The sequence below is a fragment of the Aegilops tauschii genome, chromosome 2 (assembly GCF_002575655.3).
Source record: "Aegilops tauschii subsp. strangulata cultivar AL8/78 chromosome 2, Aet v6.0, whole genome shotgun sequence".
In the NCBI taxonomy this organism is placed as follows: domain Eukaryota; kingdom Viridiplantae; phylum Streptophyta; class Magnoliopsida; order Poales; family Poaceae; genus Aegilops; species Aegilops tauschii.
This window is the reverse complement of record NC_053036.3, coordinates 183,812,780-183,884,868: the sequence shown is the minus strand read 5'-3', so window position 1 is coordinate 183,884,868 and position 72,089 is coordinate 183,812,780. Positions and strand designations below refer to the sequence as shown.

The following is a 72,089-nucleotide window of genomic DNA, read 5'->3' as shown; positions in this document are numbered from 1 at the left end:
GAGAGACGCATCCGTTCGTGAAGGGGTGTGAGGTATGTCGGTTGCCATACTACGTACTAACCGACATAGAATATTACATGGGAGGATTATCCCTTTATTTAACCTACTAATTAAATCCTAACATGCACGAAGCCTCCTGAGACGGAGATGGTGCTCCGGGGAGCTCCTATCGGGCGCTTCAGGCGCCCGAAACTCTCTCTGGCGCTCGCTACGGCGCCCAGTTGGGCCGGCCCACGAATAGCGCTGAGCAGCGAACTCAAAAGTACGCAAAAATTGGAAAACGACACGTACAGGCCTCGAACACAGTACACCTTCGAGTTCACATACGACACCACTAGCCACTCGACCTATCCTGCGGGTAATGTTTACTAACAGCGGCAAAAGCTTAATAAACAAATGTCGCACGCTATTTTATTTCACAGGATTTTTTGCAAAAATACCATGAATTTGAAAAAGTTCATGGATTTCGAAAACAATTTTTCATATTGGAAGAAAATTTCAGAAACCTGAAAAGAGTTCATTAGTTTTCAAAAAAGAGTTCATCAAAATTTGAAAAAAATGTCCGTGGATTTTGAAAATAAAAATCATCGAATTTGAAAAAGGTTCACGAAATTTGAAAAAAAAAGTTTATTGGTTTTTAAAAACGTTCATCAAAATTGAAAAAAAAGTTAATGGATTTTCAAAAAATATTCAACGAACTTGAAAAATAGTTCATCAATGGAAAACGTTCATCGATATTGAAAAAAGTTAATGATTTTCTAAGAGAAGTTCATCAATTTTGAAAAAAGGTTCATCGAATTTGGAAAAAAGTTCATCAAATTTAAAAAAAGTTCATCGCATTTGGAAAAAAGTTCATCAAATTAGAAAAAAGTTCATCGCATTTCAAAAAAAGTTCATCACATTTGGAAAAAAGTTCATCAAATTTGAAAAAGTTCATCAAATTTTAGAAAACAGTCCATCGATTTTGAAGAAAAAAGTTCACGAATTCAAACAAAAACATCGAACCAAGAAGAAGATTTTTTTTTGAAAAAACAGAAACGAAAAACCAAAAAAGGAAAAAAGGAAAAAAAAGGAAAAAGGAAATAGGAAAGTATAGATAAGAAATAGTGGAAAAAGATGTTGGTTCTCTGATCGTTCAGTTGGCGTGATGGTTATAGCTGGCTCGCTCGTCGCGGAGGTCACGGGTTCGATCCAGCTCCGGGACAACCTTTTTTGCCTTAAAGGGGAAGATGAGATGGGCCGGCCCGGCGTTAACGGGCGCCTGCAGCTGCAGCGCCAAATAGGATTCCCCGGTGCTCCGTGTGCACGAAGCCTCCTGAGTCGGAGATTTTTTTTTAGGGTTCCTGAGTCGGAGATGGTGCTCCGTGCTTGTTTTATGGGCGTGACTATGCCTCCGGTCAAGCAACCGCCGCTATGGGCCGGCCCGGCGTGGACTACAGTCCTTTAGCGCTTTTTTTCTTCATTTTCTTTTCCTCTTTTTGCATTCATTATTCTTTCTTTCTTTTTTACTTTTGCTTATATTTCCAAATATTCTAAATATATCTAATAGAAAAATCACTTTATTAATCATGCATTTGAAAATTGTTAGACCTGTATAAAAGAATGTTTTAATGTATATGAGAAATTGTACAATGTGTGAAAAATAGACATCAAAACATATATATATGAAAAGAAGTGTTAATCATGTACTCCCTCTGTCCCATAATATAAGAACGTTTTTGGCACTAGTGTAGTGTCAAAACGTTCTTATATTATAGGATAGTGTCAAAAACGTTCTTATATTATGGGACGGAGGGAGTATTTGAAAAATGTTAAACGTGTATACAAAAAGCGTTCCTAAAGTATGCAGAAAATGTAAAATGTGTTTGGGAAACGTAGATGCCAAAAAATCTATATGAGAAATATGTTAACCATCTTTTATAAATATTGAATGTGTATATAAAAAATGTTCCTGATGTATAAAAGAATGTACAATGTATATGAAAAAATAGACCTAAAAAATATAAGTTTTCATAAATGCTAATCATGTATTTGGAAAATGTTAAATGCGTTTAAAAAATGTTCTTGATATATACAAAAAACGTTCAATGTTTCCTGATATGAATGACCCAGCAATTCTAGAAGCCCTGGCATGTTGGGAGGCTCTTGCTTTAGCTGCGGATCTGGGCATTCAAACCCCAATGATTATTTTGGATTGCACAGGTGTGGTAGACGACGTTCAAAGAGGTACTGGTGGTTACTATGAGAACATCACAAGGGAGATCCTGTCGAGTTCGAAAAGGTTTGCTTCTTGCTTTTTTGTTCATCAAAAAAGAGAATTTCAAGACTAATTCTACAGCCAAACATGCTCTATCATTAGCAGGGGGCGCCATCTATGGCTGCTTGAGTCCTGTCATCCTATAACTATCCATGTAAACTTGCATTTTGAGTAATAAAGTTCGCCTAAAAAAACCATATGTGAACGCTAAAAGTAACTGCAGCAGTGGCACCCAAACACTATAAACTTATTTTTATTTGAGCTTAAAGAAAAAAATTGAACTCAAAGACAACTTACGATTTTTTTTAGTTTTCTCCACTTTATTTATGCTTTTTATTTTACAGAAAATATCATAACGAACATTAAAGAATTCCCAGCAGGTTAAAAAACTGTTCACCATGCATTAAAACATGTTCGCACCTTTCAAATAAATATTTGCATGCTTTAAAAAGAATTATTCATGGCATTCTAAAATATTTTACCATTCAAGAAAATGTTCACAACATTTAAAAATCATTTGTTTAAAAAAAATTCATAACAATACTGAAAAGTGTTCATGCAATGTTAAAACTTTGTTCACACAATTTTTGAAAAATGTGTATGACATGTAGAAGAAGTTCACCATATATCTAAGAAATGTTCAGCATGCATATAGCAGTGCGTATTTGAAAAAAAATCAAACGTGTATTTTTTGCAAGTGGATAAATCCATTAATTAAGCTGAGGCATTACAATTGTCATTACAGAGATTGCCAATTTTATCCGAAACCCCACGTTGCCAATGCGTTGGGTCATTTTTCCCATCTGAACAAATGTATATTCAACTTTGTATCCAAGAAATGTATAACATGTATCCAAAAAATGTTCAAAATTGTAGTTGAAAAAATATCAATGTATATTTTTAAAAGAGAGAAGATAAAAAAATAAAAATAAAGTAAATATCCAAAGAAAACCAAGGGAGAGAAAAACAAGAAAGAAAAAACTAATGAGATGTTCAGAAAACCACATGGAAGGTTCAGAAAACCACACCAAAACAGCCTAGCGCTAAGTCCAACTCATCCGCAAATTGAGCCACAGCCTGCACCGCGTTGCGAGGGGAGTAGCACAGCGCTCGTCGCCACTATGCTACACTCGAGATCATGTTAACCTACCTGGGCGCGTCATACTTGAGGTAGAAAATAGCCTGGCGCGCCCTATTTTTCATTTCTTTCTCCATTTTCCCCTACGTTATACGGTTTTTCTTTTTTTCGATTTTTTGAACTTTTTCTTTTTTCTTCTCCATTTGTTTTCACTAGCAAAAGGGCCCGTGCGTTGCAACGGGAGAAAAGAATACCACACGCTTTTAATTTACAAAAATGGTCTATAATTTGAGTATTTGTAGCTACGGTGCAAACAAAGATGGTCTTTACCTATAAAAGCGCAAGTTCAAGATTCCACATGTCTTCTATTTAAACATGGCTTGCATGTATATTTAATGCGTACAAAGAAACGGGCAAAGAAATGAGCAAGTGATCTTCAATTTCGTCTCCAATCCAGATTTTGTTGAGATGTTTGTCCACAATCCGGATCAGTGTCGATATGAAAGAAAGACGGATAATGCACTGTTGATTAAGATTGCACCCTAGATTTTTTTAATGGTTAACAGGTAAAATAACATCATATTCAGATTCTATATATTTTTCTAATCAAATTTCATATATAACATGTTAAATTTGAAGCTACGGTTTAGAAGATATGAGTATTTAAAAAAAAACATTTGATATGTACTACGGGTTTAATATCAGAAACATCAGGGGGTTTTCTATAAAATAGTATGACGGACTAAGAATACCTATTTCTTTTATTAGTAGGTATAGATTGTTGTTCATATTTGTTTCTTCGTTTTTAATTGTTTTTTCGTGTTATTTTGTTTCTTTTATTCTTCTTCTCCGGTTTAGTTTAGTTTTCATTTTCTTAATTCTTACATTTGTTTCTTCCATTTTTTTCTTTTTTCTTTTCTTTTGTGTCATTTTTTATTCTCCGTCTTTTTCCATTCTTTCTTCTCAGATTTGTTTCATTCTTTTTCGTTTTATTCTGTTTCGTTTTTTTCTTTGATTTTTTTCTTTCTTTTCTTTGTTCTTCTCCATTTTTTGTTCCGTTCTTTTATTTTGGGGTTTCTTTGTTCTTCTCCAATTTTTCTTTTTCTTTTGTGTTTTAATATGTTTGTTTTCATTTCACACTCAATTTTTGTACATGTCAAAAATATTTTTCGTATACACATTCAACATTGTCCGAATGCTTATTCAATATTTTTCAAATACTTGTTCGACATTTTAATATTTACTAAATATTTTTTAAAATTCTTGTTCAACATTTTTAATACTGATTCAACATTTTCAAATACTTGTTCAATATTTTTATATACTCGTTCAACATTTTTTTATAGCTATTTCAACATTTTTTGAAATACTTGTTCGACATCTTTAATACTTATCCAACATTTTTAAACACTCATTCAACATTTTCAAATACATGATCAACATTTCTTTCGAATACATGTTCAACATTTTTTCAAATACTTTGTTCAACATTTTTTCAAATAATTGTTCTATATTTTTCAAATACTTGTTCAATATTTTTCTAATAATTGTTCAACATATTGTTTTATACATGATCAACATTTTTTCAAATACTTTGTTCAAAATCTTTCCAAATACTTGTTCTACATTTTTTCAAATACTTGTTCAACATTTTTCAAGTACTCGTTCAACATTTTTATGTACTCGTTCAACATTTTTCATATACCTGTTCAACATTTTTAGTACTTATTAAACATTTTTTCAAATGCGTGTTCAACATTTTAATACTTATTTAATATTTTTAAATACTTGTTCAATATTTTTAAATACTTGTTCAACATTTTTTAATCCCTATTCAACATTTTTTAAATGTGTTTTGGGAGTGTGTTTTTGTAATATATGTGTTTATAATATTTTAAAGTATAAACAAAAGTTAAAAAGAAAGGAAAAAAGACAAAATGTGAAAAAAACAGAAACAGGAAACAGGCAGGTGCTTACCTATGCACGTGGGCCGGCCCATATGATCGCTGGCTTCAGCGAGTCGGAACGCCCGACTCGCTGAACGCGAGAAATAGCGACGCCCTAATAGGTGAGACATATTAACATTTATAAGGGAGAAGAGTGCCAAGACCTGTTGTTGGACGACTGCTAGCGTCAAATAGAAAGGCTACGCCTGAAAGCGAGGGCAAATGGGCTGACCCACTCTGGCACGAGTGGTTTTTATTTTTTTAGTAAATTTTTAAACAGTTTTTCTTTTATTATTTTTTATAAAAACCACAACAAAATCCCAAAGAAATGCTGCAGCAGCACAGCAAATGCTGGCCCAACTCGTCTTGCTATTGGAGCTTCAGAAGGGGAGTGCTAAACACGCTCCTCCTTCGCCGCTTGCGATGCCTCAAGTGCGCGCGTGCTTCGTGAACTAGCCGAGCTCAGACCTATGTCATGCGTGTGATCATTTTTTGTCGGTTGAAACCGAATAATTAATTACGAGTCATTAACGGACATGTTTCGTAATAGCCATATCTGTACCGTCATATTGTGGGGTGGTTACCGAGTCGTCATTGGCCTTGCCGCCACGTCTCCCTATCCGACTTCCTATTTGGAGGCGTTGACAACCCTAGCCGCCACTCTGTTCAGACCGCATGCACTCCACCTCCTTGTGTGTAACCCACTATCGTTTCTTTCCTTGGTGTTGCTTATGACAATCCCGTTCCATCGACCACGTGCACGGTTGTACATGAGAGCAGGCCTCCGGAACTCTCCTTTTGTGATCCTGCGCTGAGAGAAGGGCGATAAAGTTTTTGGGAGCGTCTTGGCGCGATTTCTCACCGTTGCTCGACTTCTTCGGTTACTTCCTCAACCTCCTCACTAGCGCCATGGGCGACAACTCCGACACCATGAAGAAGAAGGCCGCTGATGAGGCCACCACCGATGTCGCCCCCGCATCTTTGACCTGGCCGATTGGAGGGTATGATTTTACCGGCTTATGTTTTTGTAATATTTATTTTATTAATCATACATATGCAGTGACGGACGCAGGAACATTTTGAGGTATGGTGGCAGTTACCTAAAATGTGCGGTTCAACTCAAATATTCAAAGAAGTACCATATAGACTTGGTATATACGCAAAGTTTTTAGGCTTCCTTTGGTTTGAAGGAATTTTATAGTACTCACTTTCATCCATATTAATTGTCGCAGCTTTAGTATAACATTGTACTAAAGCTACAACAATTATTATGAATCAGAGAGAGTATAGGATTTCTATAGAATAAAAATTTCTTGGAGCCGTTTTGTTTGTAGGAATGGAATCTTGTTCATATACATGAATTATTCCTATTCTTCATGTTTCAAAGAAAAATAAAAATTAGCCTAGACTCAATGAAAAAAAATCATATGGTATGAACTCAAGGACATCTCTTTTCCTGTACTACTCACAAGATTTGAGATACATGTCATCTCACTTACTATGATTTTGCCATTCTCATGATATTCCTATCATATGAACCAAAGAAGGCCTTAGATATGGCAACAACCAAACCTTGCCAGATTGCTGGTTCTGCAGTTGTACATATAAAAATCATTTGAATATACTGCTCTGAGCGTTGCTGCAGGAACCTTGCTAAAAAATATGTAATAGTTGCTACAAGGTCATCTAAAATTAAAGGAAAGCAAATTAGGCTTAAAATAACAAGTACGAAGCATATAAAAATAGGAAGGAAAAAAACACAGTTACAAGAATGTGGTTTCTAACAAAATGGGAATGATGAACTACATAGGTATGCCGCAATCCCCCAACACATATATTATCAATCAAATGCAAAAAGAACTTATAACTAACATGCATGAATTAATTATGTTATGTAGCATGGTTGCATGGTTAGGATAAATAGGTACTCCCTCCGATTCATATTACTTGTCACTTAGATACATTGAGAGACAAATAATATGGATCGGAGAAGTAGTAAGTTTTAGCTATTTAGCGGTAGAAGATGTCTGTTATACGCACTCACATCCGCACCTCTTTGATTCGCAGGATTGTCAAAATGAAGGAATAGGATGGCACGTCCCATAGTACCCTACTGGATTTGAAAGAATGTTTGATAGCGCAGGAAAAACAAAGGAATTCTACAAAGAGGTTTGAGTGGATGGAAATTTTCCTTCAAAATGTAGTACAAATGGATCCTATGGAAAATTTCCTAAGGATGCCACTCCTACGAACCAAACGAGCATCACAGGAAAAATTTCTAAGGGTTCAAATCCTCCAAAAATCCTATGCAATTCCTTTGAATCAAAGGAGGCCTTACATCTTATTATGAGATTAATACTGCTACTGCCATCATCATAATTTATTTATGAAATAAACTGAGCAAAAAATTGCTAATTTATTCAAAAAGTTGCACGTGTATCTTTTTTTCTTCAGAATTTAGGAAAATGTTTAAAGACGTCAGCCAGCCAGTGCATAGCGCAGAGGGTGTGAACCCTCCGTTGCAGTGAGCTACAGTACTGGTTGATGGGAGGCGCGAGCTTCCTGTTGGCGTGAGGTGCGAGCTTGCCACTGATGCGGCCCATGCGTCGTCGGTCTAGTCTTCCCGTCAATGGGGAAAATGCGATTTTGATTCGGTGGATTTGGAAAGTGTTGAGCCTGATATCGCCGTATGGTTTACCCTGGCGAGAGTTTCTGGTTCCCGAGGAATTTCGCCCGGCAAAGGGAAAGCAGAAAAGAAGTGAATTCACACACCTGCCTCATACTACTATCTGAGGGCTTTCCTAGGACTGACTTCCACCGTGCACTTCCATTAATAGCACGAGGAAGAAACCAATATTCGCAGAAAAAGAGAGGCAGAAAACAATAGCGCGAAAAGAAAATGGAACGGAACACTAGTCGTTGCGAGCCCGACAGAGCATATATAGACCGAGCTTTCGTTCAGGGCCCAGAGAACTGACAGTTTGACTGATATCGTCGTCGTTAAGTTTGGTCACCGCGTCGCCGGCCGCGTTGGTTGTTTTGGTTGCTAGCTCTCGTGCGGCACGCAAAGGAGACAAATGAGCGTCCCAGACTTTGGGTAGCTGCGACTCTTTGACAAGCCCTGGTTTAGTATTACCTCCATTCTGGATTATTACTCTCTCTATATTTTCGGTCAAACTTTAACTTTTAATTTAACTATAAAAAATAAATTATATATCATAAAGATAGTATCACTTTCGAATGTGAGTCTATCAATATAAGTTTTTTTATACAACCTATATATTGTTAGTCAAACTTAAGATCAAAATTTGGTACAAAATATAAAGGAGACCAATAAACCCAGAGTAGTATTAGAGTGTGTCTAATTCTCATCTAGATGTCCCCGCAAAAAAAAAATTCTCATCTAGATGAGAGTCAACTCGTACACGGACACAAAAACGGCCCATGCGTCACCTACCGTAGCCGACACGGGCGGCGGCCTACCCTCCCACCGGCACAGCTCCTTTCCCACATGCTCCTCCCCTTCCTGCTGCCGGCAGAACTGTCGGGAAAATCCCGCACAGTGGTGGTGATGACGGGGCCTTTTCTGCCGTCGTGGCTCTCGGCTGGCGCATGTGGAGGCTGGCGGTGGCCGGTTCAGACGCCGGCGGTGCTCGATGCTGTGGGGCCAGTGGCTACCAGTCGGCGGCCGAGGGGTGGTTGCGCTGGGGGCTGGCGGCGTGGGGTTGGCTGGATCGGGCCGAATCTGGCTTCCCCAGTCCGGTGGTTGTGGGAGCTCCTGGCGGCTGCGACAATGGCTGGGCTCTATCGGGTGACGCGCTTGACTAAGGTTCAATCCAGTCGGAGGTGCATAAGGGTGTGGTGAAGGCGTGAAGCAATTAAGTGGGTGTTGGTGGTGACACAAGTGGGTCTGGTTGTTGATGGCCGAGGGACGTGGCGCAGCAGAAGCAGCTTCGATGCTCTGATCCAGACCGGCCGGCCGCTCGTGTTGGGTTGAAAGAGTTTTGGGCGTAAGTTTTGAACGACTTTGTCGGTGACGTCGATGATGACACTTTCGGGCGTCGTTGTGGAACTCCTCTTCCTCTATGAGGGGCTTGGGCTCTCCGGGTGAAAACCTAAACTCCAGATGGTTCCGGAGCGGGTGACAACGGCGTCTTCGTCGTTTCCTTCTTGGGGGCGTTGCTTGGGAGAGCTAGCATGTTCTTGGTGCGTCTGATTTTCTCCTGCGTTGAGTTTGGTGGATGTCAGAGCTTGTTTATTTTTTGAAATATAATACGAAACTACAATGATGTAGATAAAAATACTCCACGTATATTCTAGTAAAGGGAATAACATATTTCAGAAAATGCACATTTTGATTAAAAACACACTTTTTTAGTTGGCAAAAAACCACATTTTATAGGGTCAACTATTTTCCTTTTTTATTCCAAAACTAAAGCTCAAAACATCACACCACTGAGAAAGGATGACACTTAACACAGAGAATGGGAAGACTAAAATGAGCAAGGTGAAAAGCTCCGTTCCATCGAAACTGAGTAGATATTTAGTCATCCACCTATGACTCACAACCCAACTCTGCTACTCCCTTTGTAAACAAATACAAAATCTAAAAAATTTAAAACATCTTATATTTGTTTATGGAGGGAGTAACGTAGACAATGCTAATTTTGGAGACACTAGTGAAAACATCTTATATTTGTTTATGGAGGGAGTAACGTAGACAACGCTAATTTTGGAGACACTAGTGAAAACATCTTATATTATGAGACATCGGTAGTACTATCTAACTTTTTATCTACATTTGGTGTCTACATTTGGTTCTCCTTCGAGGTGATCGTTAGCCGCATGTAAGATGGGATTATGAAAATTCAATAATAGGATAAATACATGATTGGAATGTCATGTCTATTCCAATCTTACAATGCTTTGCGCCAAAGCTTGTTTGGAAGCACCACGTGAAAATATATGATTACAATGAAAAACGTATGCTTTGTTCGCGTCAAAGCTCCACAAAACAAGTTTTCGCCTCTGATACGTCTCCAACGTATCTATAATTTATGAAGTATTCATGCTATTATATTATCTATTTTGGATGTTTATAGGCTTTACTAAACACTTTTATATTATTTTTGGGACTAACCTATTAACCGGAGGCCCAGCCCAAATTGCTGTTTTCTTGCCTATTTCAGTGTTTCGAAAAAAAGGAATATCAAATGGAGTCCAAACGGAATGAAACCTTCGGGAGAGTTATTTTGGAACGGAAGCAATCCAGGAGACTTGGAGTAGACGTCAGGGAAGCTTCGAGGAAGCCACGAGGCAGGGAGGCGCGCCCTACCCCCCTGGGCGCGCCCCCCACTCTCGTGGGCCCCTCGCGGCCCCCCTGACCGACTTCTTTCGCCTATATATGTCCATATACCCTAAAAACATCGAGGAACAGAATAGATTGGGAGTTCCGCCGCCGCAAGCCTCTGTAGCCACCGAAAACCAATCGGGACCCTGTTCCGGCACCCTGCCGGAGGGGGGAACCCTCACCGGTGGCCATCTTCATCATCCCGGCGCTCTCCATGACAAGGAGGGAGTAGTTCACCCTCGAGGCTGAGGGTATGTACCAGTAGCTATGTGTTTGATCTCTCTCTCTCTCTCTCGTGTTCTTGAGGTGGTACGATTTTGATGTATCGCGAGCTTTGCTATTATAGTTGAATCTTATGATGTTTCTCCCCCTCTACTCTCTTGTAATGGATTGAGTTTTCCCTTTGAAGCTATCTTATCGGATTGAGTCTTTAAGGATTTGAGAACACTTGATGTATGTCTTGCATGTGCTTATATGTGGTGACAATGGGATATCACGTGATTCATTTGATGTATGTTTTGGTGATCAACTTGCGAGTTCAGTGACCTTGTGAACTTATGCATAGGGGTTGGCACACGTTTTCGTCTTGACTCTCCGGTAGAAACTTTGGGGCACTCTTTGAAGTTCTTTGTGTTGGTTGAATAGATGAATCTGAGATTGTGTGATGCATATCGTATAATCATACCCACGGATACTTGAGGTGACATTGGAGTATCTAGGTGACATTAGGGTTTTGGTTGATTTGTATCTTAAGGTGTTATTCTAGTACGAACTCTATGATAGATCGAACGGAAAGAATAGCTTCGTGCTATTTTACTACGGACTCTTGAATAGATCGATCAGAAAGAATAACTTTGAAGTGGTTTCGTACCCTACAATAATCTCTTCATTTGTTCTCCGCTATTAGTGACTTTGGAGTGACTCTTTGTTGCATGTTGAGGGATAGTTATATGATCCAATTATGTTATTATTTTTGAGAGAACTTGCACTAGTGAAAGTATGAACCCTAGGCCTTGTTTCCTAGCATTGCAATACCGTTTACGCTCACTTTTATCATTAGTTACCTTGCTGTTTTTATACTTTTAGATTACAAAAACCTATATCTACCATCCATATTGCACTTGTATCACCATCTCTTCGCCGAACTAGTGCACCTAGACAATTTACCATTGTATTGGGTGTGTTGGGGACACAAGAGACTCTTTGTTATTTGGTTGCAGGGTTGTTTGAGAGAGACCATCTTCAACCTACGCCTCCCACTGATTGATTAACCTTAGGTCATCCACTTGAGGGAAATTTGCTACTGTCCTACAAACCTCTGCACTTGGAGGCCCAACAACGTCTACAAGAAGAAGGTTGCGTAGTAGACATCAAGCTCTTTTCTGGCGTCGTTGCCGGGGAGGTGAGTGCTTGAAGGTATATCTTTAGATCTTGCAATCGAATCTTTTAGTTTCTTGTTTTATCACTAGTTTAGTTTATAAAAGAAAACTACAGAAAAATGGAATTAAGGTTGCCTCATATGCTTCATCTTTTTAGTGTCTTTCGTGAAAATGATGGGAAGGAAAATTGTGCTCAAGTACTAGAAGAAGAATTACATAGAATGCTTGGCATAAAATATGTGATGATGAGCATGATTGCAATGTTGTTAGTATGAATTCTTTGAATTCCCATGATGCTAATGATATGCAAAGCCACAAGCTTGGGGATGCTATGTTTGATGAAGATGATATGTTTAGTTCCCCAAGTTTTGATGAGCAAATTTATTATGATGAAAGCATGCCTCCTATTTATGATGATTATTGTCATGACATGTATGCTATAAAGAATAAAGATAACCATGAAACTTGTCATCATGATTTTAATTTTCAATTGGATTATGCTTCACATGATAGTTATTTTGTTGAGTTTGCTCCCACTACTATTAATGAGAAGAATTTTGCTTATGTGGAGAGTAATACAATTTCTATGCTTGTAGATCATGAAAAGAATGTTTTATGTGATGGTTATATTGTTGAATTCATCCATGATGCTACTGAAAATTATTATGAGGGAGGAACATATGCTTGTAGGAATTGCAATAATATCAAGTTTCCTCTCTATGTGCTTAAAGTTTTGAAGTTATGCTTGTTTTGCCTTCCTATGCTAGTTGATTATTGTTCCCATAAGTTGTTTGCTCACAAAATCCCTATGCATAGGAAGTGGGTTAGACTTAAATGTGCTAGTCATATTCTTCATGATGCTCTCTTTATGTTTCAATTCTTATCTTTTATGTGAGCATCATTGAAATCATCATGCCTAGCTAGGGGCGTTAAACGTTACCGCTTGTTGGGAGGCAACCCAATTTTATTTTTGTTCCTGTTTAGTAATAAATAAATCATCTAGCCTCTGGTTAGATGTGGTTTTATGTTTTAATTAGTGTTTGTGCCAAGTAAGACCTATAGGATCTTCTTGGATGATAATTATTTGATCTTTCTGCTCATGAAAAGACAGAAACTTTCTGCTCATGAAAACAATTGTTAAAAAACACCCGAAAGTGATAAAATACTGATTCCAATTGCAGTAGATCAATAATCAAATTATCTAGGTCGTCCTATTTTGGCAGATTTTTCTGAGTTCCAGAAGTTTCGTTTGATGCAGATTACTACAGACTATTCTGTTTTTGACAGATTCTGTTTTCTATGTGTTGTTTGCTTATTTTGATGAATCTATGAGTAGTATCGGAGGGTATGAACCATAGATAAGTTGGAATACAGTAGATATTACACCAATATGAATTTAGAATGAGTTCACAACAGTACCTAAGTGGTGATTTATTTTCTTATACTAACGGAGCTTACGAGTTTTCTGTTAAGTTTTGTGTTGTGAAGTTTTCAAGTTTTGGGTAAAGATTCGATGGGCTATGGAATAAGGAGTGGCAAGAGCCTAAGCTTGGGGATTCCCAAGGCACCCCAAGGTAATATTCAAGGACAACCACAAGCCTAAGCTTGGGGATGCCCCGGATGGCATCCCCTCTTTCGTCTTCGTTCATCCGTAACTTTACTTGGAGCTATATTTTTATTCACCACATGATATGTGTTTTGCTTGGAGCGTCATTTTATTTTGTTAGTATTTGCTTGCTGTTATTTATAATAATTTTTTGCATCTCTATTTTCAATAAAAATGTCAAGGATAGCCTTTACCATGCTTATTTTGCAAGTATACATGTTGCTGTTTCAAAACAGAAAGTTTACCGCTGTTGCAAAAATTCCCTAGAAAAGTCAGAATATGATAAAATGTTGAAACTTTTTGCATATTGAGCTCTGTTAAATTTTCTACAGTGTGGTAGAATTTCATAATGTTTGGAGTTAGGGAAGTATGATGAATCTTGCATTCTTTACAGACTGTACTGTTTTGGCAGATTGCTGTTATGTTTGCATTGTTTGCATATGTTTGCTTGTTTAATGATTCTATTTGAGGATAGGAGTATTAAATATGCAGAGGCATTTAGTATGCAATGTTGAATAATAATTTTAGTGATTTTTTACAGTAGAAAATGATAAGGTTTTTGCATTGGTTTATACTAACTTATCTCACGAGTCCTTGTTGAGTTTTGTGTGGATGAAGATCTTGAGATTTAGGGAGACCGTGATATGAGAGGAATTAAGAAGACACAAAAGCTCAAGCTTGGGGATGCCCAAGGCACCCCAAGATAATATTTCAAGAAGTCTCAAGCATCTAAGCTTGGGGATGCCCCGGTAGGCATCCCACCTTTCTTCTTCAACAATTATCGGTTAGTATCGGTTGAGCCTAAGTTTTTTCTTTTTCACATGATGTTTGCTATCCTTGAAATGTCGTTTTATTTTGTTTTGCTTGTTGTTTGAATAAAATACCAAGATCTGAAATTCTTAAATGAGAGAGAGTCTTCACATAGCTACATAATTATTTAACTACTCATTGATCTTCACTTATATCTTTTTGGAGTAGTTTGTCATTTACTCGTGTGCTTCACTTATATGCTATGAGTAAATGGTTGAACGATTTGAATGTCATAAATCTGAAATTATATATGTTTCATATGCTTATCCCATGGGGAGTAATGACTTCACATATAAGAAGTAGAGGTGGTAAATTTTTTGAAGGTTAGCAAACATTGTATTGGTCACTTGAACAATTCATGAAAGAACATTGAAGGAAGAGAGATTTCACATATAAATATACTATCTTGGACATCTTCTATGATTGTGAGCCCCATTAATTATTTTCAAACCTGAGCAAATTAGTTGAAGTTGGACAAGGAAGACAACATAATGAGTTATGCTTGGGTATATTTGTATAGAAGTTATATTGTTATGGATCCTCTAACATGTGGTGCTTGCTATTTAGAATCCTTTGCTAGCCAAAATATCTGTACTAAGCGGGAATACTGCTTGTGCATCCAAAATCCTTGAACCAAGTTCCTTCCATGAGTGTCCACCATATCTACCTATATGCGGTATTTACCTGCCATTCCAAGTAAATTTGCATGTGCCAAACTCTAAACCTTCAAATAATAATCTGTTTTGTATGCCCGAATCGCTCATGTAGCGATTAGGGGCTGTCAGTATCTTCCATGCTAGGTGGGTTATTCTCACGATGAGTGGACTCCGCTCATCATTCATGAGAAAATGGCTGGTAACTGGGATGCCCAGTCCTATGATCAAAAGATCAAAAACAAATTCGCAAATAATTTAAACAAACTCCCCCCTGGATTGTTGATAGTTGGACGGCACCCGTTGTTTCGGACAAGCCGTGGAGTGTGATTGTTGGTGGAGGGTGAAAGGATCGAGAAGAGGTGTCTAGAGGGGGGTGAATAGACTCTAAGTAAGAAAAGTTGCAGTTTTTAATTTCTTTAAGTTGAAGTGGAGTTTTGGCACAAGTTTAAACATTCACAATACATATCAAGCAAGCATGACAAGAGTATATGAGCAGCGGAAAGTAGAGCATGCAAGTTGCAAGAATGTAAAGGGATGGGATTGGAGTGTGCAAACACAATTGGAGACACGGAGATTTTTTATCCGTGGTTCCGATAGGTGGTGCTATCGTACATCCATGTTGATGGAGACTTCAACCCACGAAGGGTAACGGTTGCGCGAGTCCACGGAGGGATCCACCCACGAAGGGTCCACGAAGAAGCAACCTTGTCTATCCCACCATGGCCGTCGCCCACGAAGGACTTGCCTCACTCAGGTAGATCTTCACGAAGTAGGCGATCTCCTTGCCCTTACAAACTCCTTGGTTCAACTCCACAATCTTGACGGAGGCTCCCAAGTGACACCTAACCAATCTAGGAGACACCACTCTCCAAGAGGTAACAAATGGTGTGTTGATGATGAACTCCTTGCTCTTGTGCTTCAAATGATAGTCTCCCCAACACTCAACTCTCTCTCAAAGGATTTGGATTTGGTGGAAAGAAGATTTGAGTGGAAAGCAACTTGGGGAAGGCTAGAGATCAAGATTTATGTGGTTGGAATGGAATATCTTGACCTCAACACAAGTGTAGGTGGTTCTCTCTCAGAAAATGTATGTTGGAAGTGTAGGTATGTTCTGATGGCTCTCTCCATGAATGAAGAGTGGGTGGAGGGGTATATATAGCCTCCACACAAAATCTAACCGTTACACACAATTTACCAAACTCGGTGGGACCGAATCATGACACTCGGTCGGACCGATTTAGTTCAAAATGTGAACGTTACGATTTTTGGTGGGACCGATATGGTCAACTCGGTAGGACCGATGTGCTAGGGTTAGGGTAAAGCCTCAACTCGGTTTGACCGATTACACAAACTCGGTGGGACCGATTTGGGTAATAAGCGAAACAGAGAGTTGGCCAAGCAAACTCGGTGGGACCGATTGCATACCTCGGTGGGACCGAAATTATTGCAATAGGCAACAGAGAGTTTGCAAGCCCATCTCGGTGAGACCGAGATCCCATCGGTGAGACCGAAATGTTTAGGGTTTCTGGCAGTGGCTATGTCAAGAGAACTCGGTGGCGCCGGATAGAAAGTTTCGGTGGGGCCGAGTTTGACTTTTGGTTTGGGACATATGTGGATGTGAGAAAGTGGTTGAGGGCTTTGGAGTATATCACTAAGCACTTTGAGCAAGCAAGCCATTAAGCAACACCTCATCCCCTCTTAATAGTATTGGCTTTCCTATGGACTCAATGTGATCTTGAATCACTAAAATAGAAAATGCAGAGGCTTGAGCTTTGATATTGAGTCAATCCTTTGTCCTTATCATCTTGAAGGGGTTCCACATCTTCTTGTCCACGCCACTCCATTGTTGAACTTACCTGAAACATACTAGGTAGAAGCATTAGTCCAACAAGAGATATGTTGACATTAATTACCAAAATCACCCAGGGAGCACTTGTGCTTTCAATCTCCCCCTTTTTGGTAATTGATGACAACATACATCAAAGCTTTAGATAAAGATATAGAGAATAACAAGTAAAGCTTTGGAAAGACATGTAACATGCATAGGCTCCCCGTACATGTATGCAATCATGTAAATATGGAATATAGGAGCATGTGAATGCATAAGCATGACAGAGTAAGCAATGTGTTACATGTATCTTGGCTATATGCATCAGAGCAAATGATGTGAATATAGGAAATGTACCTTCATGCTCATGAGTCCTTCTTGCAAACAGTATGTACATCAGCAAGAAATCCTCATACACATGACTGTGATGCATATACTTACCTTGTGGTCTTGAGTTGGCTTAGGAAGGAATGAACCTGAGTAAACAAGGTTAGATAACACAGATACACCTACTAGCCAGAGCAAACAAAAGAAACCACAAGAGTACCAAGACTGGGATGACATGTAGAGAGTGAGTACTGAGTACCCCATTGGATATAGACATGTCCCCAAAGGTAAAGATGTGCAATGAATCCAAGGATTTCCTTCCCTTAGATGTCTTGCTCCCCCTGAATCTAGCATGGGATAGTGGGAGAAGATAGGGAACAGAAAATCAGAGCAAAGAAAAGAGATAGAGCTAATGCAAACAATCAAATATGAACATGTCTTTCCCCTCTAAAAGACATGTGGCTTCTCTCCTCTTGAACACCAAGCATATGGGGTTTCTTTCTCCTTGTTGAAGAACACTCTCCCCCTGAGTATTCTCCCCCCCTATAGAAATGATTAATCTTTGATGTGATCTCTCTCTCCCCCTTTGACATCAATTTCCAAGAAGGGTTCTTCCGGATTTTTGTTACAAATGGGTTTGGTCCTTGAGTCACAGAACAAAGCAGAAAGTCGAATGTGATGCTCGTAGAGGACAAGAATCATTGAGTGGAGCTGGAGCAAAAAGAATGCAAGAACAAGTGGCAAGCTGTCTTTCTTGCAGTGAAATCGGTGGTACCGAGTTGTGTGCTTCGGTGGCGCCGAAAGAATTCGGTTGGACCGAAGGAAACAAACCGGTGTGACCGAGTTCATCATAGTGAAAACACTTGTCACCTCAGCTCACTAGGCAGGTAAGATCTCACAAGGATTTGCAAGGAATTTGCTGAAATATTTGCAAAGAATTTGATGCGGGGAATGCAGAACAGCATTAACCAGAAAAGAAATCTAGATGAAGTTTTTTTTGAAAGGGGAAACAAATATGCATGAGACAAATGCAAGAGCACAGAAAAACACAAGAGAACTTCATCTAGAATTGGTCGGCGACAATGTCACCTATGTTAGAGTATATTGACTTAGGAGTCAAGTGAGATCACTTGATCATAAGTCATACTCATAGTTTTAAGCTCAAAATGTGGTTACCATTTTTTGTTTAAGTATCTTGATGTATTCACATCTTGTTGAGTTGCTTTGACCCATGACTTGGAGTAAAGTTTCTCTAAGATGGAATAACATACCTTGGGTGGTGTTGTTGATCTTGATCATGTAGTTGAACTTGTGTGGGTTGCTCAAGGTTGATGTAACTCATCAAGAGTTGGGAGCACCACTTGGAATTTGAGTTCATCTACCTACATGGGTTAGTCTTGCAAGGAAGAGCACTTGTGTATCCGAAATGACAATCATAAAACTTAATATTGAATTTGTCAAAGGATATGTTTGAAGGGTTTCGTGCTTCCTTGTCTTCAACCACCATTGTGTAGAGACTTGGTGATGTAGAGATTGCTCAAGATGTGAGTGGGTTGCAATCTCATAGATTTAGATTCATCCAAGTACCTACAAGGGTTAGATAGCATGCAAGGGTGCAAATATATCCAAGACATATAAATAGCAACATGAAAGAAATATCAAGGATTAGTCAAAGGCTCATGCCTTGCATGTATCGAAATGGAGTTCCTACTCCAAGTTTGAAGCATCAATGATGTTCAATTCACCCCTCAAATGGCAAAAGACTTTCTCATCAAGCGGTTTGGTGAATATATCCGCCAATTGCTTATCGGTGTGAACATGCTTAAGATCAATGTCCCCTTTGGCAACGTGATCTCGAATGAAATGATGACGAACTTCAATGTGCTTAGTTTGAGAATGTTGCACGGGATTGTGAGCAATCTTGATAGCACTTTCATTGTCACAAAGCAATGGAACCTGTTTCACATATATCCCATAGTCCTTGAGAGTTTGGGTCATCCAAAGTAATTGAGCACAACATGAACCAGCGGCAATGTATTTCGCTTCGGCGGTGGATAAGGATACCGAGTTTTGTTTCTTGGAGGACCAAGACACAAGAGATCTACCAAGAAATTGACAAGTACCCGAAGTGGACTTTCTATCAACCTTGTCTCCGGCATAGTCCAAATCGGAGTAACCAACAAGATCGAAAGAAGACCTCTTAGGATACCAAATGCCAAAATTTGGTGTGTGTATTAAGTATCTCACTATCCTTTTCACAGCCTTAAGATGACATTCTTTAGGGGCCGCTTGATATCATGCACACATGCACACACTTAGCATAATATCGGGACGAGAGGCACACAGATATAACAATGAACCAATCATAGAGCGGTAAACCTTTTGATCAACCGGTTCACCATCTTTAGTCAAATCAAGGTGTCCACTAGTAGGCATGGGTGTAGTCATACCTTTGCATTCTTGCATATTGAACTTCTTGAATAAGTCCTTGGTGTACTTTGTTTGAGAGACAAAGGTACCTTCCTTAGTTTGCTTGATTTGCAAACCGAGAAAGAATTTGAGTTCACTCATCATAAACATCTAAAACTTCTCCGACATTAGCTTTCCAAACTTCTCACTAAAGTGAGGGTTAGTTGAACCAAATATAATATCATCAACATAGATTTGGCACACAAATAGTTCTCCACTAACCCTTTTAGTAAAAAGAGTAGAATCTATTTTTCCAATTTCAAAGCCTTTTTCAATAAGAAACTTGGTCAAGCATTTATACCACGCTCTAGGAGCTTGTTTAAGACCATAAAGAGCTCTGTGAAGTTTGTAAACATGATTAGGTTTCTTAGGATTGACAAAGCCGGGAGGTTGCTTAACATAAACTTCCTCCTCTATTTCACCATTTAGAAAAGCACTTTTAATGTCCATTTGGTACAAGGTGATATCATGGTGATTAGCATAAGCAAGTAAGATGTGAATGGACTCAAGTCTAGCAACGGGGGCATATGTCTCACCATAGTCCATACCTTCGACTTAAGTGTAGCCTTGGGCGACGAGACGTGCTTTGTTGCAAACTACTTGTCCATCTTCATCTTGCTTGTTGCGAAACACCCATTTGGTACCAATGATGTTGTGGTTGTTGTCGGGCTTCTCGACCAATGTCCACACTTGATTTCTCTCAAAGTTGTGTAGCTCTTCATGCATGGCGTTTATCCAATCCGGATCTTCCAATGCTTCTTCAACCTTCATAGGTTCAATGCTAGAGATGAATGAATAATGTTCACAGAAGTTAGCCAAACGAGTTTTAGAGCGAGTGATTCTCCCGGTTTGGATATCATTGTAGATTTGCTCGAGGGGATGGTCTTTGGCGACTCTTGCTCGAACTCGTGGGAGCTTTTGCTTGGCTCGGGGTGGAACATTGTAACACCCCAGATGTAACTTTCCATATTTGTAACTCCAACTCTTGCCATTTTCGGCTATGTGTTATGATATTCCCTCCGTGGTCGGGTTTTGTTTTTCGTTTTGCATTTTGTTCATGTCATGCATCTCATATCATGTCATCATGTGCATCTCATTTGCATACGTGTTCGTCTCATGCATCCGAGCATTTCCCCGTTGTCCGTTTTGCAATCCGGCACTCCCACACGCACCGGCGCACCCCCTCTTGTCTCTTTTCGTGAGCGGGTGTTAAACGTTCTTGGAATGGACCGAGTCTTGCCAAGTGGCCTTGGTATACCACCGGTAGACCACCTGTCAAGTTTCGTTCCATTTGGAGGTCGTTTGACGCTCCAACGGTTAACCGGGTAACCGCAAAGTCCTTTTGTGTGTTGCAGCAAAACCCCCCTCCAAACAGCCCAATAACCCCTCTAAGTCACTGAAGGAAATATGCCCTAGAGGCAATAATAAAGTTATTATTTATTTCCTTATATCATGATAAATGTTTATTATTCATGCTAGAATTGTATTAACCGGAAACATGATACATGTGTGAATACATAGACAAACAAAGTGTCACTACTATGCCTCTACTTGACTAGCTCGTTGATCAAAGATGGTTATGTTTCCTAGCCATAGACATGAGTTGTCATTTGATTAACGGGATCACATCATTAGGAGAATAATGTGATTGACTTGACCCATTCCGTTAGCTTAGCACTTGATCGTTTAGTATGTTGCTATTGCTTTCTTCATGACTTATACATGTTCCTATGACTATGAGATTATGCAACTCCCGTTTACCAGAGGAACACTTTGTGTGCTACCAAATGTCACAACGTAACTGGGTGATTATAAAGGTGCTCTACAGGTGTCTCCGAAGGTACTTGTTGGGTTGGCGTATTTCGAGATTAGGATTTGTCACTCCGATTGTCGGAGAGGTATCTCTGGGCCCTCTCGGTAATGCACATCACTTAAGCCTTGCAAGCATTGCAACTAATGAGTTTTTTGCGAGATGATGTATTACATAACGAGTAAAGAGACTTGCCGGTAACGAGATTGAACTAGGTATTGAGATACCGACGATCGAATCTCGGGCAAGTAACATACCGATGACAAAGGGAACAACGTATGTTGTTATGCGGTCTGACCGATAAAGATCTTCGTAGAATATGTGGGAGCCAATATGAGCATCCAGGTTCCGCTATTGGTTATTGACCGGAGACGTGTCTCGGTCATGTCTACATAGTTCTCGAACCCGTAGGGTCCGCACGCTTAACGTTACGATGACAGTTATATTATGAGTTTATATGTTTTGATGTACCAAAGGTTGTTCGGAGTCCCGGATGTGATCACGGACATGACGAGGCGTCTCGAAATGGTCGAGACATAAAGATTGATATATTGGACGACTATATTCGGACACCGGAAATGTTCCGGATGATTTCGGAGAAAAACCGGAGTGCCGGAGGGTTACCGGAACCCCCCCGGGAGAAGTAATGGGCCTTATGGGCCTTAGTGGAGAGAGAGAGGGGCAGCCAGGAGGGGCCGCGTGCCCCCCCTCTGGTCCGAATTGGACTAGGAGAAGGGGGGCGGCGCCCCCCTTTCCTTCTCCCTCTCCCCCTTCCTTTCCCCCTCCTAGTAGGAGTAGGAAAGAAGGGAGTCCTACTCCTACTAGGAGGAAGACTCCTCCTCCTGGCGCGCCAACAAGGGCCGGCCGGCCTCCCCCTTGCTCCTTTATATACGGGGGCAGGGGGGCACCCCAGAGACACAACAATTGATCTATTGATCTCTTAGCCGTGTGCGGTGCCCCCTCCACCATATTACACCTCGATAATATCGTAGCGGTGCTTAGGCGAAGCCCTGGGTCGGTAGAACATCATCATCGTCACCACGCCGTCGTGCTGACGAAACTGTCCCTCAACACTCGGCTGGATCGGAGTTCGAGGGACGTCATCGAGCTGAACGTGTGCTGAACTCGGAGGTGCCGTGCGTTTGGTACTTGATCGGTTGGATCGTGAAGACGTACGACTACATCAACCGCGTTGTGTTAACGCTTCCTCTTTCGGTCTACGAGGGTACGTGGACAACACTCTCCCCTCTCGTTGCTATGCATCACCATGATCTTGCGTGTTCATAGGAATTTTTTTTGAAATTACTACGTTCCCCAACAGTGGCATCCGAGCCTGGTTTTATGCGTTGATGTTATGCACGAGTAGAACACAAGTGAGTTGTGGGCGATATAAGTCATACTGCCAGCATGTCATACTTTGGTTCGGCGGTATTGTGAGATGAAGCGGCCCGGACCGACATTACGCGTACGCTTACGCGAGACTGGTTTCACCGTTGCGAGCACTCGTTGCTTAAAGGTGACCGGCGGGTGTCTGTCTCTCTCACTTTAGTTGAACCGAGTGTGGCTACGCCCGGTCCTTGCGAAGGTTAAAACAACACCAACTTGACAAACTATCGTTGTGGTTTTGATGCGTAGGTAAGAACGGTTCTTGCTAAGCCCGTAGCAGCCACGTAAAACTTGCAACAACAAAGTAGAGGACGTCTAACTTGTTTTTGCAGGGCATGTTGTGATGTGATATGGTCAAGACATGATACTAAATTTTATTGTATGAGATGATCATGTTTTGTAACCGAGTTATCGGCAACAGGAAGGAGCCATATGGTTGTCGCTTTATTGTATGCAATGCAATCGCCATGTAATTGTTTTACTTTATCACTAAGCGGTAGCGATAGTCGTAGAAGCAATAGTTGGCGAGACGACAACGATGCTTCGATGGAGATCAAGGTGTCACGCCGATGACGATGGTGATCATGACGGTGCTTCGGAGATGGAGATCACAAGCACAAGATGATGATGGCCATATCATATCACTTATATTGATTGCATGTGATGTTTATCTTTTATGCATCTTATCTTGCTTTGATTGACGGTAGCATTATAAGATGATCCTTCACTAAATTATCAAAGTATAAGTGTTCTCCCTGAGTATGCACCGTTGCGAAAGTTCTTCGTGCTGAGACACCACGTGATGATCGGGTGTGATAGGTTCTACGTTCAAATACAACGGGTGCAAAACAGTTGCACACGCGGAATACTCAGGTTAAACTTGACGAGCCTAGCATATAACAGATATGGCCTCGGAACACGGAGACCGAAAGGTCGAGCGTGAACCATATAGTAGATATGATCAACATAGTGATGTTCACCGTTGAAACTACTCCATCTCACGTGATGATCGGACATGGTTTAGTTGATATGGATCACGTGATCACTTAGAGGATTAGAGGGATGTCTATCTAAGTGGGAGTTCTTAAGTAATATGATTAATTGAACTTGAATTTATCATGAACTTAGTACCTGATAGTATTTTGCTTGTCTATGTTAATTGTAGATAGATGGCCCGTGCTGTTGTTCCGTTGAATTCTAATGCGTTCCTTGAGAAAGCAAAGTTGAAAGATGATGGTAGCAATTACACGGACTGGGTCCGTAACTTGAGGATTATCCTCATTGTTGCACAGAAGAATTACGTCCTGGAAGCACCGCTGGGTGCCAGGCCTGCTGCAGGAGCAACACCAGATGTTATGAACGTCTGGCAGAGCAAAGCTGATGACTACTCGATAGTTCAGTGTGCCATGCTTTACGGCTTAGAACCGGGTCTTCAACGACGTTTTGAACGTCATGGAGCATATGAGATGTTCCAGGAGTTGAAGTTAATATTTCAAGCAAATGCCCGAATTGAGAGATATGAAGTCTCCAATAAGTTCTACAGCTGCAAGATGGAAGAGAATAGTTCTGTCAGTGAGCATATACTCAAAATGTCTGGGTATAACAATCACTTGATTCAACTGGGAGTTAATCTTCCGGATGATAGCGTCATTGACAGAATTCTTCAATCACTGCCACCAAGCTACAAGAGCTTCATGATGAACTATAATATGCAAGGGATGAATAAGACGATTCCCGAGCTCTTCGCAATGCTAAAGGCTGCGGAGGTAGAAATCAAAAAGGAACATCAAGTGTTGATGGTCAATAAGACCACTAGTTTCAAGAAAAAGGGTAAAGGGAAGAAGAAGAAGGGGAACTTCAAGAAGAACAGCAAACAAGTTGCTGCTTAGGAGAAGAAACCCAAGTTTGGACCTAAGCCTGAGACTGAGTGCTTCTACTGCAAGCAGACTGGTCATTGGAAGCGGAACTGCCCCAAGTATTTGGCGGATAAGAAGGATGGCAAGGTGAACAAAGGTATATGTGATATACATGTTATTGATGTGTACCTTACTAATGCTCGCAGTAGCACCTGGGTATTTGATACTGGTTCTGTTGCTAATATTTGCAACTCGAAACAGGGGCTACGGATTAAGCGAAGATTGGCTAAGGACGAGGTGACGATGCGCGTGGGAAATGGTTCCAAAGTCGATGTGATCGCGGTCGGCACGCTACCTCTACATCTACCTTCGGGATTAGTTTTAGACCTAAATAATTGTTATTTGGTGCCAGCGTTAAGCATGAACATTATATCTGGATCTTGTTTGATGCGAGACGGTTATTCATTTAAATCAGAGAATAATGGTTGTTCTATTTATATGAGTAATATCTTTTATGGTCATGCACCCTTGAAGAGTGGTCTATTTTTGTTGAATCTCGATAGTAGTGATACACATATTCATAATATTGAAACCAAAAGATGCAGAGTTGATAATGATAGTGCAACTGATTTGTGGCACTGCCGTTTAGGTCATATCAGTGTAAAGCGCATGAAGAAACTCCATACTTATGGACTTTTGGAATCACTTGGTACTTGCAAACCGTGCCTCATGGGCAAGATGACTAAAACACCGTTCTCCGAAACTATGGAGAGAGCAACAGATTTGTTGGAAATCATACATACAGATGTATGTGGTCCGATGAATATTGAGGCTCGTGGCGGATATCGTTATTTTCTCACCTTCACAGATGATTTGAGCAGATATGGGCATATCTACTTAATGAAACATAAGTCTGAAACATTTGAAAGGTTCAAAGAATTTCAGAGTGAAGCTGAAAATCATCGTAACAAGAAAATAAAGTTTCTACGATGAGATCGTGGAGGAGAATATTTGAGTTATGAGTTTGGTCTACATTTGAAACAATGCGGAATAGTTTCGCAACTCACGCCACCCGGAACACCACAACGTAATGGTGTGTCCGAACGTCGTAATCGTACTTTACTAGATATGGTGCGATCTATGATGTCTCTTACTGATTTACCGCTATCGTTTTGGGGTTATCCTTTAGAGACGGCTGCATTCACGTTAAATAGGGCACCATCAAAATCCGTTGAGACGACGCCTTATGAACTGTGGTTTGGCAAGAAACCAAAGTTGTCGTTTCTTAAAGTTTGGGGCTGCGATGCTTATGTGAAAAAACTTCAACCTGATAAGCTCGAACCCAAATCGGAGAAATGTGTCTTCATAGGATACCCAAAGGAGACTATTGGGTACACCTTCTATCACAGATCCGAAGGCAAAACTTTTGTTGCTAAATTCGGAAATTTTCTGGAGAAGGAGTTTCTCTCGAAAGAAGTGAGTGGGAGGAAAGTAGAACTTGATGAGGTAACTGTACCTGCTCCCTTATTGGAAAGTAGTTCATCACAGAAACCAGTTTCTGTGACACCTACGCCAATTAGTGAGGAAGTTAATGATGATGATCATGAAACTTCAGATCAAGTTATTACTGAACCTCGTAGATCAACCAGAGTAAGATCCGCACCAGAGTGGTACGGTAATCCTGTTCTGGAGGTTACGTTACTAGACCATGACGAACCTACGAACTATGAAGAAGCGATGGTGAGCCCAGATTCCGCAAAATGGCTTGAGGCCATGAAATCCGAGATGGGATCCATGTATGAGAACAAAGTATGGACTTTGGTTGACTTGCCCGATGATCGGCAAGCCATTGAAAATAAATGGATCTTCAAGAAGAAGACTGACGCTGACGGTAATGTTACTGTCTATAAAGCTCGACTTGTTGCGAAAGGTTTTCGACAAGTTCAAGGGATTGACTACGATGAGACCTTCTCACCCGTAGCGATGCTTAAGTCTGTCCGAATCATGTTAGCAATTGCCGCATTTTATGATTATGAAATTTGGCAAATGGATGTCAAAACTGCATTCCTGAATGGATTTCTGGAAGAAGAGTTGTATATGATGCAACCGGAAGGTTTTGTCGATCCAAAGGAAGCTAACAAAGTGTGCAAGCTCCAGCAATCCATTTATGGACTGGTGCAAGCCTCTCGGAGTTGGAATAAACGCTTTGATAGTGTGATCAAAGCATTTGGTTTTATACAGACTTTTGGAGAAGCCTGTATTTACAAGAAAGTGAGTGGGAGCTCTGTAGCATTTCTGATATTATATGTGGATGACATATTGCTGATTGGAAATGATATAGAATTTCTGGATAGCATAAAGGGATACTTGAATAAGAGTTTTTCAATGAAAGACCTTGGTGAAGCTGCGTATATATTGGGCATCAAGATTTATAGAGATAGATCAAGACGCTTGATTGGACTTTCACAAAGCACATACCTTGACAAAGTTTTGAAAAAGTTCAAAATAGATCAAGCAAAGAAAGGGTTCTTGCCTGTGTTACAAGGTGTGAAATTGAGTAAGACTCAATGCCCGACCACTGCAGAGGATAGAGAGAAGATGAAAGATGTTCCCTATGCTTCAGCCATAGGCTCTATCATGTATGCAATGCTGTGTACCAGACCTGATGTATGCCTTGCTATAAGTCTAGCAGGAAGGTACCAAAGTAATCCAGGAGTGGATCACTGGACAGCGGTCAAGAACATCCTGAAATACCTGAAAAGGACTAAGGATATGTTTCTCGTTTATGGAGGTGACAAAGAGCTCATCGTAAATGGTTACGTCGATGCAAGCTTTGACACTGATCCGGACGATTCTAAATCGCAAACCGGATACGTGTTTACATTGAACGGTGGAGCTGTCAGTTGGTGCAGTTCTAAACAAAGTGTCGTGGCGGGATCTACGTGTGAAGCAGAGTACATAGCTGCTTTGGAAGCAGCAAATGAAGGAGTCTGGATGAAGGAGTTCATATCCGACCTAGGTGTCATACCTAGTGCATCGGGTCCAATGAAAATCTTTTGTGACAATACTGGTGCAATTGCCTTGGCAAAGGAATCCAGATTTCACAAGAGAACCAAGCACATCAAAAGACGCTTCAATTCCATCCGGGATTTAGTCCAGGTGGGAGACATAGAAATTTGCAAGATACATACGGATCTGAATATTGCAGGCCCGTTGACTAAGCCTCTTCCACGAGCAAAACATGATCAGCACCAAGGCTCCATGGGTGTAAGAATCATTACTCTGTAATCTAGATTATTGACTCTAGTGCAAGTGGGAGACTGAAGGAAATATGCCCTAGAGGTAATAATAAATTTATTATTTATTTCCTTATATCATGATAAATGTTTATTATTCATGCTAGAATTGTATTAACCGGAAACATGATACATGTGTGAATACATAGACAAACAGAGTGTCACTAGTATGCCTCTACTTGACTAGCTCGTTGATCAAAGATGGTTATGTTTCCTAGCCATAGACATGAGTTGTCATTTGATTAACGGGATCACATCATTAGGAGAATGATGTGATTGACTTGACCCATTCTGTTAGCTTAGCACTTGATCGTTTAGTATGTTGCTATTGCTTTCTTCTTGACTTATACATGTTCCTATGACTATGAGATTATGCAACTCCCGTTTACCGGAGGAACACTTTGTGTGCTACCAAACGTCACAACGTAACTGGGTGATTATAAAGGTGCTCTACAGGTGTCTCCGAAGGTACTTGTTGGGTTGGCGTATTTCGAGATTAGGATTTGTCACTCCGATTGTCGGAGAGGTATCTCTGGGCCCTCTCGGTAATGCACATCACTTAAGCCTTGCAAGCATTGCAACTAATGAGTTTTTTGCGAGATGATGTATTACATAACGAGTAAAGAGACTTGTCGGTAACGAGATTGAACTAGGTATTGAGATACCGACGATCGAATCTCGGGCAAGTAACATACCGATGACAAAGGGAACAACGTATGTTGTTATGCGGTCTGACCGATAAAGATCTTCGTAGAATATGTGGGAGCCAATATGAGCATCCAGGTTCCGCTATTGGTTATTGACCGGAGACGTGTCTCGGTCATGTCTACATAGTTCTCGAACCCGTAGGGTCCGCACGCTTAACGTTACGATGACAGTTATATTATGAGTTTATATGTTTTGATGTACCGAAGGTTGTTCGGAGTCCCGGATGTGATCACGGACATGACGAGGAGTCTCGAAATGGTCGAGACATAAAAATTGATATATTGGACGACTATATTCGGACACCGGAAATGTTCCGGGTGATTTCGGAGAAAAACCGGAGTGCCGGAGGGTTACCGGAACCCCCCGGGAGAAGTAATGGGCCTTATGGGCCTTAGTGGAGAGAGAGAGGGGCAGCCAGGAGGGGCCGCGCGCCCCCTCCCCCTCTGGTCCGAATTGGACTAGGAGAAGGGGGGCGGCGCCCCCCTTTCCTTCTCCCTCTCCCCCTTCCTTTCCCCCTCCTAGTAGGAGTAGGAAAGAAGGGAGTCCTACTCCTACTAGGAGGAGGACTCCTCCTCCTGGCGCGCCAACAAGGGCCGGCCGGCCTCCCCCTTGCTCCTTTATATATGGGGGCAGGGGGGCACCCCAGAGACACAACAATTGATCTATTGATCTCTTAGCCGTGTGCGGTGCCTCCCTCCACCATATTACACCTCGATAATATCGTAGCGGTGCTTAGGCGAAGCCCTGTGTCGGTAGAACATCATCATCGTCACCACGCCGTCGTGCTGACGAAACTGTCCCTCAACACTCGGCTGGATCGGAGTTCGAGGGACGTCATCGAGCTAAACGTGTGCTGAACTCGGAGGTGCCGTGCGTTCGGTACTTGATCGGTCGGATCGTGAAGACGTACGACTACATCAACCGCGTTGTGTTAACGCTTCCGCTTTCGGTCTACGAGGGTACGTGGACAACACTCTCCCCTCTCGTTGCTATGCATCACCATGATCTTGCGTGTTCGTAGGATTTTTTTTTCAAATTACTACGTTCCCCAACAGTCACGTCCATGCTCTCGGTCGTTCGATCACGACCGTGTGGGCGAAAACCACACTCCATTTGGAGTCTCCTAGCTCCCTCTAGCTATAAATAGGTGATCCCCCCGAAATTTTCGCAGATCAAACCCTAACCCTTCCCCTCTCCGCAGCCGGACGTGTCCGATCCGGCCGGACGAACCCGCGCCGCCGCCTGCAGCCAACCGAAGGGCGCCACGTCACCCGTGCCCGCGCCCACTTCGCCGCCCGCCGCCGCAGCCCGCAGGGCCCGCGGGAGGCCCTCCCGGCCCAGGTCGCGCGCCCCGGAGCCCGCGCGCCGCCCGGCTCCGTCCGCTCCCCGCCGCCTCACCCGAGCCCGCGGCTCCTTCCGCGCCTCCCGCCGGCCGCCCATCGCCGCCTTCGCCGGTGCCTCGCCGGGCGCGAGCCCGCACCGACCGCCGCCGCCCCCGCGCGCGCCTCTGCGGATCCCCGTCGCCGACCGCCGTCGCCGCGCCCCGAGGCGACCCGCGCCGCCGCCTCCTCCACTCCCTCCGGCCGGTCGCCCTCTCCTTCCTCCAACTCCGGCGAGCAGCCCCGGCCGTCCTCGGTTCGCGTGCCACGGATCTAGATCTGGGAAGGTTGACTTTCCCCTCCCTTCGATTTCTGCAGTCCTGATTTACTCATATTCTGGAGCCCTGTTTATCACCTCATAACTCTTTGCATACTACTCCGTTGCATGCGCATGATATATCGAAATGTTCATCACGAGATGCTCTTCATTTTGTTCCATTGTGCCATGCTCGTTTGAGTCCATCTTGACGCCCAAATCTCTGGTGCAAGAGTGCTATATGATGTTTACTGCTGTTACTTATTAGAACTTGATGTTTTGTTATTTTTGTTGCATTTGATGCGTGAATCTTTTGGGCATGAGCTCTACAGGTGTTTTGATCTATGCCATGCCATCTTTACAGAGGTGTATGCCATGTATTTTTGTGATCTATGTGGTGACTAGCACAAGCATGCAAACTAGGCTTCGTGATGTTTCTGTTTCCAGGGACAGGATTTTTGCCAAGTCTGTTACTGCTATTATTTTGTTGCCATGTATCCATGTGTCTACAGAGAGATCCATGCTTCTTTTGGGCATGTTCAGTAAGGATGTTTTGTAGATATAGTTGTGCTATATCCATTCATGCCCCTGTTTGCATTTATGGAGTGTCCTAGCATGTCTTAATCTTGCTCTACTTTTGCTATAAAATATTCCTGGCAGATTGTTAACATGATATTCAATTTTGTCAAGGTTGTTGTAGTTGATCAATACATGCTATGAACTTGCTCTTGTCATGGCTAGCTTCATAAACATGTATTCTTGCTGTAGGTATGCTTGTTTTGTCATGCATTGCTTTGTGATGAGTGAATCAAGCTCACCAAGATGCCTTCATAAATCTATTAATGCCATGTTCTGTTTTCTGCAGTCTGAAACCTGTTAACGAAACTTGCTATGTTTACATGGGTGTCATCATATCTTCTGATCATTTTTGGCTCATGGTCAGTAAGGGACTTTTGTTCTATGCATTTAGTAGTGTCATGCCATGCCTTGTGTTGCTATGTTAAGTTCCTGTAGCATGTTGATTTCTTGCTCTGATCATTGCTTCCTGATGTTATTTCTGGCATGTACAGTAATTTCACCAAGTCTGCGAAGCTGATATCTTTTGCACTTTTGCCATGCTTGTTTGAACCTGTTATGGTGTGATCTAGCCGTAGCTCACTGTTCATCTTCTGTCAAGCATCTCCTTTAGATTACTTCCATATGCTTTGTTGCTATGTTGGAGTGCTGTAGCATAGTTACTTGATGTATTCTAAGTGCTATCATGCTGTTAATCGCAGAATCATGTCATTCTTGTTTTGCTTGCCATTTGCAAACCGTGCATCCGTTTCCGGTGATCTTTATATCGATTTCGACCAAAATCATCTCCTCTTTACAGTGGCATACTTGGATTGCCAAGTTACTGCCTTGTCCATCCTTTTTCTTCCGGAGCACGCATACGCATCGCATATCATATCTCACATATCATGCATGTATTGCATCATGTTGCTTGTGCATTTCCCGTGATTGATTGTGGTTCCATTGCTTGTGTTCTTGCTGTGGATAGAGCCGGGAGACGAGTTCGTGAACGAGGAACCTGTTGAGTACGCTTACGAGGATCAAGCTTTCGACAACTCTGAGAACCTTGCAGGCAAGATGGCCATACCCTCGAAATCACTTCTATCTTTGCTTTGCTAGTTGTTCGTTCTATTACCATGTTGCGCTACCTACCACTTGCTATATCATGCCTCCCATATTGCCATGTCAAGCCTCTAACCATCCTTTCCTAGCAAACCGTTGTTTGGCTAAGTTACCGCTTTTGCTTAGCCCTTCTTATAGCGTTGCTAGTTGCAGGTGAAGTTGAACTTGGTTCCATGTTGGAACATGGATATTTTGGAATATCACAATATCTCTTATTTGATTAATGCATCTATATATTTGGTAAAGGGTGGAAGGCTCGGCCTTATGCCTGGTGTTTTGTTCCACTCTTGCCGCCCTAGTTTCCGTCATACCGGGATTATGTTCCTTGAGTTTGCGTTCCTTACGCGGTTGGGTGATTTATGGGACCCCCTTGACAGTTCGCCTTGAATAAAACTCCTCCAACAAGGCCCAACCTTGGTTTTACCATTTGCCACCTAAGCCTTCTTCCCTCGGGTTTTCGCGAGCCCGAGGGTCATCTTTATTTAAACCCCCGGGCCAGTGTTCCTCTGAGTGCTGGTCCAGACTAGAGCCCTTTGCAGCGCCACCTCAGGGAAACTTGAGGCCTGGTTTTAGTTGTATGGACTGCTCATCCGGTGTGCCCTGAGAACGAGATATGTGCAGCTCCTATCGAGATTTGTCGGCACATTCGGGCGGCTTTGCTGGTCTTGTTTTACCATTGTCGAAATGTCTTGTAAACCGGGATTCCGAGACTGATCGGGTCTTCCCGGGAGAAGGTATCCTTCGTTGACCGTGAGAGCTTATAATGGGCTAAGTTGGGACACCCCTACAGGGTATTATCTTTCGAAAGCCGTGCCCGTGGTTATGAGGCAGATGGGAATTTGTTAATGTCCGGTTGTAGAGAACTTGTCACTTGACTTAATTAAAATACATCAACCGTGTGTGTAGCCGTGATGGTCTCTTTTCGCCGGAGTCCGGGAAGTGAACACGGTTTGAGTTATGTATGAACGTAAGTAGTTTCAGGATCACTTCTTGATCATTTCTAGCTTCGCGACCGTTGCGTTGCTTCTCTTCTCGCTCTCACTTGCGTATGTTAGCCACCATATGCTTAGTGCTTGCTGCAGCTCCACCTCATTACACCATCCTTTCCTACAAGCTTAAATAGTCTTGATCTCGCGGGTGTGAGATTGCTGAGTCCTCGTGACTCACAGATTCTACCAAAACAGTTGCAGGTGCCGACGATACCAGTGCAGATGACGCAACCGAGCTCAAGTGGTTGTTCGACGAGGAACGTGGTTGTTACTATGTTTCGTTTCCTGATGATCAGTAGTGGAGCCCAGTTGGGACGATCGGGGATCTAGCATTTGGGGTTATCTTATTTTCATTTGGATTTGACCGTAGTCGGTTGATGTGTGGATTTTGGATGATGTATGAATTAATTTATGTTTTGTGTGAAGTGACGATTGTAAGCCAACTCTCGTTATCCCATTCTTTTTCATTACATGGGATTGTGTGAAGATGACCCTTCTTGCGACAATACCTACAATGCGGTTATGCCTCTAAGTCGTGCCTCGACACGTGGGAGATATAGCCGCATCGTGGGCGTTACAAACATCCTCTTCATCTTGTTCTTCTTCTTGGCCTTCTTCATTGTTGACGTTGTCGTTCTCTTGTCGTGGTGGAGAAGGAGGTTGTTGATGTTCATCTTGGTGTACTTCCTCGTTTTCTTCATCTTGGTGTGTCCCACTTGTGGATGCTTCCGTATCAACTCTTGGCTCACCTTGTCGTGAGGTGGAAGCTTCCACTTGGACGGACGAGGTACTCTCCTTCACCTTCGTTGGACGAATCTTGCCAATAGACAAGTCTTGGATCGCTTCCGAAGGGTCTTTGTCTCCTACATCAATTGGCAATTGCTCTACTTGCGAGCCGTTAGATTCATCAAACTTCACATCTACCGTCTCTTCAACCTTTCGAGTGAAATTGTTGTAGACACGGTAAGTGTGAGAGTTTGAGCCATAACCAAGTAGGAAACCTTCATGAGATTTAGGAGCAAATTTCGAACGACGATGCTTATCAAGAATGTAGCACTTTGAGACGAATACTCGAAAGTATCCAACTTGGGGTTTGTTACCGGTGAGGAGCTCGTATGCCGTCTTGCCGAGTAGCTTGTGAAGATACAGGCGATTTGTTGCATGACAAGCTGTCTCAACCGCTTCCGCCCAAAAGTGTTTTGGAGTCATGTACTCATCAAGCATCGTTCTTGCCATCTCAATAAGAGTCCGGTTCTTTCTCTCAACAACTCCATTTTGTTGAGGTGTGTACGTAGCCGAGAACTCATGTGAGATCCCCTCTTCGTCAAGAAAGGTATCCACATTTGCGTTCTTGAACTCCGTTCCGTTGTCGCTCCGAACCTTCTTGATCTTCACTTCAAATTGATTTTGGGCCTTCCTAGTGAAGTTTTTGAAGATCTTTTGGACCTGCGATTTATCATCAAGAAAGAACACCCACGTAAATCTTGAAAAATCATCGACTATGACTAGACCAAATGAGTTACCACCGAGACTCTTGTAGGCATTGGGACCAAAGAGATCCATGTGAAGTAGCTCGAGCGGTCTTCTCGTGGTCATGATGTTCTTCACGGGGTGACTTCCTCCAACTTGTTTTCCTGCTTGACAAGCACTACAAAGTCTATCCTTGTCAAATATAACATATTTTACTCCAAGGATATGATCACCTTTAATAAGCTTATCAAGATTTCGCATGCCCACATGACCTAGCCTTCTATGCCACAACCAGCCTTTAGAAGATTTAGCAATTAAGCAAGTTCTAGGTTGAGCCTTTTTGGTGAAATCAACAATGTAAAGATCACCTCTACGTATACCGGTAAAGACCATTTTATGATTGTCTCTTTGAAAAACTTGGCAATCTACTTCAGTAAATAGGACATTGAAACCGAAATCAGCAAGTCTAGATACTGAAAGTAAATTGTACCCAAGAGATTCAACGAGCATGACGTTTTGTATGGAGCTATCATGTGAGATGGCCACCTTACCGAGGCCAACCACCATACCCTTTGAGTTATCACCAAAAGTGACATACTTTCGAGGGCCGTTGTTTTCAGCAAGCTCACGGAACATATCTTTGTCTCCGGTCATATGATCAGTACATCCACTATCAAGGACCCATTCCTTTCGTCCAGCCATGTAGCAGCGAAGATTAGCCATAAGACCAAAGTGTCTCATCGCATCATCAAGATCATAGTCACTATCATCATCCTCATCATAGTATCCATGTTCAACATCGTCTTGTATTTGATCAATTCCTAGAGAAGGTAATTCATTAGATAAATGATCATCACAATGGTCACCTTTATGAATTCTAATAACTTCGGAGATGATATTGCTAATGATTCCAACATCTCTTTTGGCACGCATGAGATTGGTAAGCTCAAATAGACAATCACAAAACTTAGGGTCACTAGAATTCATCTTACTCAAGGCAATAGACTTATGGAGAATTTCATCTAAGTTTTGCAAGGAATAGTTTGGAAATCTTTACTCAAGAAATCTCCATATGGTGTAGGCACACTCAAGAGTAGGCAAACATCCAATCAAGTTTTTGGGCAATCCTCTAATGATAAGATTGATAGTTCTAAGATTGCGAATCATGCTAAGATCCTCATCGGGAGTGGGATGCAAAGGATCACTAGGGGAAATGTAAGGACTAGTAATGTACTTGTTCAAATGATATTTATTGAAAATCTCAAGCATCTCATTTTTCCACTCATGAAAGAACTCTCCATCAAGAATAGGCACTCTACGTCTAAGACTCCCCAACGTAGACTCATCCATCTTCCTCCAATGGTGATTAAACCAAAGCAATGGAGACCAAAGGTTTGATACCAATTGAAAGGATCGAGAAGAGGTGTCTAGAGGGGGGGGGTGAATAGACTCTAAGTAAGAAAAGTTGTAGTTTTTAATTTCTTTAAGTTGAAGTGGAGTTTTGGCACAAGTTTAAACATTCACAATACATATCAAGCAAGCATGACAAGAGTATATGAGCAGCGGAAAGTAGAGCATGCAAGTTGCAAGAATGTAACGGGATGGGATTGGAGTGTGCAAATGCAATTGGAGACACGGAGATTTTTTATCCGTGGTTCCGATAGGTAGTGCTATCGTACATCCACGTTGATGGAGACTTCAACCCACGAAGGGTAACAGTTCTGTGAGTCCACGGAGGGCTCCACCCACGAAGGGTCCACGAAGAAGCAACCTTGTCTATCCCACCATGGCCGTCGCCCACGAAGGACTTGCCTCACTCGGGTAGATCTTCAGGAAGTAGGCGATCTCCTTGCCCTTACAAACTCCTTGGTTCAACTCGACAATCTTGACGGAGGCTCCCAAGTGACACCTAACCAATCTAGGAGACAACACTCTCCAAGAGGTAACAAATAGTGTGTTGATGATGAACTCCTTGCTCTTGTGCTTCAAATGATAGTCTCCCCAACACTAAAATCTCTCTCACAGGATTTGGATTTGGTGGAAAGAAGATTTGAGTGGAAAGCAACTTGGGGAAGGCTAGAGATCAAGATTTATGTGGTTGGAATGGAATATCTTGACCTCAACACAAGTGTAGGTGGTTCTCTCTCAGAAAATGTATGTTGCAAGTGTAGGCATGTTCTGATGGCTCTCTCCACGAATGAAGAGTGGGTGGAGGGGTATATATAGCCTCCACACAAAATCTAACCGTTACACACAATTTATCAAACTCGGTGGGACCGAATCATGAAACTCGGTCGGACCGATTTAGTTCAAAATGTGAATGTTAGGATTTTTGGTGGGACCGATATGGTCAACTCGGTAGGACCGATGTGCTAGGGTTAGGGTAAAGCCTCAACTCGGTTTGACCGATTACACAAACTCGGTGGGACCGATTTGGGTAATAAGCGAAACAAAGAGTTGGCCAAGTAAACTTGGTGGGACCGATTGCATACCTCGGTGGGACTGAAATTATTGCAATAGGCAACAGAGAGTTTGCAATCCCATCTTGGTGAGACCGAGATCCCATCGGTGAGACTGAAATGATTAGGGTTTCTGGCAGTGGCTGTCAAGAGAACTCGGTGGCGCCGGATAGAAAGTTTTGGTGGGTCCGAGTTTGACTTTTGGTTTGGGACATATGTGGATGTGAGAAAGTGGTTGAGGGCTTTGGAGCATATCACTAAACACTTTGAGCAAGCAAGCCATTAAGCAACACCTCATCCCCTCTTAATAGTATTGGTTTTCCTATGGACTCAATGTGATCTTGGATCACTAAAATAGAAAATGCAGAGTCTTGAGCTTTGAGCTTGAGCCAATCCTTTGTCCTTATCATCTTGAAGGGGTTCCACATCTTCTTGTCCACGCCACTCCATTGTTGAACTTACCTGAAACATACTAGGTAGAAGCATTAGTCCAACAAGAGATATGTTGACATGATTACCAAAATCACCCAGGGAGCACTTGTGCTTTCAATCTCCCCCTTTTTGGTAATTGATGACAACATACATCAAAGCTTGAGATAAAGATATAGAGAATAACAAGTAAAGCTTTGGAAAGACATGTAACATGCATAGGCTCCCCCTACATGTATGCAATCATGTAAATATGGAATATAGGAGCATGTGAATGCATAAGCATGACAGAGTAAGCAATGTGTTACATGTATCTTGGCTATATGCATCAGAGAAAATGATGTGAATATAGGAAATGTACCTTCATGCTCATGAGTCCTTCTTGCAAACAGTATGTACATCAGCAAGAAATCCTCATACACATGATTGTGATGCATATACTTACCTTGTGGTCTTGAGTTGGCTTAGGAAGGAATGAACCTGAGTAAACAAGGTTAGATAACACAGATACACCTACTAGCCAGAGCAAATAAAAGAAACCACAAGAGTACCAAGACTGGGATGACATGTAGAGAGTGAGTACTGAGTACCCCATTGGATATAGACATGTCCCCAAAGGTAAAGATGTGCAATGAATCCAAGGATTTCCTTCCCTTAGATGTCTTGCTCCCCCTGAATCTAGCATGGGATAGTGGGAGAAGATAGGGAACAGAAAATCAGAGCAAAGAAAAGAGATAGAGCTAATGCAAACAATCAAATATGAACATGTCTTTCCCCTCTAAAAGACATGTGGCTTCTCTCCTCTTGAACACCAAGCATATGGGGTTTCTTTCTCCTTGTTGAAGAACACTCTCCCCCTGAGTATTCTACCCCCCTATAGAAATGATTAAGCTTTGATGTGATCTCTCTCTCCCCCTTTGACATCAATTTCCAAGAAGGGTTCTTCTGGATTTTTGTTACAAATGGGTTTGGTCCTTGAGTCACAGAACAAAGCAGCAAGTCGAATGTGATGCTCGTAGAGGACAAGAATCATTGAGTGGAGCTGGAGCAAAAAGAATGCAGGAACAAGTGGCAAGCTGTCTTTCCTGCAGTGAAATCGGTGGTACCGAGTTGTGTCCTTCGGTGGCACCGAAAGAATTCGGTTGGACCGAAGGAAACAAACCGGTGTGACCGAGTTCATCATAGTGAAAACACTTGTCACCTCAGCTCACTAGGTAGGTAAGATCTCACAAGGATTTGCAAGGAATTTGCTGAAAGATTTGCAAAGAATTTGATGCGGGGAATGCAAAACAGAATTAACCAGAAAAGAAATCTAGATGAAGTTTTTTTGAAAGGGGAAACAAATATGCATGAGACAAATGCAAGAGCACAGAAAAACACAAGAGAACTTCATCTAGAATTGGTCGGCGACAATGTCTCCTATGTTAGAGTATATTGACTTAGGAGTCAAGTGAGATCACTTGATCATAGGTCATACTCATAGTTTTAAGCTCAAAATGGGGTTACCATTTTTCGTTTAAGCATCTTGATGTATTCACATCTTGTTGAGTTGCTTTGACCCATGACTTGGAGTAAAGCTTCTCTAAGATGGAATAACATACCTTGGGTGATGGTGTTGATCTTGATCATGTAGTTGAACTTGTGTGGGTTGCTCAAGGGTGATGTAGCTCATCAAGAGTTGGGAGCACCACTTGGAATTTGAGTTCATCTACCTACATGGGTTAGTCTTGAAAGTAAGAGCACTTGTGTATCCAAAATGACAATCATAAAACTTAATATTGAATTTGTCAAAGGATATGTTTGAAGGGTTTCGTGCTTCCTTGTCTTCAACCACCATTGTGACTTGGTGATGTAGAGATTGCTCAAGATGTGAGTGGGTTGCAATCTCATAGATTTAGATTCATCCAAGTACCTACAAGGGTTAGATAGCATGCAAGGGTGCAAATATATCCAAGACATATAAATAGCAACATGAAAGATATATCAAGGATTAGTCAAAGGCTCATGCCTTGCATGTATCGAAATGGAGTTCCTACTCCAAGTTTGAAGCAACAATGATGTTCAATTCACCTCTCAAACGGCAAAAGACTTTCTCATCAAGTGGTTTGGTGATATATCCGCCAATTGCTTATCGGTGCGAACATGCTTAAGATCAATGTCCCCTTTGGCAACGTGATCTCGAATGAAATGATGACGAACTTCAATGTGCTTAGTTCGAGAATGTTGCATGAGATTGTGAGCAATCTTGATAGCACTTTCATTGTCACAAAGCAATGGAACATGTTTCACATATATCCCATAGTCCTTGAGAGTTTGGGTCATCCAAAGTAATTGAGCACAACATGAACCAGCGGCATTGTATTCCGCTTCGGCGGTGGATAAGGATACCGAGTTTTGTTTCTTGGAGGACCAAGACACAAGAGATCTACCAAGAAATTGACAAGTATCCGAAGTGGACTTTCTATCAACCTTGTCTCCGGCATAGTCCGAATCGGAGTAACCAACAAGATCGAAAGAAGACCTCTTAGGATACCAAATGCCAAAATTTGGTGTGTGTATTAAGTATCTTCGGCATATTGGGAACTCTTGGTCGTTATGTTGACAATGAAAGCATACCTCTCAAAATTATTTTCATCTCTGTTTTAGCTTCGAGCTCTGGCACCTCTGCAAATCCCTGCTTCCCTCTGCGAAGGGCCTATCTTTTACTTTTATGCAAGAGTCAGTAGTATTCCTTCTCATTCCAACCTACTTTTTAGTTGACAAGCATCATGTGGTGGAGAAAGATCTAAGCATATATGGCCATTCAAATATATTTGATCATGAATTATTATTGTTGACAATTATCTATATGATAAATAAGTTGGGAGGCGAAACATTAAGCCCCTATCTTTCTCTGTGTTCGATGGATGCTATTTGTTCTAAAAATATGCTTTGAGTGGTAGCAATCATGGAAGACTATATGATAGTTGAGTATGTGGGATTTGCTAAATCAAAGCTCTTACATAGACCCTTCCTGAAAATAAGATGAATTGCAATTGTTTGATGACTGAGAACTGTTTGTTAGTTTTCAAGAAAGTTTATGATCTATACCTTAACATGTGAATAGCTTGTTACTTGATCATGAGAAGCTTTATGATATGAGCTACTGTTATGACATATAATGATGCTAGAAAAGGTGATTGGAATTATCATTGATCAAACTTGTGCACCTGCTAGCATTCACACTTCATAAATTATTTCTTTTATCATTTACCTACTCGAGGACAAGCAGGAATTAAGCTTGGGGATGTTGATACGTCTCCAACGTATCTATAATTTATGAAGTATTCATGCTATTATATTATCTGTTTTGGATGTTTATGGGCTTTACTAAACACTTTTATATTATTTTTGGGACTAACCTATTAACCGGAGGCCCAGCCCAAATTGTTGTTTTCTTGCCTATTTCAGTGTTTCGAAGAAAAGGAATATCAAACGGAGTCCAAACGGAATGAAACCTTCGGGAGAGTTATTTTTGGAACGGAAGCAATCCACGAGACTTGGAGTAGACGTGAGGGAAGCTTCGAGGAAGCCACGAGGCAGGGAGGCGCGACCTACCCCATGGGCGCGCCCCCACCCTCGTGGGGCCCTCGTGGCTCCCCTGACCGACTTCTTTCGCCTATATATGTCCATATACCCTAAAAACATCGAGGAACAGAATAGATCGGGAGTTCCGCCGCCGCAAGCCTCTGTAGCCATCGAAAACCAATCGGGACCCTGTTCCGGCACCCTGCCGGAGGGGGTAACCCTCACCGGTGGCCATCTTCATCATCCCGGCGCTCTCCATGACGAGGAGGGAGTAGTTCACCCTCAGGGCGGAGGGTATGTACTAGTAGCTATGTGTTTGATCTCTCTCTCTCTCTCTCGTGTTCTTGAGGTGGTATGATCTTGATGTATCGCGAGCTTTGCTATTATAGTTGGATCTTATGATGTTTCTCCCCCTCTACTCTCTTGTAATGGATTGAGTTTTCCCTTTGAAGCTATCTTATCGGATTGAGTCTTTAAGGATTTGAGAACACTTGATGTATGTCTTGCATGTGCTTATCTGTGGTGACAATGGGATATCACGTGATTCATTTGATGTTTGTTTTGGTGATCAACTTGCGAGTTCAGTGACCTTGTGAACTTATGCATAGGGGTTGGCACACATTTTCGTCTTGACTCTCCGGTAGAAACTTTGGGGCACTCTTTGAAGTTCTTTGTGTTGGTTGAATAGATGAATCTGAGATTGTGTGATGCATATCGTATAATCATACTGACATTAGGGTTTTGGTTGATTTGTATCTTAAGGTGTTATTCTAGTACAAACTCTATGATAGATCGAACGGAAAGAATAGCTTCGTGTTATTTTACTACGGACCATTGAATAGATCGATCAGAAAGAATAACTTTGAGGTGGTTTCATACCCTACAATAATCTCTTCGTTTGTTCTCCGCTATTAGTGACTTTGGAGTGACTCTTTGTTGCATGTTGAGGGATAGTTATATGATCCAATTATGTTATTATTGTTGAGAGAACTTGCACTAGTGAAAGTATGAACCCTAGGCCTTGTTTCCTAGCATTGCAATACTGTTTACACTCACTTTTATCATTAGTTACCTTGCTGTTTTTATATTTTTAGATTACAAAAACCTATATCTACCATCCATATTGCACTTGTATCACCATCTCTTCGCCGAACTAGTGCACCTATACAATTTACCATTGTATTGGGTGTGTTGGGGACACAAGAGACTCTTTGTTATTTGGTTGCAGGGTTGTTTGAGAGAGACCATCTTCAACCTACGCCTCCCACGGATTGATAAACCTTAGGTCATCCACTTGAGGGAAATTTGCTACTGTCCTACAAACCTCTGCACTTGGAGGCCCAACAACGTCTACAAGAAGAAGGTTGCGTAGTAGACATCAGCCTCCCATTTATAGATAAAAGCACATACGGCTGAACCAATATATAGTGTTGAGGAAACTCTCAAACAAGCATGTCAAAAGAAAAATCAAACGACATCGGGCGAGTGGCACAAGTGCCTCAAACCCAACCCTGCGCAATAAAAACAGGAGAAGCCAAGCCTAAAAAACTACACCCAAGACTTCTGAAGAGGGGCCAAGCTGAGAAACCACTGGCCACCGAGGACTTGAACACACCAAACCATCTTCCGAAGGGGTCATCTCACGATAGAGACATCCCGCTCACTCCGTGCTGTGCAGAGCTCCTCCTGCCAGGAGAAAGCAAGGAACGAGAACGTAGAGACCACGAGGACACCTATATAAGATTGGAGATCAACGTATTCAAGGCACTGTGAGCCCCCATCCCCCCTAGAGGGAAGCGACACCCGTAGGTGCTGCCGCTGTTGGTGCCGGAGCGCAGAGCTTTCGCCCAGACCCACACAGATGCCCCTTGCGAACGCAAGGTTGTCGACCCACCCCACGAGGGCGGAGGGGACGCCCGCATCAAGCCTCCAGATACGGACCAGGGGCTCGCCACTGCTGAAGCTCCGACGACACCAGGGACACCCTCCACCCTCCCCTACACGTAGCCAAAAGGAGGCGCCACCACAACTGCCATGCTACCCACCTAGAGCCAACCGTGCAGACTCACCATCCAGGGCCGCCACCCGACATCCAAGACAAACACACCACCACCGCCTGGGGACCTGGTCACTGAAGCCTCGACATTAACACGACCAGTAGGTGAGTGAAACCGTCGAGTTGAAGCGCTGCCACAGTCATGAGTGGCCACATCAACACTGGTCCATGTTTCCAGGAACCCTTACCTCGTCCGGTGTGCGGATCCATAGAGTTAGCAAACATCGTCGTTGGGGCAGCCCGGAAAGGGTGCACTGGTATTGCAGGCGTCAATAGACCAGAGCCCGTCCAACCAGCGAGACCTTCCACCCCGACCCTAGATCTACACAGTTGGACTCCGGCGAACCGCACGCCACCCCGCCCCCGTGGCCTGCCCATGTCAGGCCCAAGCCCGCCACCGCCCCATGCCAACGAGGTGTTGGTCATGCATCACCCAAAAATACTCGCATGCCGGAGCGCTGAAGTACCCTGTTCAAGCACGCCGGGGCCACACTACCAAGAGACACTGGTCGCAGTTCAATATCGCCCACCATACCCAGTCCAGTCGCCATACGCCCGCCAACACATGCGACGGGGACACACCATCTGCCAAATCCTGACTGAGTTGTCTGCGCCTGATTCACCGAGCGGGAGCCACACACTCGTCGTGCCGCCACCATGTGTGTGCCATTGGAGCGCCGGCCCGGGCCACGCCGCTGAACCCCACGGAAGCTCGCTGCCCCAGCATGGACACGACATCCTACACTAACCGTCCACGCATGGGGGAGAGAGGGGGAGCCTTGCCGCTAGCCAACCCGAGGGGCTTTGCCCTGGCGGCTTCGGTCGGCAATGACGATGAAAGTGAAAGAGAGGAGGAGCGGAGGTGAGGAAGGTGGAGGCGCCGCCGCCACCCGAGGCATTCATGACTTCCTGGTCGCAATCACAACGGCTCTCTGGGCTTCAACGCTGTGGGAAGGTGTGGCATCGAGCTAGGTTCACTCCATGCCAACAACTTGTAGGTCGGAGATGGCAAAAAGTTCCCGTTGGTCATGTATGTTTCATCAAGGTGTTCTTGTTAAATTCAGACTTGTTTAATACTCACATGACTTTTGGTCTTGAAAGAAATACTCACTTCGTTCTTCAAACAGATGCAAGTATTTAGAGCATCTCCAACAGCCACCCAACGCGCCGCGCGCTAAAAACTACTTTGCCACGCGCCCATCGCCTGGTTTGGCACGGCGGGCAGCGCTGGCTCCAACAGCCGCGGTAAAATGCAGCGCGCGCGACTCGTCGGCGCATGCCATATGTTGCATTTTGGACACAAAATAGATTTCAAACATTCAAAATGCAATGAACATGGCATAATATAATTTCACACAACAAGTTGATGAATAAAAGTTCATGCTCACAAGTTCAAATTCATGCCCACAAGTTCATCCAACCAAGTTCATGACACAAACGAAAGACACATCAAGCCTCGTCCTCGTCTTCGTCATCATCTTCCTCCGATTCATCCGACTCCTCCGAAGAAGATTCTTCCTCCTCCTCCTCATCATTGTCGCGCGCCGCATCACGTGAAGCTCGGACGGTGTTGGCAAGATCTTCAACGGCATCTTCATGGGAAGGGGTGTGAGGCACACCGGAAGACATTCCGCCCATGGCGGCCGGAGGTGCACCCATGCCTCCCATGAGAGACGCAAAACTCATGCCTCCCATGCCGGCCATGGCGCCGGGAGGTGCTCCAAAGCCACCCATGCCTCCCATGGTCTCCATGGTAGCTCCAAAGCCACCCATGGCACCCATGCCGCCCATGGTAGCTCCAAAGCCACCCATGCCTCCCATGGCGCCAACGCCACCGCCGCCCATTGCGCGAATCATGGCTCTTTTTTAGATCAAGACCTCTTCACGGGCAAGATTGACCCACTCCTTTTGCGCCTCATTGAGGATAGATGTGTCCAAGAAGAACAAGTGCTTCTCCCAATCCAACAATCTAGTTCACTCCTCATTGCTCACCTTCCTCTCCTCCAAAGCCACCTTCCTCTCCTCGGCCGCGGCATCTTGGTTCCTTGCCATTTTCCTCACCTCGTTGGCTTCTTTTCTTGCCTTCACAGCTTCCATAGCGTTTTTGAGCTCATCATCTCCTTTATTATTCTTCTTTTCTTTTGCGTCTTTCTTACACCCATCCGGTCGTTTTGGCTTCGAGTATGAAACCGAGTTGAGTGTGGGGCTTCTCTTACCGTCATCACTTGATGCATCATCCTCCTCCTCATCATCCAACTCAATTGTTCGCTTGCGTTTGTTGCTCAAATCCAAATCATTTAAATCATCACGCTTCTTCCATTTCTCATCATCCTTCAACACGTCATAGCAATGAGGCAAGGTAAATGGCCTTCCTTTCTTGATCTTCCCCTTCTTGGTCCTTTTCTCCTCTCCTTTGAACAAGTTTTGTGCAATGTTGTACTACATGAAAACAAAACAAGTTAGCACTCAAACACCAACAACAAGTATGATGAACATGGATGAAATGACACTTACTCTATCGTCCTCATTAGTGCCACTTGGGTTCAACTTGTCAACCGCCTTTTGTGCGGCTGCCCACTTTTGACAATCCTTGTTGATTGTCGACCACCGGAACCGAAGAGATCGATCGGAGCGGTCAATTCCACTCACGTTGCGAACATCAAAGTGTTCCTTCATCCGAAGCTAATAAGCATCTCTACTTTGATCACCTCCAACGGATGGATCCCTCGACACTTGCAACCAAGTATTGCATAGTAAGATGTCTTTGGCGTTGGTGTAATTGCCCGCTCTTCCTTTCGGTGCGTCGACAATGCCCTCACCATCCTCGTCCACCTCGAACTCATGGTCATCGAAGTGCATGTCATTGGTTTGAGACCAATGTGAATTGTTGGAGCCAACACCCATAGTTGACATGTATGCATCATCATTGAGACTACAAAGTATATAAAACAATGCAAATAAGCTATCTATATGTATGCATTCAAAAAATAACAAGAAAAAAAGTTAGGAATTTTTTTACCTTTGGGGCATATCCTCGAATACATTGTGCGCGTCGGCCGCTGGCTCAACAAGTGAGCTTGCCGCGCTTCGGTAGCCGCCGCGCCCGTCACACGCCCTGCAAGCTCTTCCTCGACGCCTTCGAGGTGCTGGAGCCATCCGTCGCCTTGTTCTTCTTCGCGAATGTCTTGCCCTTCTTCGGCCGCGCCGCATTTGGGAGCTTCGGGGGGGGGGCACGTGGCTTCATCACGGCGGGCGCCAGCGCGACGCCACCCGGCGCCGAGGTCATCCGCGGTGGCATGAAGAGGCCGCGCGCGAGGCCGATGCTCGGGGGAGCTCCGGCGAAGGCGAGGCCAATGCTCCCCGCGCTAGGGTTTGCGGCGGCGGTGGAGGAGGGGTCGCGGCTGTAGGATGGGGTGAGGGGGGTGCCAGCGCGTGCGTCCATCGGGTCCAGTTCGCTGGCGCCAGCGCGCGTGGGGCGAAGGTGGCACAGAGGAGAGAGTACGGCGCGAGCGCGGAAGCGGGCGCCCCAAATACACAGCGCGCGTTGGCAACTCGGACCACGCGCCCAACTCTATATGCCGCGCGCGCGGTTATTGCGCGCCCGCTGGAGCCACTCTACCGATTGTGCGCGCTCTAAAATGGGCAATTTTGTTGCGTGGCGCTTGTTTAGCGCGGCTGTTGGAGATGCTCTTAACACTAAAATATGTCTAGACATATCCGTTCCAGCGATAACTATACGATTGAAAATGAATATATTGGAAGTTTCTCGAAAAAAATGCAGGGAGGGTTCAACAACGTTGCTCCGTGCTCCTGAACATTTTTTTAACACAATACAAACGCAAGTGCTCATATACACGCGCATACACTCACCCCTATGAACGCACACCCTACCCCTATGAGCACCTCCGAAAGACTGAGTCGGCATATCATCTTGAAATTTATGAAGTCACCGTGGGCACCGCGTCGTCAACGGGAACGTCTCCTTCCACTAAATGCGCATCACCGAAAATCCTGAAATAAATTTAGAAATAAATGCGAGCACCAGGACTTGAACCCGGTGGGCTGGGGGATACCACAGTCCTTCTAACCATCCAACCACAGGTTGGTTCGCCCGTGCTCTTGAACATTGAAGCCACCATCCTCATGCAACTGAGTATATTTAGAGCCCTTATTTCTTTTTTGAACGCTATTTTAGAACCGTATTGCATGAGGAAGGACACTCCCTGATGGACACGTCGCATCGCGAAAAGACTCCACTAGCCCCGGCCGCCTCTCCCCAAATCCCATCAGCTCTGTATTATTAACGAAAATCCTTTGTGGCTTTTGCTAGCTTTCCTATCTAACCAGACAAAGGCACTTGTTGTGCATGTCACTGATTAATTAACATGAGGCCTATGTCTTTCTCCAAAAGCGATCGACTTTAGAAGAAGGCTGAAAAGGCCATGGAAACTTAGTACGGGGGGCATCGATAATTGTACGTAGTACCCTCCCTCCCACCTTCCAAGATGATCATTACATGAAAACGGTGAGTATAATTGGCTGCCCTTGTCTTACACTTTGTGAAGGAAAAACAAAATTTCCAAAGGCCAAACCGGTGTGCACCCAAGACCCGGCAGTGTGGAAGACGGCGGCGGCAGCCTCTGAGAGGGCGCCGTGCACCCCAGACCCGGCAGTGTGGCTTGGTTGGCGCCTTAGGTTTTAGATGTTAGGCTTTGGTGCAAGGTCTGTTTGGTATTCGGCTCGGACTATCGGCACCTCTTCATCAGTTAGATAGGAGTAGCGACGTATGTTATGAAGATGGTGGCTTCAGATTTACTGATGTGTTTTTTGAGGGTCTGTGAATAATTAATAAATGACTGCATACATTATCCAGATACGGAGATCCGGGGTCATCCTTAAAAAAATGTTTTTTTACGAAAGAAGGCATTTTCTGTACAACTAGTAAGTGTAGCAAACTACAGTTAGAAGAGAAGACAATTCTGTTTTCCTTTTTAAAATGAACTTTCACTACTGTAAGATACTTCATAATTGTCTTGTCACTGGTTGATCCTCGTAAGATGAAGGAGAAGACGACTCGCAAGCTGCTAGATTTCGGCCGTTAGGCTAAAAATATCCACGGTGATTGGGATGGAAGCAACAACGATTGAGTGGAAAGAAATGGAGGAAAAAGAAGCATGCAGGAATTGGGGACATGCGACGAACGCGTGGGTGTGGAATGGTGGTGACACGCGATATAAAAAGGATGCATGGGATGATTGCTTCAGTGATTGGACCCTCATCTAACCGATGTATTCATCGAAAACCTTAAATAATTGCCACAAAAAACTCAACTAAAGAAAAACACAAAAACAATTGCCACAAAAAACTTAGGTAGAAGATAGTAGATGTTAACAACAGTCTTTTCTCCTATTCCAACATGAACTCTGTAGAGGGATTAACATGTACAGAGGTATGCTAGCCCGTAAGGATTTTATTAGGATATTTCCCTTGCCAACTGTCCGGCCTCTTGTTAATCTTTTCTACTCCCTATTCTTAATTCTATTTTCATCACTAGGGACTCCAAGATATTTTGAAATTAAAGCTCCACTCTGGCAGGCAGGTAAATATCTCTCGAAGGCAGCGCACGAGATCTTTGTTCAGCTTCACCCAAACAATGCCAACTTCAATCTGAATACAATACAACACACAGCCCCCCTCAAACACGACACAAAGATCCGTGCTCGTATACGCGACCTAATACAATTCACAAACACAATCACGCGAACAAATCATGCGCACACCACACGGCCTCAGTCACTGAAACTAATTAATTAATCACGACGTAATCGCAACGTGCTAAACGCAGAACCGAGTAGCGAGCACATAGGCCCAACCAGTGGGGCCCCCGATGGGATCCGGTTCGAGCCCGGCCGGGACCAGCAGAGTCCGTCCGGTCAACCAACCACCCGGCAACGCGCCCGGCCCAAACAAAAGCCTCGCCACACGGGTCGCGACCGACGCACGCGTCCAACAAAGTCCCAAATTGAACCCCGCGGACGCGAACCGCCTCCCCGCGCGCGCACGCATCTCGCGTCGCCTTCTGCTTCGCCTTCGCCTTCCGTCCGTTTCCCACTCGCACTGCACCAGCCAACCACTGGCGCCCGTGCCTGTGCCCCACACACACTAGCACTAGCACTAGCAGCAGTAACGCTCACGCCCGTATAAGTACCACGCTTGGAGACGGACACGGAGCATCAGAACCGACACCCGACGCGATAAGCCAGGCGACACACGACCGGCACGCCAACGCCAACAGCCTCTCCTGCGCCGCTCCAGATATCCATCTATCCACACCCACGCGCGCCGGGCATGAAGCTCGCGTGCTTCGGCGGCGCGGCGGCCGTGGCCGACGAGGCAGTGGCCGCGACGACTCACCGGACTCCTCGCCGCCGGTGGCGGTTCTTCTTCGGTAGCAAGGGCGAGAAGTCGCCGTCGACGGGGACGAAGAGGATCACGTCGCCGGGCCGCCGGGAAAAAGACTTGAGTATATACGACATGATCGCTGCCGGCGCGGGGAAGTCGTCGTCCTCGTCCGTGACGTCCTCGTCGGCGCTCAGCACCGCGGCGTCGCTGGACTCGGCCTACTCGTCCTCCTCCTCCTCCCGCTCCTGCTCCCGGTCCTCCTCCTCCTCCTCTTTGTGCTTGGAAGTGGTGCCAACTCCGGCGAAGAAGCGGCCGGACGAGAAGAGGTCGCCCGCGGTCGGCGTGGCGGCGGTGCTGGTGTGCCTCTTGATGATGATGTTCTGCGGCCGGCTCGCGGCCACGCTGCTTACCACCGCGGTGCTCTGCTTCTTCCCGCGAACATGGCCGCCTGCCAGGGCCAAGGCGGCCGACAGCCTGCTGGTTGCGTCGTCGCCGGAGCACAGCGCGGCGTCGAGGAGACAAGTGGAGACAATCAAGACGAAGGCGGTTATGGATGGGTTCCTTGCGAGGAACCGCAAGAAGTGATCCATCTTCCGACTTCTCCTTACTTTTTCTTTGTTATTTAGCACAGTAGTTCCTTTATTTTCTTATATTGTTTTTTGTCCGAGAGTTTATGTAATTATAAAATTCGGATTAAGACTTAACACTGACAAATATACTACCTTTATTTTCTCTACTGTGAGTTCATAATGTATGTTCCGGCGGATATGGGGAAAGAGGAAAGTGCCGGGCACACGTACTGTTCTCGCACAAAATCATCTATTGCGGGCGGTAACTGATTCCATCATGCATGTTGCATGCTTTAGCTAGTGGAAACCAAACTTTGCGATGGTGCGAGTATTTCTATACTGGCGGACGAGTAACTTTTAGATAGCTTGCAAATGATGGGTCATGGGGGCTTTCTGGCATGTCGTCATTTTTTCTTTTGCCAGGTGAAAGAAATTTATTTCCATAGTAAGAGGGTTACAATCGAGGTAAATACACCAGTGGTGCTTGAACTTGCCATGGATGTGCGGTTTAGTGCCTGAACTTGTAAAATACATTGAACTGGTTCCATAACTTGGCATGAACGTGCATATACGGTTCAAATGACGTTTGTATACGTCCGCGACCCTAATGAGGCGCGCCAACATGGCATGGGACCCATTGTCAGTGACTGGACAACGGAGACAAGGGTGTGTGACCTGGTTTTTTTTGCGGAAACTCCTCCGGATTTTCTTTTCATACAATAAGGCCCTTACAGAGAAACTGACAATTTTGCTGCTTCGTGATGATTCATAACCTTGCGCTATAATTATTTTTTGTACTATAATTATAAAATACTAAAAGACTAGCGTTGTGGTGGTTAGAAAGGGCGACCTACCAGTCAAGTGCATGCCGGGCTAGCCAATAGACCACTTCACATTTGCTGCTTCATGATGATTCATAACCTTTATAAACTAGGCGGAACAACATAAATAAAAGGATTTTTTGCGAAGTATAAATAAAAGGAATTTAATGAAGCAGCAAAAATAGTACCAACTATGTGACTCGAACATCTGACCAAAGCATATAGACCAGGCACAGATGCCACTCCAACCAATGAGTTCTCATGTATCAAAAGTACAAGTAATCTTTATGACTGTCTAACAAACATAATTTCAAAAGAATGCAAAAATGTTCATGTCATTTAAAAAATCACATGTTATTTTAAAACATACCCATTCAATTGAAAATATTTATGAATGATAAACATGTTTATATGATTCAAGTATTATTCATATGAGGATCCTCAATCAAAGGGCGCACTAGGCTTGTATTTTTTTAGAAAACACACATTTTTTACTTAAAGCATGAACACATTTATATACTACATGAATATTTAATTCAAAATGTGGGAAATTCAAAATTACATGAGAATTTATTTACATATATGAACGTTTGTAAAACTACTTTAATATTTTATTAAAATGCAAACATTTTTTCAAATTATAAGACATAATCTTAATTCATAATTTTATTATGTGTTTTAATTATTGCATTGGTATTTTATGAAATTATATGAAATTTTTAATGTAATTTGTTTTAGTCTATTGTTTGTAACACACGATTATAATTTACGTCTTTTTTACAAAATTTTGAAATAAAAGAAAACACGTCGAAAACTGAGCCACACTATGGTCTAGTTTAGCGAGAGGGGCTTGTTATGTTATAAACCTAAATTTATCATTTTTACTATTCGATGTCGTCAGTTGGAGTGGTATTTGCGTCATCTATATAGCCCCTGGTTGCAGGTTCAAATCAACAAGGCTATAGTGCTGGAATAAATTTTTAAATTTATGTTGTTTAGCTTTATATATATAGTGTATGAATCCTTTTATGACGCTAAATTTGAGCCGGCCTACTGGCTAGCCACAATCACATGCGCATGTCAGGTAGCTGTTTTGAACCACGTACCCGTTTTAATTATTCATATATTTTTTATAATTTATCATTGCAAGAAAATAATATTCTAGAGGGTTCTTCGAGAAAACCACGCCGCACACCCTGTACCTGACAGTGAGTCCCATGCCATGACGGCACGACTCATCAGCATCACGGACGTATACAAACGAGATTTGAACCGTATATGCACGTCTATGCCAAGTTACGGAACCAGTTTAATGTATTTTGCAAGTTCAGGCACTAAAGTGCACATTCATGGCAAGTTCAAGCACCAGTGGTGTATTTACCTCGTTACAATCAAGAGGTAGAAGCTCCTGAATATGTGGTAGTCCTAATTGTAGCCATACCGTAGTACTATGTTCAGTTCGACTGTACGTGCCCAGCCGATCTGCAACCCTATTATGTTCTTTTAGTTTCATTGATTTCAGATACATTCTTTCATACATTTTATTTGATGTAACTGTCATTTGGATTTTAATAAAGCACGCCCAAGGGCATCCTCCTAAAAAAACTTGATTTCAGATACAAGATGGTCATAAGCCGACCTCAATAAACCCTCCCCGCAAAAAAAAGATACAAGATGGTCATAAGCCGGCCTTAATAAACCCTTCCCGGATAATGTAGCCAACGCCTCAGAGGAGCCCGATTGTACCACCCCCGGTTCTTCAGAATGTTGTATTGCCAAGGCCATGCCCTGCATCAAAGCGTGAATTTCAACTTCCACTGCATCATCATAATTGAATAGAAAGCTATGAGCAGCAAAGATAACACTTTCATCCGGCCTTCTTAAAATCATTCTTGCTGCTGCAGTGCCATCCACCAATAGAAACGACCCATCGACGGACAAGGCAACCCTACCGGATAGGTTCATGTGCTTTAACTTCCTTCACCGGCCTCACATCCTCTACTGACATTTTACCCTTCGAGATCTCTTCTATACTAAATTCTCGTATTAATCTCAAGAAAAAACGCACATAGTTTTGCAGGAATTCCACTGAGACCTCCGGTGACGAGGCTTCCTTCCCATGTACAACATCTGACCGAATTTACTAGATTCGCTACATTAGTATAATTGCCATGTCCCACACTGCGCTTACTCTTTCATGCATGGCCAACTATCACGTGTAATGTTAAACATTTGGGTAAAGTAAAAAATTTGTACCTCACTGAAAAAGTTGAAAATTCTTTGGCTATTTGAATTTCATTTGAATATTGTCGGAAATTTCAAGGTTACAAATATTTCATGCCAACAGAAATTATCAAAATTTTAATATCTTTGAAATTTCAAACTTTGATGACATGTGGACCGATTGAGTGAAAAAACATATTGGAGAGAAGATGTACACAGACGGTCTATATTTTTCTGGTGTGCTCCCTTTGCTAGAGCAAAGTCTTTTCTCCAACAGACCATATGTATGTGTCTTTTATGTAAGGAAATGTACCTTCCCCACCACCTCAGAGGCTCAAATATTGATTTAGTGCATATACACCGATGAGTTTGAAAGTGGCAATTCTAATGATTCATTTGCTAACATTATTAGTTCGTGAACTTGGAGGGTTATGTGATTCGTTAGAAAAAGGAATGATAGTTACTTTTTCTCTCTCTATAACAGGATTGTTAGATTCTCGTTGGGCTTCTACGGGGCATTTTCCATTAACTAATTTATATGAGTCATTGATCTTTCTTCCATGGGCTCTGTATATTCTCCACACCATTTCTAAAATACAGAACTCTAAAAATGATTTAAGCACAATAACTACGCCAAGTACTATTTTAATGCGAGGGTTTGCCACGTTGGGTCTTTTAAACTGAAATGCATCAATCCATGATACTAGCACCTGCCCTGCAATCTCAGTGATTAATGATGCATGTTAGTATGATGTTATTAAGCTATGCAACTCTTTTGTGTGGATCCTTATTATCTGCCGCTATTATAATCATTAGATTTTGAAATAAATTCCATTTCTTTTCTAAAATGAAAATAATGTTTTAGATAAAACATTTTTCTTTGGTGAGATTACTATTTCTATGCAAAAATAAGTGCTTTAAAAAGCACCTCGGTCCCTTCATTCCTAACTTACTATAAATATCAATTAATAGAGTATTTGGATTCTGGGAGTTATCGTGTCATTAGCCTAGGATTTACCCTTTTAATCATAGGTATTCTCAGTAGAGCATTATGGGCTAATGAGGCCTTGGGATCATATACTCTTACATGTTTGTTCTATTGTTTCAAAAAAGTCTAAGTGCATCCGTTAGGCTGCTTGTAACGGGGAGTATCATGCATATGATACTAGTGTATGATACTACCTCCCTAATGCATAGTATCATATATTAGTATCATGTAGTACTTTATTTATTGTTATGCATGACTCATAATAGCATAGCATTTATTATGATACGGTATCATGATATGATACTCAACCCTCTCTTTCTTCATTTAATTATAGAACGTCGCTAACTGCCACATGTGTGGCAGGAAGGGAGACGCACCACACTTCTCTAATGCAAACAGATTGCCACGTCATCGCATGCATGCATGTAGGAATCTTTTTGGATTTGCAGTTTTTAAAATGTTTTATCTCTTAAACAAAAAATCCGATTGAAGATCCGTTTTCACCATTAAATCTCTCGCGACGAGATCTTCGAAACTAGATCCCATGTTGATATGTTTTGATGAATTTTTTTATTAAAAGTTGCCATGTCTATTGCATATGAATTGCCATGGTGTTTACACTGAAGTTGCCATGATATGTTTCAGCTATTTTCTTCTATATTTAAAAGTAAATTTTGACATTTATAAAACGGGGAATTAAGAAACTAGACTTGCCATGAACCATAAACTAAAATTGCCATGGTTCATACAAAAAATAATTTTCATGGTCAAAGTACTGGAGTTGCCATCATCAAAATACTAAAATAGCCATGATCTACAAACTAAAATTGCCACATGGCAACTTTAGTTTAAGCCCTTATGGCAACTGCAGTGTAAACATCATGGCAACTTCTAGGCAAAAAAAAAATCGTCGAAACATATCAACATGGGGTCTAGTTTTGAAGATCTCGTCGAGACGGATTTAATGGTGAAAACGGATTTTTAGTTCGCTTTTTTTTAGGAGATACAACATTTTTAAGGCGAAAACCAAAAAGATTCCTGTTGATGTCATCTATCCATACGTGGCAAAATGAGTGGTGATGGAGGCGTGTGGGCGATGTGCAAACGCCCACACGTGTGGGCGTTAGCTTTTTCCTAATTATATGACATCCTCATCAAAATTGTCTAGTTGGTATGCATGATACTAGCTATGATACTCCCATTACAACCAGCTTTATAATAGCTAGTGCATGCAGCCAGGTCAAACAACAAGGAGATAGAGAATCTCCTTGTGCCAAACCCTCGGGGTCATTTTAGTGGCATATAACTAACATGTAATTATCCTAGTCCATCATCAAGTTAAACCGAAAAGTAGGTTCCAAGGAGTAAATGTGGACATCCTCGGACTCTCCCAAATGTCCAGTGGCCATGTCATTAAGAGTTAATATTATTAATTTCTCATACAATAGAGTTGGCTATAAGTTCATAACTTTTTTTCACTTTCTCTTTATCTCTTTCTTCTCATTAAATGCTTTTTACCTAGGAGCACGCCTAGAGGTTGGGTCTTGCATGAGAGCCCACTCCTTCATTTTTTTTCTTGTCTCTCTCCACCACATAGGCAAAAGTGCCATGTGAGCGGGCTTATGGCCCACTATAGTACTTGCTCTAAAGTAAACTCCAGCAGGCGAACATGTATGGAGTCTGCACAATTTCATAAAGGAAAAATGATATCCACATAAATAAAATTTGGCTTCTATCGCATCCTTGTGAAATTTGGACAGGATTTTGTATACTACCATATCCAAACGGCTTCAAACCAAATGGCATTAACAATAATTTCAGCACACATCACCACAAAACAGATATCAGCGAACTGTTCTGCCTTAGGCCTTAGGGAGAACAAAGAATATGAAGCTGTCTTTTCTCATGGTTTACTATGCTTATAGTTATACCAGTTTCAAGAATTAACTTTGACCATCAAGTAGATCAAAATTATACGAATTATCAGACATAGAAGTTTATACCACTAAAAATACATTTGAATACAAATTTGATGGTATAACTTTTGTGACACGTAAAAAATAGATCGTCAAAAAGTAAGACAGAGTGCCATGGAACGGGCGGACATCCTTGGATTCTCTCAAATAGATGGCATGTTGGTATAAGGTAGTACGTTCCAAACAAATAAACTCCGGCAAGTGAACATGTATGCAATTTTCACAAATTTCAAATACAAATGATACCCACGTAAATAGATCTTGTCTTGTGTCATATGCTATAAAATTAGAATTAGATTTCGTATACATGCATATCCAAACAGCTTCAAACCACGTGCCAGTAACAATAATTTGAGCAAACACCACCGCAAAAACAAATACTTATCAGCAAACGGTTTTGCCTTGGGCCTTATGAATCAGGAAGGCTCTCTTTTTTGAATACTTTTGTTATGGGCGAGAGCTCCGCCGCCCCCGAGGGCGAAAATCCTCGGCCTCCCGAGGCGCGGTCGTCCTCGTCGCCGGCGTCCCACTCGTCGCCGCCGATACATCTGTCAATGCCACCGCCGCCGGGGGACGAGGGCGGATCGGCGCGGCCCTTGGACTCGGATCTCGGGGGATCCATCGAGGCGAAGGAGATCCAGGAGAGGGCGCAGGTGGAGGGGACGACCCCGGTGCAGTGGTGTGTCCATTTCACCGACTTTCGCGATTCCGGCGGATGGATCGAGGGTCGTCTCTCAGACTCTCCAGTGTCCCGCTGGGCAGCGCTGCGAGATATGAACAACGACATCCTTGCCGGAGACTACTTAGATGCAGACGTCCGGGTCGAGGTAGGTTTTCGGATTCGTATTGACGTATACAATGTGGTTGTCGATTGTTGCATGTAGGATGTTCACGCGGAGACGGTTGATCTAGTCGACTTGACGAAGACGCCCGAGGACTGAAGATTGGAGCCACGCTTTGGAGGATGGTTCTGGGTTCTCGCAGATAGTGATGATGACGAGGTGAAGGAGGTTGAGCATGCCGGCACTGGCGTTCTCGTAGCTAACGCGGTGGAGACGAAGTCGATGGTTTCGGTTCTAGATCCTATTTCTCGTCGGAAGGTTGAGGTTCAAATGAAGCCGCCGATCGTCAAACCTTGGATTGGACCGATCCCGAAGGTACCCCGTACTCGCGTTACCTTATCTGATTTCATACCGGATTCATGGACGTTAGTTACCAAGAAGAAGATGAAGGAAATATGCCCTAGAGGCAATAATAAAGTTGTTATTTATATTTCCTTATATCATGATAAATGTTTATTATTCATACTAGAATTGTATTAACCGGAAAGTTGATACATGTGTGAATACATAGACAAAACAAAGTGTCCCTAGTATGCCTCCACTTGACTAGCTCGTTAATCAAAGATGGTTAAGTTTCCTGACCATAGACATGTGTTGTCATTTGATGAACGGGATCACATCATTAGGAGAATGATGTGATGGACAAGACCCATCCGTTAGCTTAGCATAATGATCGTTAAGTTTTATTGCAATTGCTTTCTTCATGACTTATACATATTCCTTTGACTATGAGATTATGCAACTCCCGAATACCGGAGGAACATCTTGTGTGCTATCAAACATCACAGCGTAACTGGGTGATTATAAAGATGCTCTACAGGTGTCTCCGAAGGTGTTTGTTGGGTTGGCATAGATCGAGATTAGGATTTGTCACTCCGAGTATCGGAGAGGTATCTCTAGGCCCTCACGGTAATGCACATCACGATAAGCCTTGCAAGCAATGTGACTAATGAGTTAGTTGCATGATGATGCATTACGAAAGGAGTAAAGAGACTTGTCGGTAACGAGATTGAACTAGGTATGAGGATACCGACGATCGAATCTCGGGCAAGTAACATACCGATGACAAAGGGAATAACGTATGTTGACATTGCGGTTTGACCGATAAAGATCTTCGTAGAATATGTAGGAACCAATATGAGCATCCAGGTTCCGCTGTTGGTTATTGGTCGGAGATGTGTCTCGGCCATGTCCACAGAGTTCTCGAACCCGTAGGGTCCGCACGCTTAACGTTCGATGACGATTTGTATTATGAGTTATGTGTTTTGGTGACCGAAGATTGTTCGGAGTCCCGGATGAGATCACGGACATGACGAGGAGTTTCGCATTGGTCTAGAGGTAAAGATTGATATATTGGACGATGGTATTCGGACACCGAGATGGTTTGGAGTGGTTCAGGCATTTTTCAGAGTACCGAGGGGTTACCGGAACCCCCCGGGGAAGTAATGGGCCTACATGGGCCATAGGGGAGAGAGAGGGGAGTCCGCAAGGGGTGGCGCGCCCCCTCCCATGGGCTGTCCGAATTGGACAAGGGGAAGGGGGCGCGGCCCCCTTTCCTTCTCCCTCTCCCTCTCCTTCCCTTTTCCCCCTCTGAAAGAAAGGAAGGGAGGGGATTGGACTAGGCGTCCTAGTAGGTTTCCCCTCCCCATGGCGCGCCCCTTGGTAGGCCTCCTCCCTCTCCTCCTTTACATACGGGGGTAGGGGGCACCCCATAGCACATCAATTGTTCTCTTAGCCGTGTGCGGTGCCCCCCTCCACAATTTACTCCTCCGGTCATAGCGTCGTAGTGCTTAGGCGAAGCCCTGCATGGATTACATCACCATCACCGTCACCACACCGTCGTGCTGACGAAACTCTCCTTCGACACTTTGTTGGATCAAGAGTTCGAGGGACGTCATCGAGCTGAACGTGTGCTGAACTCGGAGGTGCCGTACGTTCGGTACTTGATCGGTTGGATCGCGAAGACGTTCTACTACATCAATCACGTTAAACTAACGCTTCCGCTTTCGGTCTATGAGGGTATGTGGACACACTCTCCCTCTCTCGTTGCTATGCATCTCCTAGATAGATCTTGCGTGATCGTAGGAATTTTTTAAAAATTGCATGCTATGTTCCCCAACAGTGGTATCAGAGCCAGGTCTATGGGTAGATGATATGCACGAGTAGAACACAAAGAGTTGTGGGCGATCATAGTCATATTGCTTACCACCAACGTCTTATTTTGATTCGGCGGTATTGTTGGATGAAGCGGCCCGGACCAACCTTACATGACCACGTTCATGAGACCGGTTCCACCGACAGACATGCAACTTGTTTTGCATAAAGGTGGCTGGCGGGTGTCTGTTTCTCCAACTATAGTTGAATCGAATTTGACTACGGCCGGTCCTTGTTGAAGGTTAAAACAGCACACTTGACGAAAAATCGTTGTGGTTTTGATGCGTAGGTAAGAACGGTTCTTACTAGAAGCCCGTAGCAGCCACGTAAAACTTGCAACAACAAAGTAGAGGACGTCTAACTTGTTTTTGCAGGGCATGTTGTGATATGATATGGTCAAGACATGATGTGATATAAGTTATTGTATGAGATGATCATGTTTTGTAAAAATTATCGGCAACTGGCAGGAGCCTTATGGTTGTCGCTTTATTGTATGAAATGCAATCACCATGTAATTGCTTTAGTTTATCACTATGCGGTAGCTATAGTTGTAGAAGCAGTAGTTGGCGAGACGACAACGACGCTACGATGGAGATCAAGGTGTCAAGTCGGTGACGATGGAGATCATCACGGTGCTTTGGAGATGGAGATCAAAGGCACAAGATGATGATGGCCAGATCATGTCACATATTTTGATTGCATGTGATGTTTATCTTTTATGCATCTTATTTTTCTTAGTACGGTGATAGCATTATAAGATGATCCCTCACTAAATTTCAAGGTATAAGTGTTCACCCTGAGTATTCACCATTGCGACAGTTCGTTGTGCCGAGACACCACGTGATGATCGGGTGTGATAAGCTCTACGTTCACATACAACTGGTGCAAGACAGTTTTGCACATGAGAAATACTCGGGTTAAACTTGATGAGCCTAGCATGTACATACATGGCCTCGGAACACTGAGACTGAAAGGTCGAACGTGAATCATATAGTAGATATGATCAACATAGAGATGTTCACCATTGAAAACTACTCCATCTCATGTGATGATCGGACATGGTTTAGTTGATATGGATCACATGATCATTTAGATGACTCGAGGGATGTCTATCCAAGTGGGAGTTCTTCAGTAATATGATTAACTGAACTTAAATTTATCATGAACTTAGTCCTGATAGTTTTTGCATATCTATGTTGTTGTAGATCAGTGGCCCGTGCTACCGTTCCCTTGAATTTTAATGCGTTCCTAGAGAAAGCTAAGTTGAAAGATGATGGTAGCAACTACACGGACTGGGTCCGTAACTTGAGGATTATCCTCATTGCTGCACAGAAGAATTACGTCCTTGAAGCACTGCTAGGTGCAAGGCCTGCTGCAGGTGCAACTCTGGACGTTATGAATGTCTGACAAGCTAAATCTGATGACTACTCGATAGTTCAGTGTGCCATGCTTTACGGCTTAGAATCGGGACTTCAAAGACGTTTTGAACGTCATGGAGCATATGAGATGTTCCAGGAGTTGAAGTTAATCTTTCAAGCAAATGCCCGATTTGAGAGATATGAAGTCTCCAACAAGTTCTATAGCTGCAAGATGGAGGAGAACAGTTCTGTCAGTGAACATATACTCAAAATGTCTAGGTACCATAACCACTTGACTCAGCTGGGAGTTAATCTTCTGGATGATAATGTCATTGACAGAGTTCTTCAATCACTGCCACCAAGCTATAAAGGCTTCGTGATGAACTATAATATGCAAGGGATGGAAAAGACAATTCCCGAGCTCTTCGCGATGCTTAAGGCTGCAGAGGTAGAAATCAAGAAGGAGCATCAAGTGTTGATGGTTAACAAGACCACTAGTTTCAAGAAAAAAGGCAAAGGTAAGAAGGGAAACTTCAAGAAGAATAGCAAGCAAGTTGCTACTCCCAGGAAGAAGCCCAAGTTTAGACCTAAGCCTGAAACTGAGTGCTTCTACTGCAAAGGGACTGGTCACTGGAAGCGGAACTGCCCCAGGTATTTGGCGGATAAGAGGATGGCAAAGTGAAAGGTATATTTGATATACATGTTATTGATGTGTACCTTACTAATGCTCGTAGTAGCGCCTGGGTATTTGATACTGGTTCTGTTGCTCATATTTGCAACTCGAAACAGGGGCTACGGATTAAACGAAGATTGGCTAAGGACGAGGTGACGATGCGCGTCGAAAATGGTTCCAAGGTCGATGTGATCGCCGTCGGCACGCTACCTCTACATCTACCTTCGGGATTAGTTTTAGACCTGAATAATTGTTATTTGGTGCCAGCGTTGAGCATGAACATTATATCTGGATCTTGTTTGATGCGAGACGGTTATTCATTTAAATCAGAGAATAATGGTTGTTCTATTTATATGAGTAATATCTTTTATGGTCATGCACCCTTGATGAGTGGTCTATTTTTTGTTGAATCTCGATCGTAGTGATACACATATTCATAATATTGAAGCCAAATGATGCAAAGTTAATAATGATAGTGCAACTTATTTGTGGCACTACCGTTTAGGTCATATTGGTGTAAAGCGCATGAAGAAACTCCATGCTGATGGGCTTTTGGAATCACTTGATGCTTGCGAACCATGCATCATGGGCAAGATGACTAAGACTCCGTTTTTCGGAACAATGAAGCGAGCCACTGACTTATTGGAAATAATACATACTGATGTATGTGGTCCGATGAGTGTTGAGGCTCGCGGCAGGTATCGTTATTTTCTGACCTTCACAGATGATTTGAGCAGATATGGGTATATCTACTTAATGAAACATAAGTCTGAAACATCTGAAAAGTTCAAAGAATTTCAGAGTGAAGTAGAAAATCATCGTAACAAGAAAATAAAGTTTCTACAATCTGATCGCGGAGGCGAATATTTGAGTTACGAGTTTGGTCTTCATTTGAAACAATGTGGAATAGTTTCGCAACTCACGCCACCTGGAACACCACAGCGTAATGGTGTGTCCAACATCGTAACCGTACTTTATTAGATATAGTGCGATCTATGGTGTCTCTTACCGATTTACCACTATCATTTTGGGGTTATACTTTAGAGACGGTTGCATTCACGTTAAATAGGGCACCATCTAAATCCGTTGAGACGACACCATATGAACTGTGGTTTGGCAAGAAACCTAAGCTGTCGTTTCTTAAAGTTTGGGGTTGCGATGCTTATGTGAAAAAGCCTCAGCCTGATAAGCTCGAACCCAAATCGGAGAAGTGCGTCTTCATAGGATACCCAAAAGAAACTGTTGGGTACACCTTCTATCACAGATCCGAAGGCAAGATATTTGTTGCTAAGAATGGATCCTTTCTAGAAAAGGATTTTCTCTCGAAAGGAGTGAATGGGAGGAAAGTAGAACTTGATGAGGTAGTTGTACCTTCTCTCGAATTGGAAAGTGGTTCATCACAGAAATCAGTTCCAGTGATGCCTACACCAATTAGTGAGGAAGCTAATGATGATGATCATGAAACTTCAGATCAAGTTACTACCGAACCTCGTAGGTCAACCAGAGTACGTTCCGCACCAGAGTGGTACGGTAATCATGTTCTGGAAGTCATGTTACTAGACTATGACGACCTAGGAACTATGAGGAAGCGATGATGAGCCCAGATTTCGCGAAATGGCTTGAGGCCATGAAATCTGAGATGGGATCCATGTATGAGAACAAAGTGTGGACTTTGATTGACTTGCCCGATGATCGGCAAGCCATAGAAAATAAATGGATCTTCAAGAAGAATACTGACGCTGATGGTAATGTTACTGTCTACAAGGCTCGACTTGTTGCAAAAGGTTTTCTATATGTTCAAGGAGTTGACTACGATGAGACCTTCTCACCGTAGCGATGTTTAAGTCTGTCCGAATCATGTTAGCAATTGCCGCATTTTATGATTATGAAATTTGGCAAATGGATGTCAAAACTGCATTCCTTAATGGATTTCTTAAAGAAGAGTTGTATATGATGCAACCAAAAGGTTTTGTCGATCCTAAAGGTGCTAACAAAGTGTGCAAGCACTGGTGCACGTCGGTGCTATACAAATGGTTTTTAACCCCTTTCTGCGACGACATTTGGAACCGTCGCCAAGTGAGTATGGGCGAAGGGGGGTCCTTCCCACACGATCCAGAAATTGTTGGGGATAGGCCCTCCTGGGACCCAGGCTGGGGCCATGTGCGATCGGGCGAGGCATCGAAACCCAATCATTTCTGTAGGTATGTACATCCCACACGGTAATCCGAGAAAAACATTTCCGTAGGTATGTACATCCCACACGGTGAATCCCAGAAAAACATTTCCATTCGTATATATATCACACACAGTCAATCCAAGGAATACATTTTCGTTCTTATGTACATCCCACACAGTCAATCCAGGGAAAACGTTTCCGTTCGTATGTACATCCCACACAGTTTTATGTATACGCTCGTGTGTGAAAGGTGTAACTATCACACACGCTCTGCCTTGGTTAACTGTTTGCTTTCATTAACTACATCACACACGATTTGATGTAGAAAACTGTGTGGCATTGGGCTATCCATCACAAGCGCTTTTACTGCCAGAACTGTTTGCAAAGTTCCATGACCGTCTGTTCTCTTTTTATTTTTTCCTGCAATTTATTATTCAAATTGGAAATTTTGAAATATGAAACATGCAATTCAAATTCTTAGCATAATGGTTCAACAACGAGTCCATAAATAAAATTGCCAGTACAATATGTTCAGTAATTACAGGATTAGGCAGCAATTAACTATGATGAACCACAATATTTGAAGGCGGTAAAGGTGAAGAGACAAGTGTAAATCATTTTGACTGCCAACGGTGTTGAAGAAGCGGAATGCCCATAATGTGCCTTCCTGCATGCCATAGGCACGAACCATTTTTGTCCAACCCCTTGTGACGATCGCCCGCCCATCCTTCACCGCCTTCAGGAAGACTTCTAGAGCATTATCATGGTAGCATGAATTATATACTTTAACCTTAGTTGCCTCCACTCCGGTCATGTAGATTGCAAGGTAATCATCAGTAAATAGCTTCGGAAACCACTAAAAAGAGAAAAATATCAGATACTGAGGTCTAATAGAGTAACTTGTTGTGGGCAGGGGGAAAAGGAAACACATTACTTACCATCCTAAAGTTCACTGTTGTCTTCGACAAAGTGTAAATAAAGTGCTTAATTCCAATCACCCGTTTCTTTCGCCTAACAATATTTCTTAGTTTCCTCACTTGACGCTTGTTCATGAATATCTCATTGCCCCATATGCAAAAGGGATCGAAGCGTGGATCAGTACCGCTCATATATGTACCTACAAGTAACCAGTAAATGTTAGAAGCTAAACTGAGATTGCGCAAATGATGTAAAATACAACTACTTATGTTCCTAAGTACAAGTATTTTTTGAGATTTCAATATGAACTACATATAGATGTATATAGAATTATAAATATAGTTCAGATGAGAATCTAGATTCACTCATTTTGCTCCTTATGTGGTCTATATTGGAATCTCTAAAAATACTTATATTTAGGAATAGATGGTGTATAAGACATGGGATGCAGCTAACCTCGACGGCAAACAACAACATCGCCCATTGTAGCCCTGTGTAAGTACATGGAAAGCCAATGTTAACTACAATAGGGTTAACATCCACCAAAAATAGCAAATGGTAATAAAACGGCAGCATCTGTAGTGATATCTTCATTTCGAAAGAGTAGCACGGTAGCAAAGGGACGGATTAAAAAATGGATAGAACTGTTAATTGCAACAGGCTTAACAACATCCTAATTCATGTTTTGTAAGTTTGTAGCCATTGAAATACAACTCTTTAAAAATGGATACAACTGTTAATTGCAACATGCTTAATGGCCATTGAAACCGGTACTGATAAAAATGCAATTGGCAGAGTTAAACATCATAGGGCAGGTGCTGCCAGAGTAGATAATGGCCTAGTTGTCTATAAAAAGGTAGGGAAAATAGCTAAAACGTGTTAGGCATGTTTACTACAACATGCTTAATACATCGACCGTACAAAACATAGCCATTAATTGCAACTGGTATTGGTAAGATTGAGCTGGTGAGTACATACTTGGTAAGTCCTGAGAGGTAGTTGTTGGGGCACTACATCTTGGCCAGAGCCCGCCCAAAGTCAGCGGCGGCGGAGGCGAGCTGTTCCTCCGGGTCGAAGCGTGGATCAGTGCCACTGGCATGTGTACCTACAGGCATCCAGTAAATGGTAGAAGTTAAACTGCAATTGCACAAATGAAATACTGTAAGACATGGGATGCAGCTAACCTCGACGGCAAAGAACAACATCGGCCGTTATGACCCTGCGTAAGTACATGGACAAGCATGTTAAGTACAACAGGGTTAGCATCAACCAAAAATAGCAAATGAGCAGCATCTCTAGTATATCTTCATTGCGGAGAGTAGCATGGTAGAAAATGGACAGATTAAAAAATGGATACAACTGTTAATTGCAACAGGCTTAACAGCATCCTAAGTCATGTTTTGCAAGTTTGTGGCCATTGAAATACAACTGTTTAAAAATGGATTCAACTGTTAATTGCAACAGGCTTAATAGACACTGAAACCGGTACTGATAAAAATGCAATTGGCATAGTTAAACATCACAAGGCAGGTGCTGCCAGAGCAGAGAATGGCCCAGATGTCTATAAAAAGGTAGGGAAAGTAGCAAAAACGTGTTAGGCATGTTTACTAGAACATGCTTAATACATCGACCGTACAGAACATAGCCATTAATTGCAACTGGTATTGGTAAGATTGAACTGGTGAGTACATACTTGGTAAGTCCTGGGAGGTAGTTGTTGGGGCACTTCATCTTGGCCAGAGCCCGCCCAAAGTCAGCGGCGGCGGAGGCAAGTTGTTCCTCCGGGTTGAAGCGTGGATCAGTGCCACTGACATGTGTACCTACAGGTAACCAGTAAATGGTAGAAGTTAAACTGCAATTGCACAAATTATGTGAAGTATTGTAAGACATGGGATGCAGCTCACCTCGACGGCAAACAAAAGCATCGGCCGTTATTACCCCGCGTAAGTACATGGACAGGCATATTAAGTACAATAGGGTTAGCATCCACTAAAAATAGCAAATGGGCAGCATCTCTAGTGATATCCTGAGTCATATATTGTAAGTTTGTTGCTGGTATTGGTGAAATTGAGCTGGACACGGTAATATTTGAACATCACACAGTGTGCAGTACTGAAATAAGCAAGGCATGAACATGCTTAATACATCAACCGTACAAATCATAGCCGCGTTGCAAGTGGTATTGGTAAGATTTAGCTGGTCAGATCTTACCTGTTAAGTCCTGGGGGGTAGTCATTGGGGGACTTCATCTGGGCCAGAGCCTGCACCATGTTGGCGGCGGCGGCGGAGGCGAGGTGTTCCTCCGGGTCAACACGCACAGCGGCCATCGCGCCATGGACCGCCATCAGCTCCTGGCGGGGGGGGGGGGGGATTTGGAGACATGAGGATGTTCCGCAGGCGCCATTTAAGCAATCAGGCCGGGGCCGTGATAGAGATCGGTGGGTTACCTGACTGGATCCGAGCAGAACGCAGATGTGGTTGAAGCTGTGGTTGCGGTGGTGGCGGTTTGAGTTGCCGGTAGGGGGAGGCGCGAGGGGGGGGGGGATACTGAGGGTGGGGATGATGTTGGAGGAATAAATTCTGAAATCGCGCGCCTAATAAAAATTTCGCTGCGAAACTTGAAACTTGGGCGGGGGAAACACACAACACAGACGAAGTGCGTAAAATAGTCGTGTGCGAGAAAAAAGAAAGTTGGTAGATCCCGTCTCCAAAAAATGTACACATGTACTTGATTTTTTTCGATCAATGGTGCACCTGGTTTATTAGGAAACATCACACAGGTAACTGACTTATGGGTCATTAACGCAAAAAAATGCAGATGGGTACGACATAGAAACCATGTGTTTTGTGATCTTCTAATGATTAACGAAAAAATGCACACGGGCACACATGCTAATCAACGCTCAAAGCCCTCAAAGGATGCTCTTACCGACATTGTACGTTAATACTACAAACTTAAAGTACCACTGGTAATTTTCTCTAGTACTACAAACTTAAACTACTTCTCACATGCTGCCATCGGGGCATGCTAGCCAGACGCCGGTGTTCTCCTTCCCAGCCTTGTAGGCGGCAGCCCACCATGCTTCGATCTCCGCCAAGCTCTCCTCACCACGGCGTGCGGCCTCTTTTTTCTTGCGGCGGCGGGACTCTCTTTTCTTGACTGCTTTCTGCCTTTTTCGCTCCTTTTGTGCGGCTTTGGCCGCCTCTAGATCCACCACCCATTTGGCCATGGCAGTCTCAAAGTACGCCCGTGTAACTGTCTGGCCACCGGCGGCGATGAACTCGGTGCGGCGAGATGCCATTGCTTCCTTACCATGTGTGCGGTCGCGGGCGGCGAGGAACGCGGCGCGGCAGGATGCCATCGCTTCCTTACCAGTTACTGTGCGCCGCGGTGCCATGTACGACGCCTGGAGAGAGCTCTGGGACGGAGGGGCTGGGCAGCCGTACTGTGCGGTGGTATTCAAGATCTCAACGACAAACGACAACAGAAATTTGGCTTCCCTTACAATTTTGCTTGTTCATTATCGCACACGGTTCATCTCCGTCGCTTCCAGAAACAGTGTGCGCTGAGCCTATTGTGTGTTGCGTTATGATTGGCCGGAACCCCAGCCACGCGGATTGCGCGTGTGCACCGTAGGATGCGCCGCGATCGAATGGCAATCCACATCCCTCACATCACACCTGTGCACCTGTAGCTGGATTGGATTTATATGCACTAAATGCCTAGAAAATGCACATAATCCCCTAAATATGGCAAATGAGCTCGGAAAAATGCCAAATTTGAACACGGTGATTTGCAAGGTGTATGTTCGTCGTAGAAAAAAACTCCAGGGCATAGAACAAAGAAAATTTGGATTCCCCTTCAATCTTGGGGATTTCCCTCTCGAAAGCGTGGAACTTCCTCGGTGATGGTTCGATTTATGAAGGGCGTGCATGACGACATAAGCCAAACCTTCTCAAATTTTTACCAGGGCATGGTGAGGTCATACCATGGCACCATGCCATGCGTCATGTTCTTTAAGCATTTATTCCATTTTTTCTATAGTTGAAAACCCAACAAACAGACATTTGTGGTTGACTATTGCCACACATTTCATCGAAATATCTATCCACTCCTTGTAAAAGGCATGAGAATTTACTAAATGGCACGAGCATGGTTTTCAAGGCCATTCTTGTGGACCCTTTCATGCACCGATTGTTTGAACTTGAATTATGCACATTAATGCCTAGGAAATGCACATAATCCCCTAAATATGGCAAATGAACCCGGAAAAGTGCCAAATTTGAACACGGTGATTTGCAGGTTGTATGTTCATCATAGAAAAAATCTCATGGACAAAGGACAAAGGAATTTGGACCCCCTTCAATCTTGGTGATTTCCCCCTCGAAACCATGAAACTTCCTCGGTGATGGTTCGATTTTATGAAAGGCGTGCATCACGACATAAGGAAAACATTCTCCAATTTTACCAGGGCATGGTGAGGCCATACCATGGCACCACGCCAGGCATCATGTTTTCCAACCATGTGTTTCATTTTTTGTATAGTTGTTAACCCAGTAAATGACGCGTTTATGGTTGACTATTGCCACACATTTCCTTGAAATATCTGCCCATTCCTTGTAAAAGGCATGAGAATGTACTAAATAACACGAGCATGGTTTTCCAGACCGTTCTTGTGCACCTTTTCATGCTCCGATTGTTCGAATTTGAATTATTTCCATTGATGCTTAGAAAATGCACAGAATCCCCTAAATATGGTAAATGAGCCCGGGAAAATGTCAAATTTGAACATGTTGCATTTGAGGCGGTATGTCGATCGTTGGAAAAAAACTGAATGACAAACTAGGACGGAAATTTGGATTCCCCTTCAATCTTGGGGTCTTACTTAAATTAGTCTCCGTGTTCTTCGAGTGGATCTCTTAATTGTTGAGAGGGTTGCTCAAATGCGGTATATAAGGCATACCCAGTAAAGCTTACAAGTAAACCAGATATGGAGATGGCGACTAAAGTTGCTGTTTCCATTTTTATAGAATTTCAAGATTACAATGGATCTACGAAAAGATCATGTATTTACCCTCTCGAAAGCATGGAACTTCCTCGGTGATGGTTCGATTTATGAAGGGCGTGCATGACGACATAAGCCAAACCTTCTCAAATTTTTACCAGGACATGGTGAGGTCATACCATGGCACCATGGCAGGCGTTATGTTTTTTAAGCGTTTATTTCATTTTTCTATAGTTGAAAACCCAACAAACAAACATTTGTGGTTGACTATTATGCCACACATTTCATTGAAATATCTGTCCATTCCTTGTAAAAGGCATGATAATTTACTAAATGGCACGAGCATGGTTTTCCAGGCCGTTCTTGTGGACCCTTTCATGCACCGATTATTTGAACTTGAATTATGTGCATTAATGCCTAGGAAATGCACATAATCCCCTAAATATGGCAAATGAACCCGGAAAAGTGCCAAATTTGAACACGGTGATTTGCAGGTTGTATGTTCATCATAGAAAAAAACTCGTGGATGGACAAGGAAATTTGGACCCCCTTCAATCTTGGTGATTTCCCCCTCGGAACCATGAAACTTCCTCGGTGATGGTTCGTTTTATGGAAGGCGTGCACGGCGATATTTTTTTACCAGGGCACGGTGAGGTCATACCATGGCACCACACCAGGCGTCATGTTTTCCAAGCAAGCATTTCATTTTTGTATAGTTGTTAACCCAGTAAACGACACGTTTATGGTTGACTATTGCCACACATTTCCTTGAAATATCTGCCCATTCCTTGTAAAAGGCATGAGATTGTACTAAATAGCACGAGCATGGTTTTCCAGACCGTTCTTGTGCACCTTTTCATGCACCGATTGTTCGAATTTGAATTATGTGCATAATTAATGCCTAGAAAATGCACATAATCCCCTAAATATGGTAAATGAGTTCGGAAAAATGTCAAATTTGAACGTGTTGCATTTGAGGCGGTATGTTGATCATTGGAAAAAAACGGAATGACAAACTAGGACGGAAATTTGGATTCCCCTTCAATCTTGGTGATTTCCCTCACGAAAGCATTGAACTTCCTCAGTGATGGTTCAATTTATGAAGGGCGTGCATGACGACATAAATCACCTTCTCAGCTTTTAACCAGGGCACGGTGAGGCCATACCATGGCACCATGCCAACCGTCATGTTTTTCAAGCACATATTTCATTGTTCAATATATAGTTGATAACCCAGTAAATGACGCGTTTGTGGTTGACTATTGCCACGCATTCCATTGAAATCTCTGCCCTTCCTTGTAAAAGGCTTGAGAAATTACCAAATACCACGAGTATGATTTTTCCAGACCGTTCTTGTGTACCCTTTCATGCACCGATTGTTTGAATTTGAATTATGTGCATTAATGCCTACAAAATACACATAATCCCCTAAATATTGTAAATGAACCCGGAAAAGTGTCAAATTTGAACATGGTGGTTAGCAGGGTTTATGTTCATCGTAGAAAAAATCTCATGGATGAAGGACAAAGGAAATTTGGATTCCCATTCAATCTTGGTGATTTACTATCGCACATGATTCATCTCTGTCGCCTCTGTGAACCGTGTGTGTTCACTCACACATGCAAAAGGAAAAAGAAAACCCTCGCCCGCTTCATCCCCACTCACTCGCCGTGGACTCCTCCGCAACTCTGCACCCTAAGCTCGATGGCTGTTGGTGGCGGGCGTAGGTCGCGCTCCAAATGACACCGGATTTCGCCACTACCGCTTTCCGACGCCTATCTGCACTAACATTCTAGACTCTGGTCGACTAGGGTTTTCTATGGGATTGGGCTTGGGATTTTTCTCATGGAGAAGGTAATCAACCTAATTAGCAAAATATTCACTCATCTCTTATCGCAGTCCGTCCGTCGCTGTTAATCAACCAGCGGAAATCGCCGTGGAATCATTTTTGTTCTAGCTGATTCGTGGGTGTTCATTCATGTGTCCACAGTGCGAGCACAAATCGGGCAACTGTGGTCGTGGCCAGTCGGAAACGAAATTCTATCTCACCATTCTGGATGACTTTAGGGAGCGCTCGGTATGTTCAATCTCAACCTACCATGGTCGGCATGTCCTAAATTTGTGAACATATACCATCTGTTGCTACATTATCTATATATTTGCATCAAATCTTTGTTACATTATCTATTTTTACTTCTTTGTACTTTGATTTCATCTATATATGGATCTTTCTATCAGTTACTCCCATATTTGCATCTTGCTCTGTTATTTCAATATATCTAATTTACGATCTTAATTTTCATTTCAAGCAGCACATCCCTTGCTTTGCAAGAACATGAGTAGAAGGAAATCTTGGGCTTTACTTTGCTGATGACTCCCAGGATGTCATAGTGACAACGCAGCATGGATTTACAATGACGGTTAGTGTAAAACTTGATTAATATGGTCACTCCTATTTTAATGCGGACCTTTGGAGAAAAATGTCTAAGTGTTATGAACTGAAAGCTGGCAATAAAATTCTAGTGCGTGCACCACAGCCTGGTCTAATTAACATGGATGTTTACTTCCCCAACGTCATCAGCAGATCAAAGTCTGATCGAGGTTAGTGTCCTTTCAACTTTCTCCATGCTGTCATATTACTATTTAAGCAACCAATTGATCACTATTTAAGCAACCAATTGTGATATCATATTCTGACTCCGTTCCTAGGCAGTAACAAATTCTATTTACCAATTTATGCGCACTATATATTCTTATGCCATGTTCCGAATAAATAATACCTTTCCACCTTTTAAGCAGGATATGTTGGATGCATAGTGAACGATGTGTATGTTACTAAGCGTACCAAATTTCACTAGAAGGACTTGAAGCATGTCATAAACTTTGTTGATAATCTGACAGAGATAGCACAGCGTACGAACACTGGATTTTGGATGGGA

The 72,089-nt window shown here is 42.9% G+C and overlaps 1 protein-coding gene across 1 annotated transcript; it reads left to right on the top strand.

Moving 5' to 3' along the window:
• Nucleotides 1-49,259: 49,259 nt before the first annotated feature.
• LOC109787453 (uncharacterized) lies at nucleotides 49,260-50,182 on the top strand. Its single transcript, XM_020346005.4, has one exon. The coding sequence runs from the start codon at nucleotides 49,393-49,395 to the stop codon at nucleotides 50,029-50,031; it is 639 nt and encodes a 212-aa protein (XP_020201594.1). The 5' UTR covers nucleotides 49,260-49,392; the 3' UTR covers nucleotides 50,032-50,182.
• Nucleotides 50,183-72,089: the final 21,907 nt, after the last annotated feature.

What these genes read in the sequence shown, in the direction of transcription:
- LOC109787453 (XM_020346005.4), top strand. Translation starts at nt 49,393, where the DNA reads ATGAAGCTCGCGTGCTTCGGCGGCGCGGCGGCCGTGGCCGACGAGGCA.